The following is a 72,089-nucleotide window of genomic DNA, read 5'->3' on the forward strand; positions in this document are numbered from 1 at the left end:
ATAGACCAATTCTCTGGATTATCATGGAAAGACTTCGGAAGGTGCGAAATAAACCACCTATAGAGAAGAGGTACACAACAAAGAATGTATCCACGACCCTTGCTGGATCGATTGTGAATAGCATGGTATGTGTCAGCTAGCAAAGTAGGAACCAGATTCTTGGAGTGGAAGATCATAATAGCATTCATGTCCTCGAAGTCATCAAGATTTGGAAAGAGAATAAGCCCATAGATGAGAAGTGCAAGAATAGCTTCAAAGGTGTCCTGACAAGTGGTCTTGAGGTTGGCTTTTTCAAGTAGATACTTCGAAGTGAACCCTCGGATGCGAGCCTTAGTGACAAGATTCTTGGAGACATCGGTGGTCTTGAGATAGAGATCTTTAGCAATAACCAATGGAGTAGGAGAATTCTCAAGTCCCGCGAAGGGTACCCCCTTAGCAATAGATAGACCCATCAAGCAAGAATAAGCTTCTAGAGTAGGCACCAGCTGAAAGTCGGGAAAAGTAAAGCACCGATACTCATGATCATAGAATTGCACTAGAGTGTGCACAAGCTTCTCATCCACATTAGTCTGGAGAATAGTAAGTAAAGCCCCGTAACGATGTCGGAAACCAGTCGGATCCTCGATCTTGAGTGTCAAATCTCTCAAACTAGCCAAATCCACTTCCTTGAACTTGTAGGACTTAGTCTTCCCCATTCCTACAATGTTTACAAATTCAATTTGTCTAAGCCCTTCGATAACAATGTATGGAAAAAGTTTATGCATGTATGCATGTATGCATGAATGCATGATTATGTTTAAGTTCGGAGAAAACATGGTGGGTTGAAGTTCAAAGTCGAGGAGTCACGGGTGGAGACGGTGTCCGGTGAATCTAGGGCTTTGGATAATAGTAACCGGGTTCTAAAAAGGGTTCCCAAGTTGCGACCTCTCCGACGTATATCATGGTGCCACGAGACAAACACTCGCTCCATGATTATCCGTAAGAAGGTCTAACTTGAGTGTAGTATCGCGTGACGACTAAAACTCGAGACAACACTCGGTTTAGCCTCCGCACTACATCCTAGAAAATGGCCATGGATGGGTTTGGTTATCTATGGTTCATAGCGTCATAGAACAATTAGAAGCAAAGTGCCTAAACGCGACAACACGCGCCGACAACATCACCCCCAAAATGCCTTAGCTATGTGGGATTGATCGCATAATCCAAAACACGAGGCAACCCCCAGAATGAATTGTCGATTATATCCCTCCTAAATCCTAAGTTCACTCAGCCCGGGTGTAGGACTTTTGATATTCTCACCCCACACGTTTGCAAGAATTTAAACATTTATTCACATAAGGAAGCAAGTAAAAGAAGCAAGTAAAAACGAAAGCGCAAGCGTGGAAATAAAGACTAGGCGTAACTCTTGAATGTCCCCAGTGAAGTCGCCAGCTGTTTTATCTTGGTTTTCGGGTGTCAAACATTGATTACGTTTGAACCTTTTTAACCTTTGATATCTTATTTTTTCTTGGGAAGGGAAAAAATAAGCAAAACCCTTGAGAATCGAGGTCAGGGAGTTGTTTTCGCTACGGGAAGGTGTTAGGCACCCATAACGACTATAGTATCCTATAGGAACCGTCTTTACTTTCTACGCGCTCGCTTTATTTTTAAATGCTATTTGAAAGTGATATTTACACCTAAGAGTTTTCTAAGTGAAGAATTGGAGGAAGAAGAATGTTTGATTTTATTTTATTTGAATTGAAGGAATTTTGATTCCTTGCCTACATACCCTTTTAAGGGATCAAATCCACCGTAGTTCTCTTCCAAAAATGTTTTTGTTTTTGTTGATTTATTTTAAGTTTGAAAATTGGAATTTGAAGAATGAGAGAGAGAGGCCTCAAGGGCATGAGATTGTGAAATTGTGAGGTTGAATTAGTTATTTTGCAAAAAGGGTCAAGTATGATTAATTTTCATTGAAATTTGATTAAGAAAATAAAAGAGAAAATCAATGGGATTTTGGATCCCAAGGTTTATTGTGAAAATGATTTGAGTGATGTGGTTCAAGTTTTTTTTGGAAAGTTGATTTTTCTAAGTGTAAATCCTTAGCATTCATCTAAACATACAATCATAAACATACATCTAAACATGCATATCCTAGCCATACATCTAAAAATATCTATGTGATGTGTGTGCATGTGTCGGTGCTTGTGTCGGTGTACATCATTAGAGTCCATTGTCCTTTACATCATTGGCCTAGATACATTCTATAGTCTTGCAAGAAATTAAAATTGCATAAAAGAAAAATTACAAAATTCCTAAATCTTTACATTCTAACTCTTGGTAAAATTTAAAGTGCAAGAAATGAGATGAAGGAGGAGATGAAGTGTAGAATGCTTATGAATGAATGAAACATGAAATGAAATGGTTAGTAGGACAAGGTATAATAGCATGAAAATTATAAGCAAAAGGAACATTAAACAAAGTGGCAAAAAGCTAAAAGAAAGTGACTAAACTCTTAGCAAAGTATGCCTAAAATTTATCATGATAACAAGACAAGTGTATGACCAATAATTCCCATATCATGACAATATTCAATGATTTTTATCACAATCAACAATATGAGAATTATGAGAATACATCCAAATCAAAGAATCATGCTATATTTTAGGCATATTTGGCATTTAATTTTCACAAACAATATTCACATAACTTGTAAGACAAGTAAACTCACACAACATATTCACATGTATTAAAACATTTCAAAACAGCAAGAAATATCCATTGCAAATTCATACTCCACAAATCAAACATCATGTATCATGATTAAGGATCAAGAACATGTACTTTTCACAAATTTTTTTTAACACAAAACATCACAAAGTAGCAAGAAAAGCATCATATTATTTTGATCAAGTTTTAAAGTGCAAAAATCATCACAAAAATACCACAAAATTAACAAGAAATATACATGACAATTTTTAGAGTTTTTAAAAGATTTTTAGACTCAAGAACATATAAAACTTCACAATTTTTAACAAGAATAGTAAACAATTAACAAGAAAATATCACACATTTTTTTTATTAAATTTTATTATGCAAAAATATCATAAAAACACCAAGAAAAATACCAAGAACTCATAGAAATTTATTTGGAAATTTTGCACAAAGTTTTGACATGCAGAAGGTGTACAAAGCAAGATCCAGTGGTGTACATAGCAAAAAAAAGCAAGAAAGTTTGGTCTGCGCAGGAAATAGGCCTAGGCCCAAGGGAGAATGGGTCCTGGATCATCCAAACGCATCAGGAGCGTTGGATTGATCCAGATCCAACTAAACCTAAATCTAAAGGTGGAGAGAGGACCAAGAGTGAACCAGAAATGAACCGGTCCGGTTCAACAGCCTTTATAAAGGCTGGAAGACCGGTCCAATTCATTCTGCAACTCTCTTTCTCTCTCTAAGTTGTCTTAGTTCTCTCGTTCTCTCTCTAAACTCTCCGATCATCTTCTCCGGCGGGATTGACCACCGCCGGTGATGACGGAGCCCTAACTTCATCAAAACTCTACGATCTAACTCTTTTCACCGTTTATTTTTCATTCTAAACACGAATCAAACATCAAAAATCACAAAAGAGGCCTGGATCTTTGTAGATCGGAACTTAAACTTTTGGTTTTTTAGGTTTCTGAATCTCTTTCGAATCTCTTGAAACGAAACCCTAATCTACTCTATCTTCTTCACTGATCATGGATTTGAACTCAGATTTCTCAAATAAACGATGAATCTTCACAAATCACATTTTTGGGGTTTCGGTTTCGAAGCTTTTCGAATGTTTTCAGAATTACTGCTTTGATTCACCGTTTATTTGTATCTACGAACCTTCGATGATGATTTAAAACGAAAAACGAGAAGGTTTTGTGAATTTACCTGGAGATTCGAGTGAGAAGACGAAGAACCTTCGTGAATCTTCTCTGAGTTTCTGGTAGATGATTCGTTGTTGTTGAATTGGTGGAATTCTTCTTCTCCTTCTCTGACTTGATTCCCCTTCTTCAATTCCTCTTCTTCTTTTCCTCAAAATTCTTCTTGTGATCGCGCTTGCGCTTGAATTGCAAGAAGCAGTTCGATGATGAAGATTCTTGCGAAGAATCTCTGAGAACTTGTTTCGAAATCGTTGAAATTCGTTGGATTCTGTGAAATGGAACGTGAATTGAGCTTGTATCTTATGGAATTGGTAGAAAATTAGTGTGAATTTGTAAAGTTTTGATCTGGAATTGGGAGTTTGAGACGGTTAGGGTTTGAGTTCTTGATGAATGTTCTTGGAGTTCATGTGATTTCTGGAATTTTCTGGTGTTTGATCTTTGATGATCAGAGAGAGAAATTGGGAATTGTTTTTGGTGACTTGGCGCGTGATCAATGGTTCTGTGATGATTGGGCCTTTTATAGGCTGACACATGTGTTAGTTGGACCAATACCTTGCTGCCACGTGGGTTTGGACTTGTAACAAACTGTTGGACCATTGTGCAATTTCCAGGACTTAAAGGACTGACCTGCAAAAAACATTAAGGACCAATCTGCAATTTTTTAAGACTTTGGGACTGAAATGCAATTGACCTAAAAAAAAGGACTAAAACCAAAAAGTTGACCTAAAAGACTTAAAATTCAAAATTAAAACCTAAAAAAGAAATAAGGTGAAACAGAGGGACTAAAATGCAATTTTTAGAAATTTTGGGACTTAAAATGAAAATTAAACTAAAATTGAATTTAAAATTGGTAAATGGAAAATAACGTAAAGTGGAACCAATAAAAAACACAAAATGGACTAAAATGAACCAATTACTTAAATGAGGTACTTCAAAGTAACCTCTCTCTGCCAAAATTTTGTGTGAAATGACCAAAATGCCCCTAGGGACTAAAACGACTCAAAATGACTCAGATGCAATTTTAAAATGGATTTTTAACAGGGAATTGAAGCAAGAGCTTTATTCAAACCAGGTGAAAAGACTCAAACAATTTTTCAAAGATTGAAAGAAATTTTAACATAGGAAATGACTAAAATGCCCTTTTTTCATGAATTTTGCAAATAACATTGAAATAAAATGCAGAGAAAGATGCAATTGATCAGAGACAAATTCAAATGACTTGAAATGCAAGAAAGAAGAATTGAGCTAGTATGTTTAGGTCCAAAATTAGGGTATAACAAGATCAGTCCAATCATTGATTCTTCTTGTCTGAAGTATGATCTTGTTCTTCTTGGACTATCTTTGTTTCCAATGATTAATTCCTCAGGATGTGAAGACTTGTGCTTGAATGTGTTTCTGGGAGGATCTTCTTGATGTGAGCCATCTTGTGCTTCATCAGAAGCAGCTTCATCTTGCGCTTCTGACGTGGGTTCAGCTTCTGGACTATCTTCAGATTCAGCTATCTGATCAGGTTCTGGAGTAGCTTCAGGAACCTGTATCTCTGCAACACTTTCACCTTGCTTTGAAGTTTTATCTTCAAGCTCTTTGTCATCAAATTTAACGTGCATAGATTCTTCAACACATAGTGTCTCTGAATTATACACTATGTATGCCTTTGACCTTTCAGAGTAGCCTAAGAAGATTCCTCTTTGGGGCCTTGGCATCAAATTTCTTTAGGTAGAGCTTGTTATTCAGAATGTAACATGTACATCCAAATTGATGAAAGTAAGAGATATTGGGTTTCCTTCCTTTAAAGAGTTCATATGCTGTTTTCTCCAAAATAGGTCTAATATAGATCCTGTTCTGGACATAACATGTTGTATTCACTGCTTCTGCCCAAAAATGTTTTTGTAAATTGTTTTCATGGATCATGGTTCTGGCCATTTCTTGTAAAGTTCTATTCTTTCTCTCTACAACCCCATTTTGTTGTGGAGTTCTAGGAGAAGAGAATTCATGGACAATTCCATGTTTTTCACAAAAAGCTTCAAATGGCTCATTTTCAAATTCTCCACCATGATCACTTCTGACTTTCAAAATCTTTGATTCTTTTTCAGATTGAATTTGAGTGCAGAAACTACTGAATACATCACAAGCAACATCTTTACTCTTTATGAATTTCACCCAAGTCCATCTGCTGTAATCATCAACAATGACTAATCCATATTTACTTCCATACAAGGATGCAGTACTCACTGGTCCAAATAAATCAATATGGAGTAGTTCTAACGGTCTTGAGGTTGAAACAATGTCTTTGGTTTTAAAAGATGATTTCACAATCTTTCCTCTCTGACATGCACCACAGAGTGCATCTGAATGATAGTCAATGTCTGGTAGCCCTTTGACAAGTTGTAACTTACTAAGCTTAGAGATTAACCTCCAGTTAGCATGTCCCAACCTTCTGTGCCACATCCATTTCTTATCATTTACTGATAGAAGGCAAATCACCTTCTGATCAGCCAGTTCAGAAAAACTGATTTTTGATGAGTCATAGATTAGTATATTTTAATGCTTTATTTAGTTTAATTTTAAATAAGATTTGATTTAATTATATTGCATTTTATTTCCTTTTAGAATATTTTACTTTAAATTGTCTTTTATTTTATTTTAGGAATGAATATATGGTGGAAGGTGTCTTGGAGCAAAAGAAAGAGGACTGGAGCAAATACAGTGCGAAAATACGAAGATACGGAACAAAAATATCTTCCCACCAAGTCAGAAGCTTGGCACGGCAAGTGCCAACATGTGGCACGGCCGTGCCACCTCCAGAAGCCCCTTTTGTAACAGCCCGATTTTCGCTAGTTTTATTTTATTATTTATTTATGTGTGTTATATGTGCTCTTATGTGATTATTTGCCTCTGTGTGTATTTTTGGTTGGGAATCGTAGAATTCGGTGTTAGAAGGGTATTTTAGTCATTTTGGACTTAGGGGCATTTTGGTCATTTTGAGGGCAGTGGCAATTTTGTAATTTTGCAGAAAGTTATTTTTTTAGTGTTTAGTGGAAGTTATTATTTTACCAAGTTACTAGAGAGGGTTTAGTAATTATTTTAATTACCGTTAAGTAACCGTTAGTGTTATATTTTACCGGTAAGTGAGTAGTAACATTTTTGAGGTTGAATTAGAAATGGGTTAGGCCCATTAAGGTTTGTGAGATAAGCCCATTAAGTGAGCCTTTATAAACTAATGTTAGTGAGAAGAGATAGGGTTACAACATTTTCATTTCATTTTTCATTTGAGAAGATAAGAGATAGAGGCTAGAGAGAAGAACAAGTGCAAGGGTTAGAGGCAAGAGGGATTCATCATCTAGGAGCTAAATTAAAGCTTGGGTTAGAGAATCTTGGTGCTAGAGGTAAGAGGGTTAGGTTTCAACCATAATTCATCTCTTTTTCTTTTTACCCATTTTATGAAATTGATGAATTGAACCTAATTGATTGTAAATTCGTGTTCATGTTTTGATGCAATGTTTGGGTATGTAAATTAAATGTTAATTGAGTTGTTGATGATGAAATTACATGCTTAAGTTGTGGTTATATGTATACTTTGCATTTTTGCCCAAAAATGGTGATATGAGATGTTGTTGTGATGAATTGTTGGTGAATTCATGATGTTTAGTTGTTGTTGTTGTTGATAGATGTTGTTGTTGATGATTAAAACATTGGGTAATCATAATTGGAGAGTTTGATATGACTTTGTGTTGTTTTTGAATATTTGATGAAAAAGGGGTCAAATGATGACTTTTGTTAAGAGGATGTTGTAGTGCAAATTTTATATGGATTTGAGTGTCTTTTCATGTTTAGAAATGTTTAAACAAACTTTGGGATCAAAATTGAGCTTTGGGACACTACAACATTTTTGACTTTAAGCAACCCTTTTTTTTGCAACTCTCAAAAACCGTCCCAATAACATAGAATAGGCAGCAGTATTTGTCGTGTTGCATACATAATTACCAATAGTCATAAAACCGCCCCTAAAACCATGTTTAGGCGACGCATTTCAACACCGTACTTATTGTTTATACCTACCGTCATAAAACCGCGCCTAGAACCATGTATAGGCAATGGTGAATTTATTCTTCTTACCAACGGTTAAATGTTGTCCCTAAAGGACAAAATATTCAGCCCGCGGGAACTATCCCGCTCAATTGAAAAGAACCAAATAATTTTATTTATTTTATTAATATATTTATAATAAAAAATTATTAAAAGAATAAAGATAAAAGAAGAAAAAGAAGCTAGAAAGACCCATTTGTGTTTGTTGAACAACACATACCAGAAGAAGAAGAAAGATGAAGAAACTAGAATCACCCACCGTTCTCATCTCAATCTCATTTTTTTAGCCATTCCTACTTAATCGTTTTCCTGTTCAAGCGTGTACTTATTTCGTTCATTTCGTACTCATCTTGTTCAGTTCGATAGCTTTGCTCATTCATCTCATTTTCTGAGTCAATCATTCATCTCAAGTGAGTTCAATCTTACCCTATCCTTTGTTTTACTAATTGTTTGATATACTAACTATTTAGGGTTAAAGTCATTTGTGGTAATGGATTGATTTTTCAGCTTATTAAGATTTGGGGATTTTTTTTTTTGTATTCTTTTTTCTTATTAAGTCTATGAATCCCGTTGTACACTTTTTTGAGAACATGAATGACCAGATTTGGGGGTTATTTCAAGCTAGTAATTTGGGTTTTGTTTGGTTGAAAACGTGAAACTACTGTACCCTTCTTATTTAGCTTATTAAAATTTGGGGTTAAAGTCATCTGGGTACATAGGTTGTGTGTGTCAAATATAGCTAGAGAGAAATTATTTTTGAATAAATAGCAGATGAGGGTTTTGGCTATATGATTTTTATGTACAAGGTAATTGATAATCACACTTAGATTTTAGTTTATCCCTGATTGGGTACTGTTAACACAGTAGCAAGAAATTTGTTCTTGATGAATTGATATTGTTTTTAGTTTCCATTCCGTGTATATGGTAGGAAGTATATTCATTGTGTGTTTATTAGACCAACATTAATCCAATGAAAATATATGTCAAGTCTATGAACTGAGTAAATTTAGTGCTAGGAACAACTTTATTTTTTATTAATTGCTTTGTATAAAGTCATATTCTGTAATATGTTTCTACTTTATACAAATATTTAATTTAGATTTTCTTTTTTCTAGAAGGAAGAATTAAAAACATATAGTGTTGTTTAAAGTTAACTACCCACCAAAGCTCCATCAAAAAAACGTGTAATCCTTTAAGAGATAAGGTTGACTTATTAGTTTTTTAAGATCCAGAAGCTTTCAAGTTTTTATGCTTTTCATTTTTTTAAGATCTGGAAGCTATCAAGTTTTATCTACATACTAGTGTCTAGTAGTATCTATACTTAAGTAAAAACTAGCATTAGATAGTGCATGTGGCTGCTTTATATGAATGCTGAACTGTGTATGGCTGTTAGCTGTAAAACAAGTGGGTCATATAAGATTATTGTGAGTCATAGTTTATCAAACTTTATCTTTAACGATAAAATCCCAAGTTTTCTCGCATCAATGATGCTTGGAGACGCTACAAGAATTACATCAGGAAGAATTATTTCTTGAAATACCCCAACTTGAGAGAAAGGTTAAAACATCGTCCCAAGAGGGTACCTGGACCAGATTTCAAGAGATTAATGATTTTTTGGGGGAACAATATTGTTCAAGTAAGATTTTACTATATCTATTTGATTATAATATTGTACTTTACTACCAATCTTTAATTTCTTCTACATAATGCAGGATATATGTAAGAAGAATGCTGTGAATAGGGCCAAACAGAGATATATGCACCGTATGGGAACAAGAAACTTTGCAAGGATTAAGGCAGAGATGGTATTATATGTTTGTCTTTCAAAGAAGTAACTTTTCTAATAAATATAATTTTTTGATTTATTATTTATTTTGTTACAGCGGGCAAAGAAGGAGGATGGATCAGATGTCACTCAAGCAGAAATGTTCATTGAAACCCGCACAAGTCGAAAAGGAAAAGAAGTGGATCAAGATACGCAAAATGTTGTTGTAAGTATAAGAGTAAATACGAGTATATTAAGTATTTAAAAATTGATAAGTTCAAATATACATAGTTGCAAGTATAACATAAGTTGCAAATTGTTAGACATATAATTAAGTTGACGGAGAAGTGAAAGAGAAAACCAAAACAGACTTTAGTCATTCATGTGGCAGTGGGTGTAATGCCTCTGTGTGCAGTTTTGTATTCTCTAGTGTTTTGTATTCTCCTTTGTCATATTTTAAATCTTTGATTTTATTTATTGGTCTAACAATTAATCTTGTAACTAGGGGTGGGGTTGTTTTGAATTTAGCATGCCTAAAAGACATTTGGTAATTAGGGGTTGTCTTTCATATTACTGTGTTTTAGAAGTGAACACAGTTTGTTTCAAACATTTCCAACAATTGTTTATTTGTGAGATTGCTATTAACTAAGATAGCAACATGGATGGTTTTTTTAGAGTAGTGTAAGGACAACTAGTACTGTAGAGCTCCTTTCATAATGAGATCCAGGAACGTGTTTGATCATTGCATGTCTATTATTGTATTTTCGAGGCTTAAGTGGTATAATACCTTAATTTACTTTTGACGTGACATACTATAACGATGAAATTTAACTGATCTTGTGCTAGTTGTACTTGACAGAGATGTTTACCAAGTAACATTGTTGTTAGTGAAGTTATTTGAACTTATGTTTAACCTTTTTTTACTAGACTAAACTTCATGATTCCATTCAAGAGTCAAAAGAATGTGCTGGGAAGACTTTTGAATCACTGTTTGGAAAAGAAAAGGCTGGTAGAGTTCGTTGTTTTGGAAGAATGGTAACACCAACTGTGTTAAAGAGAAATGAAGAAATTGCTGATATTAAAAGACAATGTTCTAAAGAGACGGCTCGTATGGCTAAGCAAGTTAACGGCTTACAAGGGCTAGTTAAATGCTTGTTAAAGCAAGTGAATCCTGATTTGGATGATGAAGCTTTGGACAATATCATGGAGAATGCTATGGATGTTGAATGCGGTGCTTCCACATCAATGCATACGAGGAATGTTGAAAAGGTAATACTTGTGACTTATTTAAAAGTTTATGATCTTATTCTGTAAGTATTTGTAGTATTTGATTGGAGTTTAGTTAGATATAAGGCTTGTATAGTTTCAGATTTATAGAAATGTTCTTTGTGTAAATTTTCATGGTCTGGTACATGGACTTTGTATTGTCATTTGCGGTCTAGCATGCTAAGGGAAATGGTGTTGTAAAGTCAATTTAAGAGATATTTCTTGCTGCTTGCACACCTTGTGCTTGGTTGTAATCAATACACCTTGTGCTTGGTTATAATCAATAATATCACTAGGACTAAGAAACTTTCTTATAAATACAGGAAATTCATCCAACTGGCGAGGAAGGCCAACCTGATGACGAAGATCATCCTGGAAATGAAGATCAAGAGGGATGATGTTATTTGCATGTTTAGATTTTATAATCTCCAGCTACTACTAAACTATGAACAATGTGTGTATAAACCAATACTTTTTGGTTTTTTTTGAAGCAAACACATATGTTACTTTCAATTCGTATATGTTTTGGATATTATCACGCATGTAATATTATGATGCAAGACTATTACCTATTTTATTGAAGTTCTTATCATTCAAAATCTTGAGTAGTTATTATATATATATATATATATATATATATATATATATATATATATATATATATATATCAACATATCTAAAACTATCGTTCCTATAACTTCAATTTAACAAAAAAGCATTGCAAAAACAGTCAATAATCTACTATGTATTTATAACTAGAAAAGTTTGAATAACCGTCCCTAGAAAGCTTGAATAGCCGTCCCTAGAAAAGTTTGATCAAATCAACAACAATGAAAAAAACCGTCCCTAGAAAAAATCGAATAACCGTCCCTAGAAAGTTTGATTAAATCAACAACAGTGAAAAAAACCGTCCCTAGAAAAAATCGAATAACCGTCCCTAGAAAGTTTGATCAAATCAACAACAGTGAAAAAAACTGTCCTTAGAAAATTTGAATAACCGTCCCTAGAAAGTTTGAATAACCGTCCCTTGAAGACTGTGAAACCGTCGCTCATGACTCTGAAGAAACCGCTGCTCTTCTGTCCTTTAGACAACGGTTTTACGCGACTGTGGCCTAAAACACAAAAACCGTCGCTTTTAGAATAGGCCACGGGAGTATATGGGACGCTTTCATAAGCGTTGCATAACCGTCGCCTATGGATTTAGGGACGGTTTTCTTGTTTACAACAACGCATTTTGAGTGTTGCCTAAGATCAAAAATGTTGTAGTGGGAAGTCAAAATTGGGGTTTTGGGGTGAAAAAGTGAGTTTTTCTCGTAACAGGACTGTCCCAACTCGCCACAGCGAGTGGGAGGCGAGTTGGAGGCGAGCAGGAGGTGCATTCGGTGAGCTTACTCGCCTCGCGAGTAGATTTACTCGCCACGGCGAGCTGCACAGTGGCAGCATCCCCTGTTTCGCGTTCTTGCGTCTTTTTCCCTCGTTTCTTTTTTGAATTGGCTTTCGGTGTAAACATGAAAGTTGTAGATAATTTTGTTAGCTTTCCAATGGCTTTGGATTGACTTGAAAATGATTCTTGGTTTTTGAGTTATGAGGCAAATACTCCAAGGTGGTCTTGGTGAAATTTTACGAAAAATCCGCATAACTATTTCTAAGTCGACCCAAACCTTATGGATTGTTTCCAAACTTTCAAACTTATATTTTATGAGTTCAATTAAGGTGTTTAGTAGTATTTAAACTATGATGTGAGGGATTTAACTTGTTTTACTTAGCAAATGGAAAATTTCTTGAAAAGTGTTTCGGTGAGACGAACTTTGTGATTTTTATGAATTCATCGTATTTGGCCGATGAAATGCTTATGTAATCTCTACTGCACATATGTGTGACTTGAGAGGATACATGGCATAGGCAATTGAACTCGTTTACTTGGTTTTGGCTTAGGTGCTCAACTATTTTCAATGTTGTGAGTTTTGGAGACGAACTTGGTATAAAATGATTTTTGAGAGCCAATTGCTTATGAACCCTTTATGAATGGATTAATATGATTATGAGATGATGTATGAATGGTTGTTGAGTGATGAATATGATGTTTGTGATCATATGTTATAATTGTTCCTTTATTTGGATTGTAAGGAATTATGTGGAAATGTGGCAACTATATGTTGATTTATGTGGAGATGATTGATGATGTGTATGTGTGACAACTATATGTTGATTGAATTGTGGATGTTGTTGGTGATTGTATACTTGTCAAGTGGTGGTGAATTGTTGTCGATGCATATATACTAATTGAATGGTGATGAACATATTTATGTTATGTTGTTTGTTGAACATGTTAAATGTTGATTGTTGGTGGTGAGTTTATACATGCTAGTTTTGATGTGATTGGTGATGAATGCGTGTATATACATATAGCTGTTGATCATAGCCGTTGATTATAGCCGTTGAATTATTGTGAACATATGCATTGTGGATTGAGTCATATGTTCATGCATCATATGTCGTGTCGGATGTTATATCCATATTGCCGTTGACCGGATACTTGTATCCATATTGCCGTTGATTATAGCCGTTGATAATGATGTTTTTGTTGCATCATAAGGTGACGACCTTGGAGGAGTTTGGTACCACATGCATCTAGAAGAGTCTAGAGCATTATATGCATTTGAATAATTGACGAGTTGTGTCATAATTGAATATATGACTTGGTGAATTTGTGGATTGGTGAAATTTGGTGAATGTTGTGATTGTGTGGATTGGTGTATATGTACATTGGTGGATTTTGTTGATGGTTGTGAATAATTGAATTATGCTCTAATTGCATGTCTTAATTGTTTGTGCTTATACACTTGGTGAATCAATTGATGATGGTTATTTTAATAATAATGATGAGGTGATATTTGTATATGTATATATACATATATGATGTGGTGATGTTCTTTGATAATGATGATGGCTTGCTCATAACTTCGATATGACGAATTGTACTTGTTGAGACAAGCATGCTAGATGAGTAATGAAGTGAGTAATGTTTTCATTGATTGATGTTGATAAATGATGAGCTTTTGTTGATGACTTGATTAGAGGTTGAATATGCATGCTATGCTATGATAATAATGTGATAGCTTGAAATGTAAATGATGGGGGATAATAATGATCATGTGATGCTAGTGTTCTAGGAGGGAGGGTTATGTATATGTGATACGTGTATGATACACTTATTGATATGAACTTGGAATGATGATATGGAATGGTTTGAATGGTATGAGAATCATGAATACTGTGAATACATGTATGATTTGTTATTTTGTATTCTTGAATATATCTTTCATTTCTTGTTTAAATCTTTTATGGATTATGATGATGTAATGCTAACCCTCAGTGGTCTGTGGTGGACCGCCTACCTCTCTGTATGGATGGGTAGACGGCGTGCAGGATGCTTAGTTGTTGCTTGTTGATGCCGAGGAGTGGAGTTCCTTTCTTTATATGCAAGTGTCTAGATTAGGGCTCTGATCTAGGGTAGTTCTTGCATGTTGTTTTATTTGACTATGTATTTGGAGTTGAGATATTCTGTTATTTGAGATTTGGATGATACATTTGTATTTAGTTTGGAGATCCAGAGATTGTTTATGAATTATATGTCGTTCCGCTGCTATGTAGTATAACATGATCTTTATGCATGTATGAATTATGGTTTATTCGGAGACGTAGCATCTATTTCTAGAATATTTCTGATGTATTCGCGCGTTTTACCGCTTAATAGAAATAGGGTGTTACGAGTTGGTATCAGAGCCGTGGTTGGTCTTGTCCAGACCAAAACCCGTTGATTTTCCTGTTGTATGCGACATGTACGGGAGTACTGTCGGTACTTGTCGTGTTGTTCCGTCTTTTTTGTGGGTTTGAGCATAGTGGGGGAGTAGCTGGTTGCTTTAAGTGTGTTAGTCCGGCAAGGGAAGGTATCTTTGGTTGCGGAGGCCCAGAATGAGAAGAAAGGAAAGAGTCATGGATTTGGGAAGTCGTACAGCAAAGACAAAGGCAAGAAGTCCTTGGATGGTGAAGCTAGTGTATTCATGATGTTTGCTTCCTTGAAGGAAAGTAGTGAGAAAGGAGTTGGTGATTTGCCGGTAGTGCAAGAGTTTCCAGAAGTTTTTCCGGACGACATTACCGAATTACCGCCGGAGAGGGAAGTTGAGTTTGCAATTGATTTGGTTCCGGGAACGAGTCCTATCTCGAGCAGCAGTTTATCAGACCGAGTGTTTCTCCGTGGGGAGCTCCGGTGTTGCTGGTCAAAAAGAAAGATGGAAGTATGAGGTTGTGTGTGGATTATCGGCAGTTGAACAAGGTGACAATCAAGAATCGGTATCCGCTTCCGAGGATTGATGATTTGATGGATCAGTTGGTTGATGCAGTGTTGCAATGGGAATCACCTAAGTCTGTTTTTGAAGTTAGAAGCTTTCTTGGGTTGGCAGGTTATTATCGGAGGTTTATTGAGGGATTCTCTAAGTTGGCGTTGCCATTGACGCAGTTGACTCGGAAAGGGCAAGCGTATGTTTGGGATGCTAAGTGTGAGAAGAGTTTCCAAGAATTGAAAAAGAGACTGACTTCAGCTCCAGTGTTGATTTTGCCGAATCCGAATGAATCATTTGTTGTGTATTGTGATGCTTCTAAGATGGGTCTTGGTGGTGTGCTCATGCAAAATCGTCATGTTGTGGCTTATGCTTCGAGGCAGTTGAAAGTGCATGAGAAGAATTATCCGACTCACGATTTGGAATTAGCAGCCGTGGTGTATGTGTTGAAGATTTGGAGGCATTATCTGTATGGTTCTAAGTTTGAAGTGTTCAGTGATCACAAGAGTTTGAAGTACTTGTTCGACCAGAAGGAGTTGAATATGAGGCAGAGGAGATGGTTGGAGTATCTTAAGGATTTTGATTTCCAGTTGAGCTATCATCCTGGAAGGGCCAATGTTGTTGCTGATGCGTTGAGTAGGAAGTCGTTGCATATGTCTGCTTTGATGGTAAAAGAGTTAGAGTTGATTGAACAGTTTCGAGATTTGAGTTTGGTTAGTGAGTTGACACCGGATGGTGTGAGGTTGGGAATGTTGAAGCTGACAAGTAATATTTTGGAGGAGATCAGGAATGGTCAGAAGGGAGATTTGGAACTCGTAGATCGAGTAGTGTTGGTTAACCAAGGTAAGGGTGGAGATTTCAGGTTGGATGAGAACGTGTTTTGATGTTTCGTGATCGTGTTTGTGTACCAAGTGTTCTTGAGCTTAAGAGGCAGATTTTGGAAGAAGGTCACAGGAGTAGTTTGAGTATTCATCCGGGAGCGACTAAGATGTATCAAGATTGAAGAGGTTGTTTTGGTGGCCTGGAATGAAGAAGGAGATCGCAGAGTTTGTGTATGCTTGTTTGGTTTGTCAGAAGTCTAAGATTGAACATCAGAAGCCATCAGGTTTGATGCAACCGTTGTTTGTGCCAGAGTGGAAGTGGGATAGTATATCAATGGACTTTGTTGGAGCGTTGCCAAAGACTGTTAAGGGTTTTGATTCTATTTGGGTGATTGTTGATCGGTTGACGAAGTCGGCACATTTTGTTCCTATCAAGACCGGTATGTCTGTGACAAAGTTGGCTGAGATCTACATTGAGCAGATTGTTAGATTGCATGGTGTTCCTTCTAGTATTGTATCGGATCGGGATCCGAGGTTTACTTCTAAGTTCTGGGAGAGTTTGCAAGCTGCTTTGGGAACTAAGTTGAGGTTGAGTTCTGCTTATCATCCCCAGACTGATGGTCAGACGGAGAGGACTATTCAAAGTTTGGAAGATTTGTTGAGAGCTTGTGTGTTGGAGCAAGGTGTCAGTTGGATTGAATGTTTACCGTTGATTGAGTTTACCTACAACAACAGTTTTCATTCTAGTATCGGGATGGCACCGTTTGAGGCTTTGTATGGTTGGAGGTGTAGAACTCCTTTGTGTTGGTATGAGTCAGGAGAGAGTGCTTTGTTAGGACCGGAAGTTGTGCAAGAGACGACCGAGAAGGTTAAGATGATTCAAGAGAAGATGAGAGCGTCTCAGAGTAGACAGAAGAGTTATTATGATAAGAGGAGGAAAGACCTTGAGTTCAGGTTGGTGATCACGTGTTTTTGAGAGTGAATCCTGTAACCGATGTTGGTCGTGCTTTGAAGTGTCGGAAGTTGACTCCTCGTTTTGTTGGACCGTTTGAGATTGTTGAGAAGGTAGGGGTTGTAGCGTATCGGACTGCGTTACCGTCATCTTTGTCGAATCTTCATGATGTGTTTCATGTATCTCAGTTGAGGAAGTATGTGTATGATGCGTCTCATGTGATTCAAGTGGATGATTTGGAAGTAAGGGATAATTTGACCGTTGAGACTTGGCCAGTGAGGATTGAGGATCGTGAAGTGAAGCGTTTGCGTGGCAAGGAGGTCGTTTTGGTTAAAGTGATTTGGGTTGGACCGACCGGTGAGAGTGCCACTTGGGAATCGGAGAGTAGGATGAGGGTTGCGTACCCAGAGTTGTTTCCTTCAGGTAATTTTCGAGGGCGAAAATTCTTTTTAGTGGGGGAGAGTTGTAACAGCCCGATTTTCGCTAGTTTTATTTTATTATTTATTTATGTGTGTCATATGTGCTCTTATGTGATTATTTGCCTCTGTGTGTATTTTTGGTTGGGAATCGTAGAATTCGGTGTTAGAAGGGTATTTTAGTCATTTTGGACTTAGGGGCATTTTGGTCATTTTGAGGGCAGTGGCAATTTTGCAATTTTGCAGAAAGTTATTTTTTTAGTGTTTAGTGGAAGTTATTATTTTACCAAGTTACTAGAGAGGGTGTAGTAATTATTTTAATTACCGTTAAGTAATCGTTAGTGTTATATTTTACCGGTAAGTGAGTAGTAACATTTTTGAGGTTGAATTAGAAATGGGTTAGGCCCATTAAGGTTTGTGAGATAAGCCCATTAAGTGAGCCTTTATAAACTAATGTTAGTGAGAAGAGATAGGGTTACAACATTTTCATTTCATTTTTCATTTGAGAAGATAAGAGATAGAGGCTAGAGAGAAGAACAAGTGCAAGGGTTAGAGGCAAGAGGGATTCATCATCTAGGAGCTAAATTGAAGCTTGGGTTAGAGAATCTTGGTGCTAGAGGTAAGAGGGTTAGGTTTCAACCATAATTCATCTCTTTTTCTTTTTACCCATTTTATGAAATTGATGAATTGAACCTAATTGATTGTAAATTCGTGTTCATGTTTTGATGCAATGTTTGGGTATGTAAATTAAATGTTAATTGAGTTGTTGATGATGAAATTACATGCTTAAGTTGTGGTTATATGTATACTTTGCATTTTTGCCCAAAAATGGTGATATGAGATGTTGTTGTGATGAATTGTTGGTGAATTCATGATGTTTAGTTGCTGTTGTTGTTGATAGATGTTGTTGTTGATGATTAAAACATTGGGTAATCATAATTGGAGAGTTTGATATGACTTTGTGTTGTTTTTGAATATTTGATGAAAAAGGGGTCAAATGATGATTTTTGTTAAGAGGATGTTGTAGTGCAAATTTTATATGGATTTGAGTGTCTTTTCATGTTTAGAAATGTTTAAACAAACTTTGGGATCAAAATTGAGCTTTGGGAAGTCAAAATTGGGGTTTTGGGGTGAAAAAGTGAGTTTTTCTCGTAACAGGACTGTCCCAACTCGCCACAGCGAGTGGGAGGCGAGTTGGAGGCGAGCAGGAGGTGCTTTCGGTGAGCTTACTCGCCTCGCGAGTAGATTTACTCGCCACGGCGAGCTGCACAGTGGCAGCATCCCCTGTTTCGCGTTCTTGCGTCTTTTTCCCTCGTTTCTGTTTTGAATTGGCTTTCGGTGTAAACATGAAAGTTGTAGATAATTTTGTTAGCTTTCCAATGGCTTTGGTTTGACTTGAAAATGATTCTTGGTTTTTGAGTTATGAGGCAAATACTCCAAGGTGGTCTTGGTGAAATTTTACGAAAAATCCGCATAACTATTTCTAAGTCGACCCAAACCTTATGGATTGTTTCCAAACTTTCAAACTTATATTTTATGAGTTCAATTAAGGTGTTTAGTAATATTTAAACTATGATGTGAGGGATTTAACTTGTTTTACTTAGCAAATGGAAAATTTCTTGAAAAGTGTTTCGGTGAGACGAACTTTGTGATTTTTATGAATTCATCGTATTTGGCCGATGAAATGCTTATGTAATCTCTACTGCACATATGTGTGACTTGAGAGGATACATGGCATAGGCAATTGAACTCGTTTACTTGGTTTTGGCTTAGGTGCTCAACTATTTTCAATGTTGTGAGTTTTGGAGACGAACTTGGTATAAAATGATTTTTGAGAGCCAATTGCTTATGAACCCTTTATGAATGGATTAATATGATTATGAGATGATGTATGAATGGTTGTTGAGTGATGAATATGATGTTTGTGATCATATGTTATAATTGTTCCTTTATTTGGATTGTAAGGAATTATGTGGAAATGTGGCAACTATATGTTGATTTATGTGAAGATGATTGATGATGTGTATGTGTGACAACTATATGTTGATTGAATTGTGGATGTTGTTGGTGATTGTACACTTGTCAAGTGGTGGTGAATTGTTGTCGATGCATATATACTAATTGAATGGTGATGAACATATTTATGTTATGTTGTTTGTTGAACATGTTAAATGTTGATTGTTGGTGGTGAGTTTATACATGCTAGTTTTGATGTGATTGGTGATGAATGCGTGTATATACATATAGCTGTTGATCATAGCCGTTGATTATAGCCGTTGAATTATTGTGAACATATGCATTGTGGATTGAGTCATATGTTCATGCATCATATGTCGTGTCGGATGTTATATCCATATTGCCGTTGACCGGATACTTGTATCCATATTGCCGTTGATTATAGCCGTTGATAATGATGTTTTTGTTGCATCATAAGGTGACGACCTTGGAGGAGTTTGGTACCACATGCATCTAGAAGAGTCTAGAGCATTATATGCATTTGAATAATTGACGAGTTGTGTCATAATTGAATATATGACTTGGTGAATTTGTGGATTGGTGAAATTTGGTGAATGTTGTGATTGTGTGGATTGGTGTATATGTACATTGGTGGATTTTGTTGATGGTTGTGAATAATTGAATTATGCTCTAATTGCATGTCTTAATTGTTTGTGCTTATACACTTGGTGAATCAATTGATGATGGTTATTTTAATAATAATGATGAGGTGATATTTGTATATGTATATATACATATATGATGTGGTGATGTTCTTTGATAATGATGATGGCTTGCTTATAACTTCGATATGACGAATTGTACTTGTTGAGACAAGCATGCTAGATGAGTAATGAAGTGAGTAATGTTTTCATTGATTGATGTTGATAAATGATGAGCTTTTGTTGATGACTTGATTAGAGGTTGAATATGCATGCTATGCTATGATAATAATGTGATAGCTTGAAATGTAAATGATGGGGGATAATAATGATCATGTGATGCTAGTGTTCTAGGAGGGAGGGTTATGTATATGTGATACGTGTACGATACACTTATTGATATGAACTTGGAATGATGATATGGAATGGTTTGAATGGTATGAGAATCATGAATACTGTGAATACATGTATGATTTGTTATTTTGTATTCTTGAATATATCTTTAATAGAAATAGGGTGTTACACCTTTTGCTGCTTTTTCTTCGGACCCAAGTTACCCTGTTGCAGCTTTACTGTTTTACCCTTTTAGTTGCTTAGTTTCTAAGTCGATTGTAAAGCTATAAATAGAGTAGCTCTCCACCATAAACATTCACCTTTACTTTGAATATTTCAAGTCTTTATTTCAATAAAAGTTCTTTACTTTATTTACTTTCTTCTTTGCAATTTACTTTTATCGCATTCTCTCTTCTTCCCCCATGTCTACGATGAACATGAGTGAGTAGACTTCTTTGTCTTGGGATCATTGGATAAGTCTAATGACGTAATCCGGATCAAGCCAAGCCTTAAACCCTAATTATTTGTTACCTTAATTCCTAATCTAAATTCACCGTTTTAACATGAATTAATTATTATCAAACTGTGGAAGCGAACGCGGAGGGTTTGATAATGGTTAATTCATCATCACAGATATCAATTCATAAAGCGAACGCGGAGATTTGATATCCGATCAAGTGAATTTAGACAAGGTTTGCGAAACATGAGAATAGTCTAGCAAACCTTGGGACACATAAAGTTTCGATCTTCAAGGGTCCCAAAGGCAATCACCCATGAGAATAGGTGTGGTTGTTGGAGGGATACACTCACTGACTTCGAGAGGAGCTGTGATATGCTAAAGAGAAACTTGTCCTTAGTAATTAAGATTAACGTATAATTATAAGTTTAAGGCTTGCTTGTGAAAAGATTCGTTATTATGATGAATCAATGATCCCGAGGCTTTTTAATATTATTGTTATTTACTTTTAAAAACTGCACTCTCCAACTTCTTATTTCTTTCTCCTCTAATCATTTTCTAAAAGTTAATTAGATTGACCAACTCCCTAGCGGAACGATAACTCTACTTACTACTATTACTTCGATAGGCCGAGCACTTGCGGTTTGGCCCTATCAAGTTTTTGGCGCCGTTGCCGGGGAGTTAACTAATTTAATTAGCTTTTTCTTAGTGATTAGAATTCTCTCTTCTTTCTCTTTTCTTTTTATTTTTAACTTTTTATTTTTCTGTTATCGTTAACTTCTTGGGTTCTCAACCTTTTATGCGAAGAACTAGAAATCAAGCGGTAATCATACCCGAGATCGAAAGGTTCTTACATAGAAGAAGGAGAGCAGCACAAAATAACACCGCCATGGACAATCGCACTCTCAAAGAGTATGCAACGCCGTCTACGGCTGAGCCACAAGCTGTTATTGTGTACCCAACGGTTGAGGATGACAATTTTGAAATTAAGCCTGCCCTACTTAACTTGGTGCAGCAAAACCAATTCTCGGGATCCCCCACTGAGGATCCCAATCTTCACATCTCTGTTTTCCTACGAATTAGTGGAACCATGAAGGAGAACCAAGAAGCCGTAAGACTTCATCTCTTTCCCTTTTCCTTAAGGGATAGAGCTAGCGCTTGGTTCCATTCCCTCGAAGTCGGTTCCATTACTTCATGGGATCAGATGACGCAAGCATTCCTTGCCCGTTTCTTTCCACCATCTAAAACCGCTAAACTTTGAGACCAAATCACGCGGTTCAACCAAAAAGATGGGGAATCTCTCTATGATGCGTGGGAGCGTTTCAAAGAAATGCTAAGACTTTGTCCCCACCATGGCCTAGAGAAGTGGCTTATAGTCCACACTTTTTATAATGGCTTGTCTTATACCACTAAGATGTCTGTTGATGCAGCCGCAGGTGGAGCACTTATGAATAAGAACTACACGGAGGCGTATGCCTTGATTAAAGACATGGCTCAAAATCATTACAAATGGACCGACGAGAGAGCCACCACTAGTTCTTCATCCTCCAAAAAGGAGGCAGGTATGTACGAAGTCTCTAACTATGACCACCTTGCTTCTAAAATTGATACACTAACCGAAAAACTTGAAAAACTCAATGTTAGTGCTATCAATTCTGCTTCTACTCCTTCTTGTGAAATATGTGGTATAACCGGTCATGCTGGTGTTGATTGCGAACTAAGTAGTGCTATTAATGGTGTTGAGCAAATGAATTATGCTCAATACAACCAAGGGATGCGACAAAATCAAAATTTTTATAAAAACCAAAATCCCAATGGACAAGTGGCACCACCCGGTTATGCAAACAACCAAAGATTCACTCAGAAATCCAATTTGGAAATTTTGTTGGAAAACTCTATTGCCAACCAAAATAAACAACTTCAAGAACTTAAAAACCAAACTGGATTTCTGAATGATTCTCTTTCCAAGCTCAATACCAAGGTTGATTCTATTGCTACTCACTCTAAAATGCTTGAAACTCAAATCGCTCAAATAGCCCAACAAGTGGCTACCTCTTCCCAAACACCGGGAGTCTTTCCTGGTCAAACCGAAGCCAATCCCAAAGCCCAAGTTAATGTTATATCTTTTGGGGGTAGTAAGTTAGGCGAAACTTTTGCTAAGGTTAAAAACATTGGGAAAGAAAATGTCAAGCCCTTAGGTGATAAAATTGTGATAAAAGAAGCAAAACCACTTGAAGAAAACAAAACTCCATCCCCCTTAAATCCTGAAAAGCTTAAACTAGAGGGTAAGTTCGAAAAATTTGTTAACATACTTAAGAAGATTTGCATTAAACTTCCCTTTGCTGAAGCTTTGTCTAGGATGCCTCTGAAGGGATTTTAAGAGAGGTTTTTCAAAAAATTATAATCCTCTTAGCGGAACAAATCCCATTGAAACGGATCTTGATTAAATCATTAATCACAAATCAAACAGAACACATGCTTAAACACTTTAAGGATTCATGTGTTTACCTCTTGAAGCGCAGAACCTTTGTAGAAGAAATATCTCTGATCACGAGCAAAGCAAAGCAGCGATGCCTCTACTCAGTCCACACGAACAGAACTTCTCTGATGACCGGTGCTAGCCAATTCCAACGGAGATTAGAGAGAATAGGTTTAGAGAGTGGCAGCTAGGTTTACTTTGTGAATTAGGTTAAGCGTTTCAACCAACAGTCAATCAAGCTTCAACACAAGGGTTATATTTATAGAACCACTTGTGTGGTCAGCAAGACAAACACTTAAGTACACCGTACCTTACGGTGCACCATATTTCACTGAAACACACCGTACCTTACGGTGGACCGCGTTTCTCTATTTTTCGTAAATTAAATAATAAATCATATTTAATTATTTAATTACTAATAAGTCTTACTTATTATTTTATAAATAAGTCTCACTTATTTATTTTATAAATAAGTCTTACTTATTTATTTCTCTCATCTATCTGTCCTTTGTGTGTGACCCTATTGGTTCTCATAACGTTGGCAATAATATTAAATCACATATTTAATATTATAAACAGTGAGCGGTATCTAGCAACACATCACTGCTACCCAAGTGACGAGAATGTCATGTGATCTGACGAAACCTTTCTGTGATAATGATCATGTGTATAATTACCCTTTTGCCCTCATGTCTATATTGAACACAAGGCATAGACCGTGTCATCCTTGTCTAGTTCAATATTGGGCCCGTAGACATTTCTCCTGTTATGTAGGAGGGGCAAATTCCATCTAGGTCACTCATGTCCCTCAACATGATTCATGGAGTACCCATCTACCAACTTTATAGTCATCCTGTTACGGACAACGTTTGAATGGTGACAAAGCACTCGACTCCAACATCTAGGGTACATAGTGGTTTCAGGTCGAAGGGTGGAATACACCACTATCACTATGAGAATATCTTATGACACTTTTCATAACTTTTACTATGTAGTATTCTCATAGCGGGTCAATCCAATATAAATATTACTCCTAATATTTATATCTATGTGAAGACTTGATAACTCTTTTATCCATGATCTGTGAGATGTGATCATCAGTCTACCCACATAATAGTCTCTATGCTTTAATGATATCCCACTTCTCAATAAAGCTTGACTACGGATACTTTAAGAATAGTGTCCTTATGTTTAATGGGGTCTCACAATTAAGTTATACTTAATGTTCCATAAAACAGACTAACTATTCTAGGGACTTTATTATTTTGAAACAAGACAAAATCAATAAAGAAATGCCTTATTATTTATATATTCACAATATATATTTATATCAACATCATGATACAAAGCCAAACCCAATCAATATAGATTGGCTATTAGGGCTTATTCCAACAATCTCCCACTAGCACTAAAAGCCAATCAAATATTAACTCAATATCTCTTGGTCAAGTGTTAGCACCAAGCACACTCTGGGCATGATACTATTCTAGTAGATAAGGAACCCTTTCCTATGTTGGTAGGCTACACTACTTTCAATTTACACTTTCAATTTTCAATCGAAAAGAAATTGAAGTGTCAAAGTATACATTTGGATCATTGGTGAGATCAAGTTTTCATTGCTTGCAAGATTTAAACCAATTTTACCTCAGACGAGATCAATGGAATCCGCAACGCAAGAAACACATGTTTTCACTCAGTTATGAGCTAAACAATCCAAATCATATATATTTGACATCTGTAATAGAAACAACAATTATCTGAAGCTTGTACTTTTACAAATTTCATAGTTGATCTCGTAGCATAACATTTATTCCAAATTACAATCTGGATATACTGTACACCAATATGAAAGTCAATATCATTGTAACTTATTTACAATGTTTCTTTCATCTGTGTTCAAGAAACAATCCATAGTCCTTTAAGACATCCAAGGATCTTCTTGAAGGTATTTTAGTGTCGAACACTATAGTCAATTTTGGTACATATTTAAAATAATTTTCTAACCATGTCTTACATGTGTAGATAAATTATTTTGGTGACTAGTATGTCATACGCATACTCCACCAAACTAATATCAATGCTCCCACTAATCTCCTTATGTGCACAAGATTTCTTTATTAATAAAAGTTTTCATAAAACTTCATTAATAAAAAGAATTCAACTTCGAGAAGTTTTCTCTAATTCATAAATGAATTTTATAATACATCTTCCTTTCTAGTATCCTTTGGATTAACAAAATCCTACATATATCAAATACATATATAAGGTTATTCCAATTAAGGAATACAACCTCGTTATCCATCTTATAGAATATGTATTATACAACATTGGGAATTGGGATCGTTAGATTTAAGCATTGCGATGATGGAATGGTTTCGTTATGATATGCATCATGAATTGCATGAAACCTTCTACAATCAATCACATCTTAAAGGTATTCATAATACCATCCATTTCAGTTTTCTATAAGAAAACTCACATTCATCTTATGAGTCATACTCATTTGGATGATATAACCAATATCCATATAAGGTTTGTGTACATGGATTGTTTATAAGATCCCATGGCATCTAGCCACTTCTCAAAATCAGGCCATTTGCGACCTTCTAGTAAGTCAGGTGCTCATCTTCCATGAGCATCATATCACCTTGTTGAGTCATGACAAAATCATGTTTCTCATCCTAGTGGTATGACATATCAGACTCATCTAGATCATGTGCTACTCGAACTACCGATTTACCAACAACCCTTTGTTGAATCAGTTCATGTTCCATTATGAGAGAAACATGTATTTTGTGGTACTTGACTTAATTCAAGTTCTACATCACTCCCACTAGCTCTTGCAAAGCTATACTCCTTGAAAAGGAATACTCCAGTTCTAGCGACAAACAACTTTTGTCAAGGACGAAGATGTAGAAATAATATCCTCTAGTTTCCTAAGGGAACCTCCACAATTATACATTCATTTAATTTGAAGTTTAATTTATCTAGTAAACCATATAACTATTAATTATCATAAAGTCAAAAATAGGTACTCTTACCTCCATATCTAATATGGTGCCTTTATGATTACTTAATTGGAACTTGTCGTGGGTAAAGAATAATTGTAAATAAAGCAATTACAAGAGTCACGGAGTTATAATCTTATTTTAGATCGAGTCATGTCAAACATGATGAGATATAAATAATCATTATACTCCTTAATTAAGTATTTACCATCACGATTTACTCGTACGGTCTTTATACTTTTCAAACATATTCCTTTTACTTCATTGTTAAACTCTTTGAACAATTTCAAAGATTTCTTGAATCGTGTCAAAAACATTTTTCTCATCTACTATTAATTAGTAATATTCCTTTTACTTCATTGTTAAACTCTTTGAACAATTTCAAAGATTTCTTGAATCGTGTCAAAAACATTTTTCTCATCTACTATTAATTAGTAATGTTAGATGAAGTAAGAGAAGCAAAATATCTAGCAAATATGTTTAGTGCTTCATATACATCTCATATGTATATCAACTCAAATAGATTATGTGTCCTCTCACCTTTGTTGGTGACCGGTATACTAATCTATTTTGAAAGGTGGGACTCACATCCTTCAAATGATATAAAATCAAATGAGTCCAATAGTCCATATCCACGGATTTTGGAAATATGAATCACACCTGTTTGTACTAAACAATAATGCCAATGATATACAAAAGGTTCAAATCTCATTTGATCCTTTTTCATATGTTATAGATCAGCTTATCAAGATCATGGAACTCAATTCCATTACTTGATTAGCACACTTATATAGAAAACATTATTTGGATAATAGGACAACATTTGTCTTTTTTATTCAACTACACAATCATTCTCTTGTTAATGCAAGATTTATGATTTGATGCTTCTATTTTATATGGAATTTAATAACAATTATTTGGTTCCATATCAAGTTAAATTTAAGTCCAAGCATTAGTTCCTATGTCAATGAAACAATTTGTTTCATTCTAGACGTAAGTGGACTTCACTTATAGTTAATGTCCCGCTTCTTTAAAACTCTCTATATTTTAACAAATATGAGATTAATCGCAAGTATCATATACTTATAATATAGAAGTAGAAAAATTTAACTTTCTATAACTATATGAGCAAATAAGAAGTCTTACTTCTATTTTGACTCTTTCAAAACATTAACAGTTTTTCTCATTCTAAAGAACAATTCTTAATTTTGTACCAATTCAGAAACTTCTTTCTGAAGATTTTGTTCTTCATAAGAACATTTAACAATATAATAAAAATGTATATGCCGAAGAAATTCTAAATACAGAAAATAAATAAAATAAATGTATCATGATTGAAAAACATATTTAATTAGGTCTTTAATTAAATATGCTCCCACTATTTTACTCAAAACAAATGACCTTCAACATTTGAATCGGAAAATCTCATTGGAATCCATATTTCAATAAATGTATCATGATTTTCTAGTGGGTTGAAATCCATATTTCACCTTGCTTTAAGTCAACGGGGGCTGTACTCAAAACTCAGTTATTTAGGTAGGAACTCCTTCCAATTGTATCTCATACAACTTTCAAATCATTTGAGTGAATAACTCCTTACTCTAATCTATCATATAGATGTTCCCAAACATTGCTTCTAAATTTATTTTAATCTCATTAAAATTAATTTAGTTAAGTTAAACCCAAAAGAATAACACTTGGGTAAATTGAATTACCGCACTGCAACTTACTAGTATAAAATATGCGCTTCACGGAGGCAAAACCCACATATTCGATATTAGTCTTGAAGGGTGTTAAACTTTTGGAAAGCATTAAACTTAATATTTCATTTGAAGTAAATATATATATTTTAATCTTATTAAAATAATCTAGTTAAGTTAGATCCAAAAATAACAGTCAGTAAATAGAATTACCGCACCACAACTTACTAGTATAGAAAGTGCACCTCGCGGAGGCGAAACCTACACATTTCGATATTAGTCTTGAAGTGTGTTATACTTTGGAAACCAATTTACTTCATATTCTATTTGAAGGATTTTTATTTAGTTTAATCTCATTGACATGTGTATCTCATACACGCGTCTTTAAAGATGCATGACATTCATACTCATAGAAAGCAAGTATATAAAACATTTAAAACATACATGCTAACATACATCTAAAACATGTTAAGCATACATCTCGTACATGCGATAACTAAACATACATTTCATGCATCACATACATAAAATAATAAATTAGGTAGTATGGTTATGACCTCCTAATGCGTAAGAATTAAATAAACTACTTTATTACAATTCTTGGACCCACGAACAAACTTCACAAGCTTTTCCATCAGACTCATTTTTTGGCGCCGTCTTCTCTTCAACTTGAGTAATTACATTGTTTAACACTTAAATAAAATAATTAAAATATCACGACACGCAGGTCGTATTTAGAATAAATAAATAAATCACGACACGCAGGTCGTATTTAAATAAACGGAATGCCAAAATCTAAGGTCATAACCATATACCATATTATTTAATAAATAAATAATAATAATCCATAATTTGAGATTTAAAAAATAATATATGATCAAAGATGCGGACAAAAACATGTCTATCATATTTAATTTAAACCAATTTCAAATTCAAGTGATACTTTTGAATGATAACAAAATCTCCTAAAATTAAACTTTGCAAGGATCAGTTGTAACAGATTACCCGTGATAGCATGCAAAATAAAGCCGCGATTCTAGTAGATTTATTTCTTCTTTTAAACTAATATCATATCAATTTAAAATTGAAATAAATCAACACTTTATCAATAATTAATTGCTAATAAATTTTTATTCTCAGGGTAAACAAGAATCACGGTAGCTATTCTTCAAAAAAGAATCACGGTAGCCTCTACAAATCGCTATTCGTATGGCAAAATAAATTTTGAAAAGAGGGTTGCTATACATGGTCGTTGATACGAGCAATTCAATTAATTGTCCCTTGAAACATTTTCAAGTGTACCAAACCGAGACAATCATGCATAAACAAAGGTTTTGAATTAAATAGCCTTTAACAATTAAAGATCTTTATTTAGAATCAATATGCAATGGGTATCTCATATACCAAAACACATGTAACTGGTTTTAATTCAAATCATGAAATTGATTTTTATTCTATTCTCAATAAAATAAAATAACCCAAAAAAAAAAAAAATTCCTTTGAATCAAATTCAAAGTCAACGCAGATATTGATACCCGTTCTGAACATATCTTATTATCACATAATAATCTAGTCATTTTTCAAAATATGTTTTACCGTGTAAATCCAATTTGCAATCACAAAATTCCAAAAGAAAATTTGAGTGAGCGCGTTTTAACAACTCATATAGTCATTACTCATGAGTCGAAATCAAGTTCGTATAAAATTAAATCAAAACGATTTATTATAATACACACGTATAACAAGAGCTCATAACAGAGAACATGTATTTCAATGAATCAAATTCACCAACTCCAACTCTTGAAGCGTGAAACAAATAATTATCGTTCAAGCATATGCATATATGAAAACAACACTATTAGCATACAAATTATCACTCTTCTATAATTTCAAACAATTTGAAACCATAAAATCGTTGATTATGCTGCGTTGAAACTTAAACAAAAACAAATTGCAGCGGAAAGAAAAACTAACGCATATCAAATTTACAAATTGAATCGTATTCATAAATGGAAATATTAATATCGATAGAATCATATTCACAATTCGATAAAATAAAATGACAAATCATTCAATCATGTTTAGGCAAACAACAACATATTCGAATTCAATGATTTAATCATAACCGAATGCTCTGATACCACTGAAGGGATTTTAAGAGAGGTTTTTCAAAAAATTATAATCCTCTTAGCGGAACAAATCCCATTGAAACGGATCTTGATTAAATCATTAATCACAAATCAAACAGAACACATGCTTAAACACTTTAAGGATTCATGTGTTTACCTCTTGAAGCGCAGAACCTTTGTAGAAGAAATATCTCTGATCACGAGCAAAGCAAAGCAGCGATGCCTCTACTCAGTCCACACGAACAGAACTTCTCCGATGACCGGTGCTAGCCAATTCCAACGGAGATTAGAGAGAATAGGTTTAGAGAGTGGCAGCTAGGTTTACTTTGTTGTGAATTAGGTTAAGCGTTTCAACCAACAGTCAATCAAGCTTCAACACAAGGGTTATATTTATAGAACCACTTGTTTGTGTGGTCAGCAAGACAAACACTTAAGTACACCGTACCTTACGGTGCACCATATTTCACTGAAACACACCGTACCTTACGGTGGACCGCGTTTCTCTATTTTTCGTAAATTAAATAATAAATCATATTTAATTATTTAATTACTAATAAGTCTTACTTATTATTTTATAAATAAGTCTCACTTATTTATTTTATAAATAAGTCTTACTTATTTATTTCTCTCATCTATCTGTCCTTTGTGTGTGACCCTATAGGTTCTCATAACGTTGGCAATAATATTAAATCACATATTTAATATTATAAACAGTGAGCGGTATCTAGCAACACATCACTGCTACCCAAGTGACGAGAATGTCATGTGATCTGACGAAACCTTTCTGTGATAATGATCATGTGTATAATTACCCTTTTGCCCTCATGTCTATATTGAACACAAGGCATAGACCGTGTCATCCTTGTCTAGTTCAATATTGGGCCCGTAGACATTTCTCCTGTTATGTAGGAGGGGCAAATTCCATCTAGGTCACTCATGTCCCTCAACATGATTCATGGAGTACCCATCTACCAACTTTATAGTCATCTTGTTACGGACAACGTTTGAATGGTGACAAAGCACTCGACTCCAACATCTAGGGTACATAGTGGTTTCAGATCGAAGGGTGGAATACACCACTATCACTATGAGAATATCTTATGACACTTTTCATAACTTTTACTATGTAGTATTCTCATAGTGGGTCAATCCAATATAAATATTACTCCTAATATTTATATCTATGTGAAGACTTGATAACTCTTTTATCCATGATCTGTGAGATGTGATCATCAGTCTACCCACATAATAGTCTCTATGCTTTAATGATATCCCACTTCTCAATAAAGCTTGACAACGGATACTTTAAGAATAGTGTCCTTATGTTTAATGGGGTCTCACAATTAAGTTATACTTAATGTTCCATAAAACAGACTAACTATTCTAGGGACTTTATTATTTTGAAACAAGACAAAATCAATAAAGAAATGCCTTATTATTTATATATTCACAATATATATTTATATCAACATCATGATACAAAGCCAAACCCAATCAATATAGATTGGCTATTAGGGCTTATTCCAACAGCCTCTATATGCCAAGTTTTTAAAGGAAATTTTTTCAAAGAAAAGGGCTATCGAGCATAATGAGACAATAACCTTGGCTAAGGAAACTAGTGCAATCATCCAAGAAGCACCCCCTAAGCTTAGAGATCCAGGTAGCTTTGCCATACCGTGTGAAATTGGGAATGAAACCATAAACAAAGCCTTATGTGACTTAGGAGCTAGTGTTAGTTTGCTGCCTTTGTCTCTTCTTAAAAGGATAGGGATAGGAGAGTTGAAACCTACCGAAATGGAATTAAAGTTAGCCGACTGTTCTACCATGAAACTTGTAGGATTTGTCGAGGACATACCTGTTAAGATAGAGGGGATATACATCCCCACTGATTTTGTAGTCGTTGACATTGAAGAGGACGATGACATCCCTATAATCCTAGGTAGACCTTTCCTCGCAACTGCGGGAGCTCTCATTGATGTTAAACTTGGTAGGATAGTCTTTCAAGTGAGTGATCAAATGGTAGGATACGAGTTGGAAAATGTTATGAAGGGTCCCGCTCTTTACTCTTGTTGCATGCTTAACGATCATGTTGTGAAAGAACGTTTTATAGCGTCATCTACACAATATGATATCTTCGATCCATTCTAAGGACTCTTTCTAACCGTCAAGCTAATGACATTAAAAGAGCGCTTCGTGGGAGGCAACCCACGCATTTAATTGCTTTTGTTTTTTTTTTGTTTTTCTTTGTTTTAGGTTGTTTTGTAGGTAATTGTCCGAGTACGATTCAAGAAAACGAAAATTTTTGAAGCCCCCTGGACCAGAAGGTTGGCACGGCCCGTGCTAAGACTAGCACGGCCGTGCCAGATTTTTCAAGCAAAATTGAGGCATGAAGTCAGAATGTTGGCACGGTCCGTGCCAAGGGTGGCACGGCCGTGCCCGATCTCTAGCCCCTATATACTCATATTTTTTCTCTTCTTCTTCCTCATTCACAAACGAAAACCCTCTTTCATCTTTCAAACTTCTCTCTAAACCTCCATAACCTTTAAACCTTCAAACCCTCATATCTCCCTCAAATCTTAACCAAATCACTCAATTCTTTCACCAATCAACCACAAACCTTATCCAAAACAAAAACCACCAATCAAAAACATCTTTCATCCATCCAAACCCATAATTCACCAAAACCCTAATCTTTCAAAACCTAACCCAAACACCACAAAACCTTAACCAATCTCCACATCCAAACCAACAAACCTTCCTTAAACATCAACCCCAACCCTAAACCAATCCTTTCCACCAAAAATCTTCTCACACCCTAAACCTTCAAAACCAATTCCAACAAGGGTCAATGGCTTCAAGAAGAAGTGGTAAAGAACCAGCAAGCTCTCAAGGAGGACCTCCCCCAAAGAAGCAAGCCCAAGTGAAGAATCATGGGATCCAGTTCAAAAACAACAAGCAAAGGGACATGTATAAAAATCTCATCTCTAAACACATGCATCCTTCTCGTTATCCTGATCCCAATACTTTGGATGTGCTAGAGCTTTTTGATGATGTTTCTAGGCTGATAGGAAAGTTATGATGGACTGATTTGCTGAAACCTATGCGGGGTTATGAAAATTTCACTTATGAATTCTTGAGCTCAATAGATTTTACCAAAGATAAGTTGGATTATGATAACCCTAACCATAGAGTTGTTTTCCAGTTAATGAATATTGATTATGACATGTCACTTCAGCACTTTTGGGAGGCCTTAGGTCTTGCAAATGAAGGATATATTCATGATCATTGGGATCCTAGTCTAAAACCGGCTAACTATGACCCAACTGCCTTTTGGAAACAAATCACCGGTCTTAACAAATACGTCCCTAGGGCGAACAAAGCTAGCAACATTCACAACCCCGTACTTAGGTACCTTCAGAGGGTAATGACTTGCACTATTTGGGGTAGAACCGAGCTAGGAAACACTAGAACCGATGAGTTGTTCATGTTATGGGCAATGCTCTACAACCACCCCGTCAATACTTGTTTTTATTTGATTGATCACATAGACTTTGTCGGTACTAGACCGGCCGGTAGATGAGACATAGTGGTGGGTGGCATCATTACATATATAGCTAGATGTTTTGGAGTGGGTGAAGATGAGGGGATCAAACCAATTGAGGGAAACAATAGGCTTAACATAGAAACCCTTATTGTTATGAATTTCATCAAACATCGTCCACCCCTCCATTACCAACTTAAGCTAAATGTGCCAATCATGTTTTTATTGCCTAACCCATCTCGGACTACCACCGAGGTGGAAGAAAATTGGTTGTATGTTAATGATGCAGGTTCTTGGTGAGCAAGATGATGATGAGGGAGAAGGTGCTAACTTGCACCATGAAGAGGGGCACCATGGCCATGAAGCCAGCGAGCTTAATGAAAATCAAAGATGGACATGGATTCACAATGAAATCGAGAGGATGAGCATCGAGCAACAAAGGTAAGGTGTTGAGATCTTCGGCCTTCGCAATGAAGTTCAAAGGGGCAACCGTGTCAATGATGAAAATAATGAGATGCTCCGTCGGATGATGCAACACCTCCAACTTCAAGGTCCTCCTTACGGACCTCAATAAACAAATGTGAGCTTTCCTTTTCCTCTCTTTCCTCCTTCTTCTTCCCTCTCCCTAATTCTTCTCCTACTCTTCTTCTTCTTTCTTCTTCTTCTTCTTCTTCTTCTTCTTCTTCTTCTTCTTCTTCTTCTTCTTTTAATTTCTTTTTCTTTTGAATCATTGAGGACAATGCTTCCCCTAAGTGTCGGGGGGGGGGGGGGGCCTAATAAAGTGTCTAGAGTCGTAGTGTCCCAAACTCCCTTGAACTTTATTCTTTTTGTTTTGTTTTTATAGCAAGAGGCATGACTAGTAGCTTGTTTTTAATGTAAAAAATGGCATGAAAATTTTTGTTTTGTCTCTTCTTCAGGTCGCTTCTTGTACATAAAAGTAGTTTCTTGTGTTTCTTATGTTCTTGCTATACCCATATCATGTTTTGTTGTGAAATTCTCCAATGAGAAAAGCACCCGGTTGCAATCCTTGAGCAAATGTATGAATAGGTATTTTAAGGAACACGTTCTAGCTTTAGAGTTAACTTAGACCCTTTAAAGTCTTAAGAGTAAAAGTAGTATAAGTTTGTGTGGGAAATTAATCAATGTTCTTAATTGTTATATTCTTGAATTGTTAAAAGTTGTAATGGGGCGGGAGAATGGCACTAACATGTGGGGGAAAGGACAATCCCTAACTCCCTAATTGTGGTGGTGACTCCCTAATTTGAACTTAAAGTGAAACAAATTCATCAATGCTAGGGGGAAAGGACAATTACATCCAAAAAGACTTCCTACGCAGAGATGAAACAAATAAAATTTTGCAGCACTGCTTAGGGTGATTTTGAATCTAGGGGGAAAGGACAATTACATCCGAGAAGACTTCCTACGAGGATAGATAGCCCCTAAGCATCTGCAGCCCCTTGTGCTTAATTGTTAATCTAATCTAATTTTAACTTAAATTCCCATCACTCTTATATGAAATGAAGAAAGGACTTTTCTCGGTTACTTTAGCACTAAGGATAGAACCTATTCCTCATAATATCTGTCTTATACAGGAGCAATAAAAGGGTTGGACTGCACACACACACACTCACTTGAGACTTGATGTTGGGTAGAATAGGTTCATGAGGAGCATTTGAAATTGTAATTAGTGTACTTGAAGCAAAGCCTTTCTTTTGAGACATGTGTTCTTAATATTGCCATGAATAAATCTTTTGTTGCCGCTATGTCTATTGCCTTTTGCTTGAGGACAAGCAAAGATTCAAGTGTGGGGGAGTTTGATGAGTCATTGATTAGTATATTTTAATGCTTTATTTAGTTTAATTTTAAATAAGATTTGATTTAATTATATTGCATTTTATTTCCTTTTAGAATATTTTTCTTTAAATTGTCTTTTATTTTATTTTAGGAACGAATATATGGTGGAAGGTGTCTTGGAGCAAAAGAAAGAGGACTGGAGCAAATACAGTGCGAAAATACGAAGATACGGAACAAAAATATGTTCCCACCAAGTCAGAAGCTTGGCACGGCTAGTGCCAACATGTGGCACGGCCGTGCCACCTCCAGGAGCCCCTTTTGCTGCTTTTTCTTCAAGCCCAAGTTACCCTGTTGCAGCTTTACTGTTTTACCCTTTTAGTTGCTTAGTTTCTAAGTCGATTGTAAAGCTATAAATAGAGTAGCTCTCCACCATAAACATTCACCTTTACTTTGAATATTTCAAGTCTTTATTTCAATAAAAGTTCTTTACTTTATTTACTTTCTTCTTTGCAATTTACTTTTATCGCATTCTCTCTTCTTCCCCCATGTCTACGATGAACATGAGTGAGTAGACTTCTTTGTCTTGGGATCGTTGGATAAGTCTAATGACGTAATCCGGATCAAGCCAAGCCTTAAACCCTAATTATTTGTTACCTTAATTCCTAATCTAAATTCACCGTTTTAACATGAATTAATTATTATCAAACTGTGGAAGCGAACGCAGAGGGTTTGATAATGGTTAATTCATCATCACAGATATCAATTCATAAAGCGAACGCGGAGCTTTGATATCCGATCAAGTGAATTTAGACAAGGTTTGCGAAACATGAGAATAATCTAGCAAACCTTGGGACACATAAAGTTTCGATCTTCAAGGGTCCCAAAGGCAATCACCCATGAGAATAGGTGTGGTTGTTGGAGGGATACACTCACTGACTTCGAGAGGAGCTGTGATATGCTAAAGAGAAACTTGTCCTTAGTAATTAAGATTAACGTATAATTATAAGTTTAAGGCTTGCTTGTGAAAAGATTTGTTATTATGATGAACCAATGATCCCGAGGCTTTTTAATATTATTGTTATTTACTTTCAAAAACTGCACTCTCCAACTTCTTATTTCTTTCTCCTCTAATCATTTTCTAAAAGTTAATTAGATTGACCAACTCCCTAGCGGAACGATAACTCTACTTACTACTATTACTTCGATAGGCCGTGCACTTGCGGTTTGGCCTATCAATTTTATAGACATTATCAACTCTCTTTCCCTTGAACACAATGGATTTGTCTTCCTTGTTGATTACTGTACAGTTGGTTTTCTCAAAAAGCACATCATAACCATTATCACAAAATTGACTAATGCTCAAAAGGTTATGTTCAAGACCATCTTCCAACCATACATTATTAATTGAGGTAGAGGAATTACCAATAGTTCCTGTACTTATGATCTTGCCGGTTTGGTTGCCTCCAAATTTCACACTTCCTCCTTCCTTCATTGTTAGGCTGAGGAACCTGGACTTTTCTCCAGTCATGTGTCTTGAGCAACCGGTGTCTAGGTACCATGATTTTTGCTTTGGTGCTGCTCTTAGACATACCTGCATCATTGACATTTTCAGATTTAGGTACCCATTGTCCTATGGGTCCTGAAAGGTTAGTACTTAAGGCTTTACTCTTCACTCCTTGTACCTTGTGCTTTGAGTTGGGTTGCTTCTTATTAACCATTACCTTTGGTTTTGGTGCTTCAGAAGCAGTAACTGTCTTCTTCTGAAACTTAGACTTCAGGACCTCAGATTTTGGTTTCACCAGACTCTGAGGTACAGGTTCTGATCTTTTCAGGATCCTGATCTTTGAAGTCTTGGAATCAGATTTGATCATTGCCTCTGGCTTAGAGTTCTTTGGCTTTGAAGTAATCTTAGCCTTAGAACTAGAAGCTTCAGGTTCTGATTGAACAACAATTTCCAACTCAGCACCTTCAGGTACAAAAACTATTTTCAGACCTTCCTTGATGCATTCACAACATGCTTCGAGACTGATTTCATTTGGTTTCCCTCCTGAAAAACCAATCCCTTTGCCATTGTATCTGTAAATGCTATAAATCATAGAAGCCACTCTGCTTCTGTCAATGCCAGATATGATAAAATCTTCAAGAGCAATTTCATGGTTGCTTAAAGGTTTCTCATTACACTTTTCTTGTAGCTTCTGACATAAGAACCTGAGCTTGTCTTCGTATGTTTTACAAATGAAGTCAAAGCCTTAAGTCCTTCTTCAGAAGCTTTCAGATCCAATAGAGTTGATTTTTGTTGTTTCATTAACTCAACATATTTTTCTTTTAAATCCTTCAACTCATTGGTTCTTACTTCAAAATGTGTAAGAAGTTCTTTAAGTGACTCAACAAGTTCATTTTTGGGAATTTTGGAATATACCTCATTTTCATCTTTTGAGTCTGAATCTGATCCAGCTTCTGAAGTTGCTGTTGCTACCAACCCAACAGCTATCTTTGCATCTTCATCAGCTTCCTCTTTATCAGATCCAGATTCACTTTCCAAATCATCCCAGGTTGCCATTAAACTCTGCTTGATCTGCTTCTTGAATTTGCTTGGTTTGAATGTAGACTTCTTTGACTTGTCCTTTGTCTTTTCTTTTTGAAGATCAGGGCATTCAGCAATGAAATGTCCAGGCTTCTTACAGTTGAAGCATCCCTTCTGATCTTCTTTCCTTGAGCTTCTGGAGTTGCTCCTCTTGGTTAGAAACTTTCTGTTCTTCTTGGCCAGATATTGAAGTCTGTTTGAGAGCATGGCCATTTCAGCAGCATCTGGTTCAGAATCTGAACTTGATTGTTCTTCCTCTTCAGATTCAACCACTTTGAGAGCTTTTGATGACTTGCCTTTGGATGGAAGAGCTATTGATTTACTCTTCTTATTAGACTCATGTTCATTAAGACTTAGCTCATGAACTTTGAGAGAACTAACAAGATCTTCGACACTTAAAGTGTTTAAATCTTTAGCTTCCTCAATGGCAGTCACCTTTGGTCTCCATCTTGCAGGCAAGCTTCTGAGTATCTTGCTCACATGGTCAGAAGCAACATAGTTCTTCTTTAGAATTTGTAGCCCAGAGACTAAGGTTTGAAACCTTGAGTACATCTCCTCAATAGTTTCATCATCCTTCATCTTGAATAACTCGTACTGATGTACAAGCATGAGAGCTTTAGCTTCTTTGACCTTCTTGCTGCCTTCGAAGTTTGAATAGAGTGAAGCAAACATAGCTTTAGCAGTGGATTTGTCACTCATCTTCATGTACTCTACTTTGGGTATAGCAGTGACAAGAGCTCCTCTGATAATATGATGCTTCTTGTAGAGTTTCTTCAACTCAGGAGTATGTTTCTTTCTATCCACAGCAACTCCTTCTTCATCAAGAACTAAATCACCAACACCATCTTCCAGAATATCCCATAATTCTTCATCTAGGCTCATGATATAACTGTAAAAGTTGGTCTTCCACCAAGAAAATTCTTCAGCATCTCCATTGAATTTTGGAATCTTTCCAATACTGGATTTCTTACTATCACTATAATCATATGAGACATGTTTATAGCTAGTATCATCAGAACCAGTAGGAGGAGGAGTAGACATGTTTTTCTTAGATCTTTGACTGTTGCACGGTTAAGTGTTACACAACAGACCAAGGCTCTAGATACCAATTGAAGGTGAGAAAAACACAAGAAGGGGGGTTGAATTGTGTTTTGGAAAATTCTTCGTTTCTCCTAAAACTGAACACACTTGATCAGAAGCTATGTGAGACAGCTTCTGAAGTGATAATCAGAATCTAAATGCAGCGGAATAAAACAGAGAGAGAGAAGAAGAACGACACAAAGCAATTATACTGGTTCCTTCCACAATCCAGAAGTAGTCCAGTCCCCCTTGCACTTCCAAGGAGATTTCACTAAGAGTAATATCTGATTACAATTGCTCAAGCACACAAGCAAGAGACTTCCTTTGCTCAAGCACACAAGCAAGAGACTTCCTTTGCTCAAGAACACAATCAAGAGACTTCCTTGCTCAAGCACAACTGCAAGAGACTTCTAACTAAACAAAATTACACAGAAAATTGTTTAAGGTTGAACACTTGATATACAATCAGAGGTGCTCACAATACAAATCAGATACAGACTCAATGACTTAAGAATTTCTAAGATATGACTTTGAGACACAGAAATTTTAAGTGAATGCAGAACAATTTCAGCAGAGGTTTGGCACTTGTAAAAATGTTGTGAGTCTTTCGTTCAACGTTCTTGCATTACCAATTCCCTAGGTCTTCACTCCTTTATATAGAGGTGTGAAAGAGAGGTTGTGAAATTGCCAACACATCAAAGAGTCGTTGTTGAAGCTTGATCTTTCACCAATGATATTTTGCCTGATTTGGTTGTTGTCCTATGAAGAACAAATTTGAAATCCATTCCTTATCCAAAGGAACATCTATGCAGGCGAAGCCGTGTTCTGGAGCTGTTTTCTTGTCTTGTAGCGTGGACACAAAACAGAGTAGTGGAGAACGTGGTTGTACAATTCATACAGAACTATAATGCAACGCTTTCGTCCAAAATTGCAAGCACATGCCTTCAAACACCTTTGAAATGACCGTTGTAATGTTCCACTAATTTTCTGCTATGTTTTCGAATCCAATAGACAGCTTTTGCAGTGTTGATTCTTCAATCTTTGAATCTTTTGCAAATCCAGTTGATCTTCAGCTTCTGGTGAAATGACTTCTGATGAGGCAGCTTCTGATGATGCAGCTTCCGATAACGCAACTTCTGATAATGCAGCTTCTGATGATGTGGCTTCTGGACCTCTTGTCTTCAGAAGCGGTAATCTTCAGGAGCACCATTTCTTTAGGAGCGCTTTACTCTCTTCAGGAGCAGCTTGACTTCAGGAGCGCTTTACTTTCTTCAGGAGTAGTTTGACTTTAGGAGCGCTTTCCTTCTTCAGGAGCGTATTGCCTTCAGAAGCGTCTAAGCTTCTTTTTCTTTTGCTCTTTATTTTCTCATTCAGAACCAATTAATGATGTAACTTTTTAACTGTGGTCCTGTACACTTGAACAAATATTAGCAAGTCCAATTTACAATTTTTAATACCTTGTTATCATCAAAACTTTCTAAGGTTCATTGTTAAACACATTTTGTTCCAACACACCCCCCCTCTTAGGTTATAATCTAAACTTACAAACCCAACAACAAGTCTCAAGTGAGTGTGTGTGTGTAGTCCAACCATTTTCTTGCTCCTGTATAAGACAGATATTATGAGGAACATGTTCTAATTTTAGCACTAAACCAACCGAGAAAAGTCCTTTCTTCATTTCATATAAGAGAGATGGGAATTAATTAGATTATTTTGACAGGTTAAATGTCCTGGGGGACTGCAGATTGCTTAAGGGATACCATCTTAACGTAGGAAGTCAGCGAGGGGGTATCCTTTCCCCCTAGAGTCAATGATTCCCCTTAAGTAGTGCTGCAGAATTATAAGTTAAAATAAACCATCTCACGTAGGAAGTCAGTGAGGGAGTATCCTTTCCATCTAGAGTTAATTATGCCTCCTAATTATGCATTTGATTTTTTCCTCCTTTTAGAAGGATTTATGGAAGCTACTTTTAGTTATTAAGGAAGCACCACCTTCACGTAGTAAGTCAGCGAGGGGGTATCCTTTCCCCCTAGATTCAGTGATGTCTCCTTTATAAATATATTTGCTTCCGCCCCACTTTGATTTATCTTTTTATCCCCCACACAAATTTATACTACTTTTACTCTGAAGAATTTTAAGGGTTAATTGATAAGTAGATTTATTACGTATTTTAATTAAGTTATTTAGTTTAATTCTATTTAGATTTAATTAGATTCTATGTGTTTTTATTTATATTTAAGAGCTTTTTACTTCAAAGAATCCAATATTATATTTCAGGATCAAATATATGATTTGCAAGGCTTGGAGCTAAAGAAAAGGGATTTGGAGAACAAAAATAGGAGATTTCCAAGATTTGGGACCTAAATATGCACTTGAAGAAATCAGAATTCGCTCCCCCAAGTCAGTGAAGGGCGCACGGCCCACGCCTGCAAGGCGCACGGCCGTGCGCGATTGCCAGCATCCCTTTTAGCTGCTTTTTTGCTCCGAACAGCGGTTTTCTACGCAGCCTGCTTTGACGATAAAGCCCATGGATCTTCAGAGAATATTCCTTCAGTTATTTCTTAGGGCTTAAGTCATTAGTAGGCTATAAATAGAGAGCTTGTTCTCCTTGTTTTATCATCTTGAATTCTGAATATTGTATTGTGACAGAATACTATTTCTCAATAAAAGTTCTCGTTTTTATTCAATTGTTCTTATTGTTTTCTTCTTATTCATTCATGGCAACACCAACCATGAGTGAGTAATTCCCTTTGACCTTGGGATTGTTGGGAGAGTCCTATGGCTTGATCCAACAATCCTAATCCGAAACCCTAGTTTATGTAACCCTACTTTTCTTATCTAAATTCACCGTTCTTCACAACGATATTAACAAGTACCAAACTTTGGATGCGAACGCGGAGGGTTAGTACTTGTTAATTCGTTACCCTAGTTATTAAGGTGATGAATCGAACGAAGAAGTCTTAATAACCGAACAAGTGAATTTAGACAAGGATTGCGAAGCATGAGAATAGCCTAGTGAACCTTGGGACTTATAGAATCTCGTACAATCAAGGATCTTAATATAGGAGTTAGCCATGAGAATAGGTCTAACACCTTGAGAGACACACTCCCCGGATATCGAACGAAGAAGGGGATAGGCTTTAGAGAGATTCGTCCTTAGAAACTAGGATTTACATGAACAAGGATTAGGATTAGGATGTTAGGTCAACCATAGGATGAACCAATAATCCCTAGGTTGCCTTTAGCTATTGTTTTCAACCGTCGTTTAGATTACCTTGAAACCCTAATTATCGATTTCTCCCTAACCTTTACTACTTTTGATTGGAATTTAAATAACTCCATGTGGATCGATACTCTCTCTTTATTACTACTACGGTAAACCCGTGCAATTGCGGATTTACGGTAACAAGTTTTTGGCGCCGTTGCCGGGGAGTTGACCAAATTCCGATCAACTTTGGTGACGGTTAGGTTTTATTTCTGTTTTTACACTTTCCCCTTCTCAATCGATTTCTTCTTCTTCTTTTTGGATTTCTTTTCCGCTTATGCGTAGAACTAGAAGTCTTGGGAGCCATATTCCTCCGGATTATATCCCCGAGATAAAACAGTACCTGCATAGGCGAAAAAGAGAAGCACGAAAAAACCAAGCCATGGCAGACTTACGTACTCTCAAAGAGTATGCGACTCCGTCAACGGAGGAGCCGGCAGCGGTTATTGTGTATCCGGATGTAGAAGGAAACAATTTCGAAATCAAGCCTGCACTTCTCCATCTTGTGCAGCAAAATCAATTCTCGGGATCCCGCGCTGAGGATCCCAATCTTCACATCTCTACCTTTCTTAGGCTTAGTGGAACCATTAAAGCCAACCAAGAAGCCGTTAGGCTACATCTTTTCCCCTTCTCCCTTCGAGATAGAGCTAGTGCTTGGTTCCACTCCTTAGAAAAAGGTTCCATTACGTCATGGGACCAAATCAGGCAAGTCTTCCTTGCTAGATTCTTTCCACCCTCCAAAACTGCCAAGTATAGGGACCAGATTACTAGGTTCAATCAAGCAATTGGGGAGTCTTTGTATGACGCTTGGGAGCGTTTTAAGGAGATGCTAAGAGTTTGCCCCCATCACGGTCTTGAGCAATGGCTCATAATTCATACTTTTTACAATGGTCTTTTGTATAACACTAAATTGACTGTTGATGCAGCAGCAGGAGGAGCACTAATGAATAAGAATTATGCAGATGCTTATGCGCTGATAGAAGACATGGCTCAAAACCACTACCAGTGGACGAGCGAGAGGGCAATTGGTGGTACAACACCATCAAACAAGGAAGCCGGTATATATGAGGTCTCTCCTCATGATCACTTGGCAGCTAAGGTAGAAGCACTCTCTCATAAACTCAATAAACTCAATGTAAGTGCCTCTACTCCTTCTTCTCCTATATCTTCCTGTGAAGTATGCGGTATTACTGGCCACTCTAGTGATGAATGCCAGCTAGGGAGTGCTCTCTTGTTTCCCGAGCAAATAAACTATGCCCAATACCAAGGTATGAGTCAAGGGCATAATTTTTACAATAAAAATCAATTCGGGCAGCAAGTAGCACCACCAGGCTATGGCAACAACCAAAGGGTGGCTCAGAAATCTAATCTTGAGCTTATGTTGGAAAATTTTGTGCTAAACCAAGAAAAACAAAACCAAGAGCTTAAGTCGCAAACTAGACTTCTAAAAGAGTCGCTTGACACTCTAACTTCTAAGGTAGACTCTCTTGCCATAAGCAACAAATCATTGGAGACCCAAATCTCCCAAATAGCCCAACATGTTTCTTCTACCTCTCAAACACCTAGAATTTTTCGAGGAGAACCCGAGGCCAATCCTAAAGCACACATCAATGTTGTTACCCTAGAAAATGGCCAAGAGCTAGAAAAACCAAAGGTTGAAATTGTTCAAGGCAGAGAATCCCTAGAAGAGAGTGAAAGTCCGGTAGATACAAAGCCCTATGTTCCTAAAGTCCAATTCCCTCAAAGGCTTGTTAAGCCTAATCTAGAGGACAAATTTAGGAAGTTTGTTGAGCTAACACAAAGTCTACACACCAAGGTCCCGAAAGTCTTGTCCCAAATGCCCACCTATGCTAAGTTTGTTAAAGACGTCATCTCTAAAAAGAGAATCCCCGTGGGCAATGAGATAATAACCTTGACCAAAGAGTGTAATGCCCTTCTAGGAAGACCACCCTGTTGGAACAAAATGTGTTTAACAATGAACCTTAAAGGGTTTTGATGATAACAAGGTATTAAAAATTGTAAATTGGACTAGCTAATATTTGTTCAAGTGTACAGGACCATAATTATAAAGTTACATCATCATTGGTTCTGAATGAGCAAATAAAGAGCTATGGAAACAACAAAAATTTGAAGCTTGGACGCTCCTGAAGGCAACTTGCTACTGAAGAGAAAAAGCGCTCCTGAAGTCAAGCTGCTCCTGAAGAAATAGCGCTCCTGAAGTAAGCTGCTCCTGAAGAATAGTGCTTCTGAAGACAAGAGGTCCAGAAGCCACATCATCAGAAGCTGCGTCATCAGAAGCTGCAGAAGTCATATCATCAGAAGCTGCATCATCAGAAGCTGCCTCATCAGAAGCCATTTCACCAGAAGCTGAATATCAACTGGATTTGCAAAGAATCAAGAATTGAAGAATTATCAATGCAAAAGCTGTCTATTGGATTCGAAAACACAAACAAAGGATTAGTGGAGTTTGCAACGGTCATTTCAAAGGTGTTTGAAGGCGTGTGTTTGCAATTTGGACGAAAGCGTTGACATTGTACTTTGTACGAATTGTACAACCACGTTCTCCACTACTCTGTTTTGTGTCCGCGCTACAGGACAAGAAAACAGCTCCAGAATACGGTTTCGCCTGCATAGATGTTCCTTTGGATAAGGAATGGATTTCAAATTTGTTCTTCATAGGACAACAGCCAAATCAGGCAAAAGATTATTGGTGAAAGATCAAGCTTCAACAACGACTCTTTGGTGTGCTGGCAATTTCACAACGTCTCTCTCACACCTCTATATAAAGGAGTGAAGACCTAGAGAATTGGTAATGCAAGAACGCAAAACGAAAGACTCACAAGTACCAAACCTCTGCTGAAATTGTTCTGCATTCACTTAGAATTTCTGTGTCTCAAAGTCATATCTTAGAAATTCTTAAGTTCATTGAGTCTGTATCTGATTTGTATTGTGAGCACCTCTGATTGTATATCAAGTGTTCAACCTTAAACAATTTTCTGTGTAATTTTGTTTAGTTAGGAAGTCTCTTGCAGTTGTGCTTGAGCAGGAAGTCTCTTGATTGTGTTCTTGAGCAAAGGAAGTCTCTAGCTTGTGTGCTTGAGCAAAGGAAGTCTCTTGCTTGTGTGCTTGAGCATTTGTAATCAGATATTACTCATAGTGAAATCTCCTTGGAAGTGCAAGGGGGACTGGACTACTTCCGGATTGTGGAAGGAACCAGTATAATTGCTTTGTGTCGTTCTTCTTCTCTTTCTCTGTTTTATTCCGCTGCATTTAGATTCTGATTATCACTTCAGAAGCTGTCTCACCTAGCTTCTGATCAGTGTGTTCAGTTTTTAGGAGAAACGAAGAATTTTTCAAAACACAATTCAACCCCCCTTCTTGTGTTTTTCTCACCTTCAATTGGTATCTAGAGCCTTGGTCTGTTGTGTATCACTTAACCGTGCAACAGTCAAAGATCTGAGAAAAACATGTCTACTCCTCCTCCTACTGGTCCTAGTGATACTAGCTATAAACATGTCTCACATGATTATAGTGATAGTAAGAAAACCAGTGTTGGAAAAGTTCCAAAGTTCAATGGAGATGCTGAAGAGTTCTCTTGGTGGAAGACCAACTTTTACAGTTACATCATGAGCCTGGATGAAGAATTATGGGATATTCTGGAAGATGGTGTTGGTGATTTAGTCCTTGATGAAGAAGGAGCTGCTGTGGATAGAAAGAAACATACTCCAGAACTGAGGAAACTCTACAAGAAGCATCATATTATCAGAGGAGCTCTTGTCACTGCCATACCCAAAGCAGAATACATGAAGATGAGTGACAAATCCACTGCTAAAGCTATGTTTGCTTCTCTCTGTTCAAATTATGAAGGGAGCAAGAAGGTCAAAGAAGCAAAGGCTCTCCTGCTTGTACATCAGTATGAGCTATTCAAGATGAAGGATGATGAAACCATTGAGGAGATGTACTCAAGGTTTCAAACCTTAGTTTCTGGGCTACAGATTCTAAAGAAGAGCTATGTTGCTTCTGATCATGTAAGCAAGATACTCAGAAGCTTACCTGCCAGATGGAGACCAAAGGTGACTGCCATTGAGGAAGCTAAAGATTTAAACACTTTAAGTGTCGAAGATCTTGTTAGTTCTCTCAAAGTTCATGAGTTAAGTCTTAATGAACATGAGTCTACTAAGAAGAGTAAATCAATAGCTCTTCCATCCAAAGGCAAGTCATCAAAAGCTCTCAAAGTAGTTGAATCTGAAGAGGAAGAACAGTCAAGTTCAGATTCTGAACCAGATGCTGCTGAAATGGCCATGCTCTCAAACAGACTTCAATATCTGGCCAAGAAGAACAGAAAGTTTCTCTCCAGAAGGGGTAACTCCAGAAGCTCAAAGAAAGAAGATCAGAAGGGATGCTTCAACTGTAAGAAGCCTGGACACTTCATTGCTGAATGCCCTGATCTTCAAAGAGAAAAGTCAAAGGACAAGTCAAAGAGGTCTACATTCAAACCAAGCAAACTCAAGAAGCAGATCAAGCAGAGTTTAATGGCAACCTGGGATGATTTGGGTAGTGAATCTGGATCTGATAAAGAGGAAGCTGATGAAGATGCAAAGGTAGCTGTTGGGTTGGTAGCAACAGCAACTTCAGAAGCTGGATCAGATTCAGACTCAGAAGATGAAAACGAGGTATATTCCAAAATTCCCAGAGATGAACTTGTTGAGTCACTTAAAGAACTTCTTACACATTTTGAAGTAAGAACCAATGAGTTGAAGGATTTAAAAGAAAAATATGCTGATTTGGTACAACAGCAAAAATCAACTCTATTGGATCTGAAAGCTTCTGAACAAGGACTTAGGGGCTTTGACTTCATGTGTAAAACATATGAAGATCAGCTCAGGTTCTTATGTCAGAAGCTACAAGAAAAGTGTAATGAAAAACCTTTAAGTAACCATGAAATTGCTCTTGAAGATTTTATTATATCTGGCATTGACAGAAGCAGAATAGCTTCTATGATTTATAGCATTTACAAGAACAATGGCAGAGGAATTGGTTTTCCAGAAGTGAAACTTGAGAAAACCAATCTAAAATCTTGTTGTGAATGCATCAAGGAAGGTCTGAAAACATTCTTTGTACCAGAAGGGGCTGAGTTGGAAACTGTTGTTCAATCAGAACCTGAAGCTTCTAGTCCTAAGGCTAAGATTACTTCAACGCCAAAGAACTCTAAGTCAAAGGCCTTGATCAAATCTGATTCCAAGACTTCAAAGGTCAGGATCCTGAAAAGATCAGAACCTATTCCTCAGAGTCTGGTGAAACCAAAATCTGGGGTTCTGAAGTCTAAGTTTCAGAAGAAGATAGTTACTGCTTCTGAAGTACCAAAACCTAAGGTGATGGTTAATCAGAAGCAACCCAACTCACAGCACAAGGTACAAGAAGTGAAGAGTAAAGCCTTAAGTACTAACCTTCCAGGACCCATAGAACAATGGGTACCTAAATCTAAAAATGTCAATGATGCAGGTATGTCTAAGAGCAGTGCCAAAGCAAAGATCATGGTACCTAGACAGTGGTTGCTCAAGACACATGACAGGAGACAAGTCCATGTTCCTCAGCCTAACAATGAAAGAGGGAGGAAATGTGAAATTTGGAGGCAACCAGTCAGGCAAGATCATAGGTACAGGAACTATTGGTAACTCCTCTACCTCAATTAATAATGTATGGTTGGTAGATGGTCTTGAACATAACCTTTTGAGCATTAGTCAATTTTGTGATAATGGTTATGATGTGCTTTTTGAAAAACCCAACTGTACAGTAATCAACAAGGAAGACAAATCCATTGTGTTCAAAGGAAAGAGAGTTGACAATGTCTATAAAATCAATTTTTCTGAACTGGCTGATCAGAAGGTGATGTGCCTACTATCAGTGAATGATAAGAAATGGATGTGGCACAGAAGGTTGGGACATGCTAACTGGAGGTTAATCTCTAAGCTTAGTAAGTTACAACTTGTGAAAGGGCTACCAGACATTGACTATTATTCAGATGCACTCTGTGGTGCATGTCAGAGAGGGAAAATTGTGAAATCATCTTTTAAAACAAAAGATATTGTTTCAACCTCAAGACCTTTAGAATTACTCCATATTGATTTATTTGGACCAGTAAGTACTGCATCCTTATATGGAAGTAGATATGGATTAGTCATTGTTGATGATTACAGCAGATGGACTTGGGTGAAATTCATAAAGAGTAAAGATGTTGCGTGTGATGTATTCAGTAGCTTCTGCACTCAAATTCAATCTGAAAAAGAAACAAAAATTTTGAAAGTCAGAAGTGATCATGGTGGAGAATTTGAAAATGAGCCATTTGAAGCTTTTTGTGAAAAACATGGAATTTTCCATGAATTCTCTTCTCCTAGAACACCACAACAAAATGGGGTTGTAGAGAGAAAGAATAGAACTTTACAAGAAATGGCCAGAACCATGATTCATGAAAACAATTTACCAAAATATTTTTGGGCAGAAGCAGTGAATACAGCATGCTATGTTCAAAACAGGATCTATATTAGACCTATTTTGGAGAAAACAGCATATGAACTCTTTAAAGGAAGAAAACCCAATATCTCTTACTTTCATCAATTTGGATGTACATGTTACATTCTGAACAACAAGCTCTACCTAAAGAAATTTGATGCCAAGGCCCAAAGAGGAATCTTTTTAGGTTACTCTGAAAGGTCAAAGGCATACAGGGTGTATAATTCAGAAACACTCTGTGTTGAAGAATCTATGCACGTTAAATTTGATGACAAAGAGCTTGAAGATAAAACTTCAAAGCAAGGTGAAAGTTTTGCAGAGATACAGGTTCCTGAAGCTACTCCAGAACCTGATCAGATAGCTGAGTCTGAAGATAGTCCAGAAGCTGAACCCACATCAGAAGCACAAGATGAAGCTGCTTCTGATGAAGCACAAGATGACTCACATCAAGAAGATCCTCCCAGAAACACATTCAAACACAAGTCTTCACATCCTGAAGAGCTAATCATTGGAAACAAAGATAGTCCAAGAAGAACAAGATCACATTTCAGACAAGAAGAGTCAATGATTGGACTAATCTCAATGATTGAACCTACAACAGTTGATGAAGCACTTTCAGATGATGGATGGATCCTAGCTATGCAAGAAGAGTTGAATCAATTTCAAAGAAATGATGTGTGGGATCTGGTACCCAAACCTCAGCACAAGAACATTATTGGAACAAAATGGGTATTCAGAAACAAGCTGAATGAGCAAGGTGAAGTAACAAGAAACAAAGCCAGACTTGTTGCACAAGGGTATAGTCAACAAGAAGGCATTGATTACACTGAAACGTTTGCTCCAGTTGCAAGATTGGAAGCAATCAGGTTACTTCTTTCCTATGCAGTTAATCATGGCATAATATTATATCAGATGGATGTCAAGAGTGCATTTCTCAATGGTGTCATAGAAGAAGAAGTGTATGTTAAGCAACCTCCTGGATTTGAGGATATTAAATATCCTGACCATGTTTTTAAATTGAAGAAATCACTATATGGCTTGAAACAAGCTCCCAGAGCTTGGTATGATAGACTGAGTAATTTCTTAATCAAAAATGATTTTAAGAGAGGACAGGTTGACACTACACTCTTCAGAAGGACCCTTGGGAAAGATATTCTTGTTGTGCAAATATATGTTGATGATATAATATTTGGTTCTACTAATGCATCTCTTTGCAAGGAATTTTCTGAGTTAATGCAGGATGAATTTGAAATGAGCATGATGGGAGAGCTGAAGTTCTTCCTTGGCATTCAAATCAATCAATGCAAAGATGGAGTCTATGTTCATCAATCAAAGTACACAAAGGAGCTTCTGAAGAAGTTCAAACTTGAAGATTGTAAAGTGATGAACACTCCAATGCATCCTACGTGCAACCTGAGCAAAGAAGATGAAGGAACTAAAGTAGATCAGAAGCTGTATAGAGGTATGATTGGTTCTTTGTTATACCTCACTGCATCTAGGCCAGATATTTTATTCAGTGTATGCTTGTGTGCAAGATTCCAATCAGATCCTAAAGAATCTCATATGACTGCTGTCAAGAGAATCTTCAGGTATTTGAAAGGAACAACTAATCTTGGACTCCTTTATAGGAAATCCTTAGATTATAAGCTAATTGGATTCTGTGATGCTGATTATGCTGGTGATAGGATTGAAAGAAAGTCAACCAGTGGCAATTGTCAATTTCTGGGTGATAATCTTATATCCTGGGCTAGCAAAAGACAAACAACTATTGCTATGTCTACAGCAGAAGCAGAATACATTTCAGCTGCAAGTTGTTGTACACAACTACTCTGGATGAAACATCAGTTGGAAGATTATCAGATAACTGCTAACAGTATTCCCATTTATTGTGATAATACTGCTGCTATTTGTTTGTCTAAAAATCCAATTTTGCATTCAAGAGCGAAGCACATTGAAATCAAACACCATTTTATCAGAGATTATGTTCAAAAAGGAATTTTAGATATACAATTCATTGATACTGAAAATCAATGGGCTGATATATTTACTAAGCCTTTAACTGTTGAAAGATTTGATTTTATAAAGAAAAATTTGAACATGCATTACATGTCTGATTAGATGTTTGCTTGCTCCTGAATAGGAGTTTAGGTTCTGAAGTTAGTTCAGAAGCAGTAGTCCATCAGAAGCTCTTTATTGAGGTTCTGAGGAAAACTCGCTTCTGATGACGTCAGCATCTGAAGTCCAGAAGTTGGATTTATTGCTTCTGAATAGTTGAATTAGTGGAAACGTTGGGAGTTACTTTTTAAAAGTAACTTCTGGCCCACTAACTTGGTAGTTACTCTGTGAACTTCTTACGTGGCCTGTATGTGTTGGTGTATAACTAAAAGGGCAATGATGATTTAAAAGCTTTGAAAGTACTTTTCACGCGCCCCCAATTTTTGTCATTAATGTTATGTTTGTTTGTCTCTTTTGAATTGCAATCGTTTTACCTTTAACACTTTGTCAATACACACACTACTCACTCACAACAAACACATTTGCTCTCAAACCTCTTGCGAAGTAAGCGCATTCTTCTCAACCTTAGAACCCTAAAATCTTCATCTTCTTCAAATCTTCGTCAATCATCAAATGGCATCATCAAGCTCGCAACGAAAAGTTTCAGAATCTACTTCATGGATGGTCCCTGAATTTGACTACAAAGGAAGAAGCATGAAATTGGAAGAATGGGAACTACAAGTTCAAATAGAAAATCCGGTGGATTTTGAATCACTCGCCTTCCATGAGTGTTGGATCAGAAGCTACTATGAAGAGCAGGAACTTATGCATTACTTCAAGATGTTGAATGGACCAACATACGAAGCATTGGTAAGACACTTCTGGGTGAGGGCCAAGGTTTATGACAAAGCTGCGTCTATAACTGAAGAAAGTCAAATGGTGTTGATTTATCCCGAACTGGAAGGAAAGACCAGAGAAGAAATGGGACTTGAGCCATTTACAGGCATTGAAATCAGGTCAAGTATTTGTGGTATTCCAGTAAGAATTGCGGAATGGCAGATAGAAGCTGTACTCTGTAGAGAGGCCTCTGGAAAATACTCTGGAATTGATCTCTCAAATACAGCTGAAGAACGCCTCTGGAAGGAAAAAGTAAACTTGGCACTGTACAACTCAACGCAAGCAGGAAAGTATGCTGATCTAAGCATGGATAAGAAGCTGCTTCTGAAGATTCAGAATGAGGACTTACTCCCATGTGGTGGAAGTGAGAAACCCAATTTGGCACAGAAGGTCTTTCTTCAGCACTTCATTAAGAAGGAGAAAGTGAACGTGCCAAAATATATGTTCAAATACTTGATAGAGTGTCTGAAACAGAGTCAGCTGCAGAATAGAACCTGGGTACCTTATGGAAGACTCTTGTCAGAAATATTCTATCAAGGAGGAGTCTTGGACAAGCTGAGCAGTGCTGAAGCCTTCACAGATGAGCTGCTTGATACTAAAACTGGAAAGTTCATTAATGCACAAACCCTCAAGAATATGAAGTTGATCCCTGCTGTCACCAAGCTTCATACAGATTTGAGTGAATCACTTGTTAAGTCTGATCTTATGAAGGACTTTCCACCCATCTGCAAGAAGGATCCCATTGAAGTGCAGATGTACTATATCAAGGAACATTTTGAGGCAACCAATCAGAGAATCAGATTGGAAGATATTCCAGAGGAAATGTATGGTGGTGCTCTGCCACGAGCCAGAGGCAGAAAGTCAAAAAGAAAGATGACTGCAGAGCAATATCTAGAGGTTGAACAATCTGCTAAAAAGGCGAAAGTTGCTGTTGACAAGCTCAAGATTGGTGGTTCATCAGTACCTTCAATCGAAGAAGCTATTGAAAACATGGATTCCAGGATGATCATGGATGTTGGCATTACTCTTAATCAACCTGCAATACCAAAGAAGAAAAGGAAGCAAGCAGTAAGGAGAACCAAGAACTTCCCTCATGTGTCTAAGAAGACTGAAGCTGCTACTAGTGTGTCAGAAGCTATTGGAAAAGCTATGGAGATTGCTGCTGAGCTACAAGAGTCTGTAGTTTCAGAAGCCAAGCAACTGTTGCTGATGACCAGTGAGTCTGTTAAAGAGGATTCTGATCCTGAACCAGAGAAGGTAATTAATATATCATCAGATTTCGCATCCACACCATTATCAGATTCTGATGATTCTGATGATGATATACCCTTAGCCCAACTCTTTCAAAAACCAGTAAAAAGCAAGTCAACACCAACCAAAACCAACAAAAAGTCCTCTCAGTCAACTACTTATGAACCAGTTGGTCACATAATTAATGAGAAGTTGGCTGAAATGGCTGTGCAGAGAGAAAAAGTCATTGAGACTATCTTTCGCCTTAACCCTCAACCTCTTAACATTCAACCTCTCAACATGATTCCTCCAGAAAATGTTGAGTCTACTTCAGAAAAGGCCTCTGAAGCAACTCCAGAAGCAGCTACTTCTGAAAATGTTGTTTCAGAAAACCCCCATCAACAAACACCAGAACCACATAAACCCACAACACCCCCACAATCACCAACAGCTACCATTGACCCCCAACTCAACACTCATACATCAACTTCACCACAACAACCACCAACTGAAACTGAATTTCAACCTTTACCTGAACACTTCCCAGAACCAACTCCCATGGATGTTGACATCTCTCTAGTCAATGTTCAAGCCTCAACCACTACCACTCACATTGCCTCTGACCAGCCTTCATCTTCAAACACACAAACACACTTTACCATTCAAGTTCCTAACCCTGTTCAAGATTTGGAAATCAGTGATTCTGATCTTGAAATCCTTGAACAACCACCCTCAAACATCCTGGAATCTGGATATATTACTTCTGAGCTTCTGACAATCCTTAGTCAATTGCATAATCTTGTGGATCAACGAAGGACAATTGATCTCACAAGTGCATATCAAGACTCCTGGGCATCACTTCAGAACCGGGCAACTGAGCTAATTGAAAGCTTAAGGGCTAAGTGCATCAGAAGCAAGGAAGCTTCTGTCAGGAAGTTAATGGAGCATCTGAATCAGAGTCTCAAAGTAAGAAGTTCTACACTGCTCCTGGCAAACCAGCCTTTCTTCTCAGAAACGGACTATTTGACCAGAGAAGCCAGGTTGTGTAAGCTTCTGAAGAAACAGATGGCACAGCAGCAGCAAGAAGCCAGAGAAAGGGAACAAGCTCTTCTCCAGAGGCAACAACAGCTTGAAGAAATGTTGCAGAAGAAAATTGAAGAAATGGAGGAGATGAAGAAACAACAACAAACCAACCCTTAGTTGCACACCTTAGTGTTATCTTTTGTTTGTTGTTTGTTTTATATTCTTAGTCCTTGTTTCTGAAACCATCTTGTTCTACTTTTCTATGCTTCTGAATGCTTACTGCTTCTGACTGTTTAGCTGCTTCTGACAATTGACATACATGTTCATATATTTTGCTCTGACTTATTTAGTTCACTTTCTTTTATACTCTCTCCTGTTTGAGTTTTTCTCATATCTTTTTGTCTTTTATGCTTAAATTATTTTAATTTTTTTTGATAATGACAAAAGGGGGAGTATATGTGACAAGTATTTAAAGGCTCTGAGCCCCATTAATGGCATTTGAAATTTTTGAAAACCTTCTATCATTTTTTTTACCTTATTGGTATAAGCAATGAACGAACGAAGGAGTATCAAAATTCAAGTAAAATTAATTGAACCATTCTTCTTATCTATAAGTTAATTCTTTCAATGATTCAATTTTGTTTTTAAGCTCTGATAATATTATTGCGCGAAAAATGAATTTAATTAACCTGGATAGAACTTAGGGGGAGCTTACAAACCTCACCTTAAAGACTATCAGACTCAGGGGGAGTTTGAGCTTACAAACCTCAGATTCTGAGCTTACAAACCTCAGAACCCCAAAGTCAACTTGTTAATTAGATTAACAACAATTGATCAATTTTAAATACTTTTGTTTGTCATCATCAAAAAGGGGGAGATTGTTGGAACAAAATGTGTTTAACAATGAACCTTAAAGGGTTTTGATGATAACAAGGTATTAAAAATTGTAAATTGGACTAGCTAATATTTGTTCAAGTGTACAGGACCATAATTATAAAGTTACATCATCATTGGTTCTGAATGAGCAAATAAAGAGCTATGGAAACAACAAAAATTTGAAACTTGGACGCTTCTGAAGGCAACTTGCTACTGAAGAGAAAAAGCGCTCCTGAAGTCAAGCTGCTCCTGAAGAAATAGCGCTCCTGAAGTAAGCTGCTCCTGAAGAATAGTGCTTTTGAAGACAAGAGGTCCAGAAGCCACATCATCAGAAGCTGCGTCATCAGAAGCTGCAGAAGTCATATCATCAGAAGCTGCATCATCAGAAGCTGCCTCATCAGAAGCCATTTCACCAGAAGCTGAATATCAACTGGATTTGCAAAGAATCAAGAATTGAAGAATTATCAATGCAAAAGCTGTCTATTGGATTCGAAAACACAAACAAAGGATTAGTGGAGTTTGCAACGGTCATTTCAAAGGTGTTTGAAGGCGTGTGTTTGCAATTTGGACGAAAGCGTTGACATTGTACTTTGTACGAATTGTACAACCACGTTCTCCACTACTCTGTTTTGTGTCCGCGCTACAGGACAAGAAAACAGCTCCAGAATACGGTTTCGCCTGCATAGATGTTCCTTTGGATAAGGAATGGATTTCAAATTTGTTCTTCATAGGACAACAGCCAAATCAGGCAAAAGATTATTGGTGAAAGATCAAGCTTCAACAACGACTCTTTGGTGTGCTGGCAACTTCACAACGTCTCTCTCACACCTCTATATAAAGGAGTGAAGACCTAGAGAATTGGTAATGCAAGAACGCAAAACGAAAGACTCACAAGTACCAAACCTCTGCTGAAATTGTTCTGCATTCACTTAGAATTTCTGTGTCTCAAAGTCATATCTTAGAAATTCTTAAGTTCATTGAGTCTGTATCTGATTTGTATTGTGAGCACCTCTGATTGTATATCAAGTGTTCAACCTTAAACAATTTTCTGTGTAATTTTGTTTAGTTAGGAAGTCTCTTGCAGTTGTGCTTGAGCAGGAAGTCTCTTGATTGTGTTCTTGAGCAAAGGAAGTCTCTAGCTTGTGTGCTTGAGCAAAGGAAGTCTCTTGCTTGTGTGCTTGAGCATTTGTAATCAGATATTACTCATAGTGAAATCTCCTTGGAAGTGCAAGGGGGACTGGACTACTTCCGGATTGTGGAAGGAACCAGTATAATTGCTTTGTGTCGTTCTTCTTCTCTCTCTCTGTTTTATTCCGCTGCATTTAGATTCTGATTATCACTTCAGAAGCTGTCTCACCTAGCTTCTGATCAGTGTGTTCAGTTTTTAGGAGAAACGAAGAATTTTTCAAAACACAATTCAACCCCCCTTCTTGTGTTTTTCTCACCTTCACACCCAAGCTTGGTGACCCTGGTAGTTTTGCAATCCCTATCATGATAGGAGACACAAATGTGGAAAGAGCCTTATGCGATCTAGGAGCTAGTGTGAGCATGTTACCCTTGTCCCTCTTCATGAGGATAGGAATAGGAAACCTAAAGCCAACAAACATATCCCTTAAGCTTGCAGATCGCACTATTATCAGTCCCGTTGGTATTGCGGAAGATATGCCCGTTTTAATAGATGGGTGTTTTGTTCCCGCTGATTTTGTGGTTGTTGACATTCCTGAGGACCCTCAAGTCCCAATCCTACTTGGAAGACCTTTATTAGCCACAGCGGGAGCAGTCATAAATGTTAGAGAAGGATGCATTATGTTCCAAATAAGTGGCATGCTCATAGGTTTCGAAATGTATAACATCAATAGAGGAATCACCGACTACTCCTTGTTCGAAGCCGAAGATCATGGTGGAAAGCAATGCTCTTCACCACCACCTGGCTACCATCATCTCTTTGACCCATTTTAGGGATCACCACTAATCGTCAAGCTAATGACGTGAAAAGAGCGCTTCGTGGGAGGCAACCCACGCATTTTTTTATCGCTTTATTTCTGCTTGTTTTGTTTTGTTTTTAATTGTTTTGTAGGTACATGTTTGATATGTGAAAGAAAATTTGAAAAATTTTGACTCAGAGGACCAGAAACAGGCGCACTGCCCACGCCTCATTGCGCGTGGGCGTGCGCATTTTTTATTTTTTTTTGAAAAAAATTGCCCGGGGGAACAGCAAGGTCCGCACGGCCCACGCCTGCAAGGCGCACGGCCGTGCGCGACACTTATGTGTATATTCACATGATTTTTCCTCTTCTTCCTCTTTCAAACCACACAAAAACCTCCCTCATCCACTTCTCTCTCTAAACCTCCATTTTTCTTCAACCTTCAACCTCACATATCTCCATCAAAACTCAACCAATCCACTCCAATCTTTTACCCAAACCATTCCAAATCCAATTTCCAACATAAACATCCAAACAAAACCAAATTTCATCCACTCAATCCAAAACACCCAATTTTCGTATTCCTTCATTATCCCACACAAAAACCACCAATTTTTCACCCAAACCCAACAAACTACTCAAAAACTTCACTTCCACCACATACCCAACATCAAACCTTCACTTCCCACACAAAACCTTCATCAAAAACCCACTTTTTCCCACAAACCTAAAGTCCACAAAAGTCAATTTTTTTCAAACTAAGTCAAAATGACCGGAAAAAGGAAGGGCAAGGAAATTGACACCACCGGAGGCGCGGGAGGAAGAAAGAAGCCATCAAAATACCACGGCATTAACCTCAAAGGCTCCGACCAAAAAGATAGGTATAATCTTCTCATCTCTAAACCTATTCATACTTGCAAATATGCTGATGATCATACGATGATTAGTTTAGGGATTAGAGAGAATGTGGTTAGGCTTTTTGAAACCATAGGATGGAGTGACTTAATGCGACCCCGATGGGGTTATGAGAGTTTTACCTATGAGTTTCTTAGCTCACTTGTCTTTTCCAAAGACAAAACCAAGAAAAACATCCCCGAGCATACCGTAGCCTTTCGGCTTTTAGGACAAGACTATAACATGTCCTTAGAGAAGTTTAATGAAGACATGGGTTTTCCCTCCGAGGGATACATCCATGAGTGCACACAATTGAAACCGGAAGACTACAATGTCCAAACTTTTTGGAAAAGTATCTTCGGGCTCGATGAGTGTAACTCACAAGCTAACAAGGCTAGTAGGATACACAACCCAGTGCTTAGGTACATTCAGAGGGTAATGGGGTTTACTATCTTTGGAAGGAGAGAGCCTGGTCCCGCTAGGACCGATGAGTTATTTTTGTTGTGGGCAATGTTGAACAACCGCCTCGTTAACACAGGTTATTACATGCTTGATCACTTGGCCTCTTTAACCACTAAAAGGTCCGGTGAGATCATAGTTGGAGGTATCATTACCTTCATAGCTGAAAAGATAGGTGTGGGGGAGGATTTAGGGACCAATAGGATTGAGGGGAACCCTTTGTTGAACATTGAAAAACTAGCTTTAATGAACTTCTTTGTTGACCTCAAGAACGGTACCTATCAGTGGAAAATTGATGGAGCCACAACTGGTTTATTTTTGCCTAACCCGGCTAGAACTAACACATGGGAGGCAGAAAATTTGCTTTATGATGATTTGCAGGTACCCGAGGTGCAAGTTAATGATGGTGGTAATGAGGAGGAAGCTCAACATGAGCAAGAGGAACCGGTGCTGCATGCCGGTCCCCAATTTGAAGATGACCGGTGGGCTTGGGTGCAAGCCGAATTCCAAAAAGTGCATACAAAGCAAAATCAAATGCACAATGAGATGATTGGAATGCGAGCTGACATCCAACATGGAAATAGAGTGGCGGAAGAAAGCCAACGCCTTGTCACTCAAATGATGCAAAGGTTTGGCCTTAACCGTCCCCCTCCGGGCAACAATTAAGAATGTGAGCTTTCCTCTTCCTTTCTCTTCTCTTCTCTTCCTCTCTTCCTTTTAATTTCTTGTTTTCTTTATGCATTGAGGACAATGCTTCTCCCAAGTATGGGGGGGAGCCAATAAAGTGTCTAGGTAGTAAGAGTCGTAGTGTTTCAAACTCCCTTGAATTTTTATCTTTTGTTTTGTTTTATTGCGAAAGGCATGTAAGCGGCTAGATAGTTTTACTTGTTTTAATTGTTAAACATGACATAATCTTTTGTTAAGTTCTCTTCCAATATAGGCTAGATAATGTTCTTGTTGTGTACATGAAAATAGCTTCTTGTTGCCTTAAGTTTTTCCAATAGACCCACATTGATTCTAGGTGAACAAAACTTCTCCAATGAGAAAATTCACAGTGCATCCTTTGAGTAAGTGTATGAATAGGTATTTTAAGGACCACGTTCTAAGTTTAATGGTACATGGACCCTTTAAAGTCTCTAGGAGTAAAAGTAGTATAAGCTTGTGTGGGGAAATTTAATTAACTTTATTTAACGTCGAAATAATATGGGGGGAAGCATGATTTTCACTTTTTCACTAAGTTGAGAACACCGCCAGAGCATGGAGGGAAGGATAGTGTACTCGAACAACTCCTACGCGAAGGATGGTACCTCCTTAGTGATTGTATAGCTTCTACAAACTCCTGAAAAAAAAATAATAGAAAGAAAAGAAAAAGAAAAAAATTTTATGAAAGAAGTTACAAACTACAGCACTACTTAGGGTGATTGCCGGAGTAGTGGAGGAAGGAGTGAGTCCCTCTCCGACTTCCTATGAAAAGGTGATATCCCCTAGGCATCTGTAGCCCCAAAAGAGACCAAAAGGAAAGAAAAATATGGTCCACAATTTAAAATTGAACCAACTTAAACTTAATTCCCACCTTGCTTATATGGAATGAAAATGAGGTTTTTCTCGGTTGATGTACTGTTGGGGTTAGAACCTGTTTCCTCATAATACCTGTGTATACAGGAGCAAAGGGGATGCACTACACACACACACTCACTTAGTTTCTCTTGTTGGGTTGAATAGGAATCATAAGGGGCTCTTGAGGTTGTGATTAGTGTATGCTTAGGACAAGGCCTTGGAGGGAACATGTGTTTTCTATGCTTAAATGTTTTCTATGCTTCTATGTCTATGCCTTTTGCTTGAGGACAAGCAAAGATTCAAGTGTGGGGGAGTTTGATAAGTAGATTTATTACGTATTTTAATTAAGTTATTTAGTTTAATTCTATTTAGATTTAATTAGATTCTATGTGTTTTTATTTATATTTAAGAGCTTTTTATTTCAAAGAATCCAATATTATATTTCAGGATCAAATATATGATTTGCAAGGCTTGGAGCTAAAGAAAAGGGATTTGGAGCAGAAAAATAGGAGATTTCCAAGATTTGGGACCGAAATATGCACTTGAAGAAATCAGAATTCGCTCCCCCAAGTCAGTGAAGGGCGCACGGCCCACGCCTGCAAGGCGCACGGCCGTGCGCGATTGCCAGCATCCCTTTTAGCTGCTTTTTTGCTCCGAACAGCGGTTTTCTACGCAGCCTGCTTTGACGATAAAGCCCATGGATCTTCAGAGAATATTCCTTCAGTTATTTCTTAGGGCTTAAGTCATTAGTAGGCTATAAATAGAGAGCTTGTTCTCCTTGTTTTATCATCTTGAATTCTGAATATTGTATTGTGACAGAATACTATTTCTCAATAAAAGTTCTCGTTTTCATTCAATTGTTCTTATTGTTTTCTTCTTATTCATTCATGGCAACACCACCATGAGTGAGTAATTCCCTTAGACCTTGGGATTGTTGGGAGAGTCCTATGGCTTGATCCAACAATCCTAATCCGAAACCCTAGTTTATGTAACCCTACTTTTCTTATCTAAATTCACCGTTCTTCACAACGATATTAACAAGTACCAAACTTTGGATGCGAACGCGGAGGGTTAGTACTTGTTAATTCGTTACCCTAGTTATTAAGGTGATGAATCGAACGAAGAAGTCTTAATAACCGAACAAGTGAATTTAGACAAGGATTGCAAAGCATGAGAATAGCCTAGTGAACCTTGGGACTTATAGAATCTCGTACAATCAAGGATCTTAATATAGGAGTTAGCCATGAGAATAGGTCTAACACCTTGGGAGACACACTCCCCGGATATTGAACGAAGAAGGGGATAGGCTTTAGAGAGATTCGTCCTTAGAAACTAGGATTTACATGAACAAGGATTAGGATTAGGATGTTAGGTCAACCATAGGATGAACCAATAATCCCTAGGTTGCCTTTAGCTATTGTTTTCAACCGTCGTTTAGATTACCTTGAAACCCTAATTATCGATTTCTCCCTAACCTTTACTACTTTTGATTGGAATTTAAATAACTCCCTGTGGATCGATACTCTCTCTTTATTACTACTACGGTAAACCCGTGCACTTGCGGATTTACGGTAACATTAATGTACCACTAAAATTAGAACGTGCTCCTTAAAATACCTATTCATACACTTGCTCAAGGGATGCAACTTTGTGCTTTTCTCATTGGAGAATTTTCACAATAAAACATGATGTGGATATCGCAAGAACACTTAAAACACAAGAAATCACTTTCATGCACAAGAAACAACCATTTTGAAAGAGACAACAAAAAATTTATGTCATAATTTATAATAAAAACAAGCCGCATTTTGTGCCTTTCGCAAGAAAACATAACTAAAGAATTAAAGTTCAAGAGAGTTTGAAAACACTACGACACTTAAGAAAAATAAGACAAGACACTTTATTGCCCCCCCCCCCCCCCCCCCCACACACACACACACACACACTCTGGAGAAGCATTGTCCTCAATGATTTGAAAAAGAAATGAAAAAGAAGAAGAAGAAAAAGGAAGAGGAAGAAGAAGAGAAGAGGAGAGAGAGAAGAGTAAAGGAAGAGGAAAGCTCACAATTTATTGAGGTCCATAAGGGGGACCTTGGATGTTAAGGTGCTGCATCATCCTCAAGAGCATGTGGTTATTTTCTTCATACATATGATTGCCGCTTTGGATATCATTCTGTAGCCCAAAGATTTCAACACCTTGTCTTTGTTGCTTGATGCTTATCCATTGAATTTCATTATGCATCCATGTCCATCGGTCATTGTCATATTGTCCACCGGGTTCATGGTCATGGTGCACCACATCATCGTTCAAGTGAGTATCTACCTCATCCTCATCATCACTATCATCACCATGATCTTCTTGTACCTGTTGGTTAGTACCAATATAAAGCAAATTTTTCCGCCTTTTTTATTTTAAAGCTATTGACCTAGTTTGTCTTAGGTTGGTTTAGGTGAAGGTTAGGTTTTGGTGAGGTTTTGTGTGGGAAAGGTTGGTTTAGTGATGGGGTTGTGGTTTAAGTAAGGTTTTTGAGTTTAATGATGGAGATTGGTGAAGAAATTGCGGTTTTTGGGTTAGGGTTATAAGGTATACGAATTTGGTGGATTTTTGGTTTGGGTGGATGAAACTTGTTTTTGATAGGTGGATTATGTTTAGAATGATGTTTGGAGATGATTAAGTTTAAAAATTGTTTGATTTGGTTAAGTTTTAGTGGAGTTATGGAGGTTTTAGAGAAAAGTTTAAGAGAAGAAAAAGTTGTGGTGATTGAATGAGGAAGAATAGGGAAGAAGAAAAGATTTTTTTTATTTTTTTTGGCTGATGGGTTGGCACAGCCGTGCCACCACAGGCAAGGGCCGTGCCAAGCTTCTGGAAAATGAGGGTGGTTTTTTTTTTTGACAAACTGGCCAAATTTTATTTTTTCTCGCTTTTTCGCATCAAATTTGGTCAAATACCTACAAAACAAAATAACACAAAACAAACAAAATAAAAGCAATTAAAATTTGTGGGTTGCCTCCCACGAAGCGCTCGTTTAAAGTCATTAGCTTGACGATCAAAAGGTTCCTCTACCCTATACACAATCTTTCAGAAAGGGACAATGGCATCAAACTAACACTCTCTCCAAAATCACACATGACTTTCTCAATGGTTTTAGATCCTATGACACAAGGTGTGGAAAAAATTTATGGATTCTTACGTTTATGTGACAATTTGTTTGGAAGTATTTCAATAAAATTCCTAAACTGGTCATCTAACTTGGATTTAACAAAACCTTGTGTTAATGTAATTTTAGGCTCATGAGGTGGTGAAACAAGTGGCTTTTCATTCTCTCCTATGGCTTTCTCACTTTGAGGCTCATTACTCCCTATCTCTCCCTCATTGTTCTCACTGGGGTCCTTTAATTGTTTACCATCCCTAAGAGTAATATCACTTATATGGCCTTTGAGGTTGGTTTCAGTTTGACTCGGAAAGACTCCGGGGGTTTGAGAGGAAATAGCTACTTGAGAGATTTGAGTTTCTAGCATTTTCGTGTGAGTAACAATGGAGTCCACTTTTGATGTTAGCTTGACAAGAGAGTCATTCAAAAATCCAGTTTGATTTTTAAGTTCTTGAAATTTCTTGGATTGATCCATAACATATTTTTCTAATAAAATTTCCAAGCTGGATTTCTGAGGTGGTGCTGTTTGTTGTTTGCATAACTGGGTGGTGCTGTTTGTTGTCCAAAGGGATTTTGAGGAGTTTTTTTTTTTATAAAAAATTTGGTTTGACCTCATCCCTTGATTATATTGATCATATTCAATTGGTCGGGACTTTCAACAGCACTACCTAGTTGGCATTCAACGCTAGTATGACCAAGTATTCCACAAACTTCACATGGTGGTGAAACAGGAGCAGGTGTGACAACACTTACAGTTAATTTATCAAATTTTTGAAAAAGTGTGTCCACCTTAGCAGATAGATGATCAAAGGTAGAAACTTCGTACATACCTACCTCTTTTTTAGAGGGTGGAGGAGCAACAACAACGACGACTCTCTCACTTGTCCACTGATAGTGGTTTTGTGTCATGTCCTCGATCAAAGCATAAGCTGCTGTGTAAATTTTATTCATCAAAGCTCCACATGCAGCTGCATCAACATAAATTTTTGTGGTATACAAAAGACCATTATAAAAAGTGTGGATAATAAGCCACTTCTCAAAACCATGATAGGGGCAAAGCCTAAGCATTTCTTTGAAACGCTCCCACGCATCGTAAAGAGATTCCCCATCTTTTTGAGTGAATCGTGTGATTTGACCCCTTAATTGAGCAATTTTAGAATGGGGAAAGAATCGGGCAAGAAAAGCTTGCCTCATTTGGTGCCATGAAGTGATAGAACCGACTTCCAATGAATGAAACCAAGCACGAGCTCTATCCCTTAAGGAAAAAGGAAAGAGGTGCAGCTTTACGACCTCTTGGTTTGCCTTTAAGGTTCCACTGAGTCTTAAAAAAGTTGAAATATGAAAATTCGGATCCTCAGTGGGTGATCCGAAAAATTGATTTTGCTGCACTAAGTAAATAAGTGCAGGTTTTATTTCAAAATTGTCCTCAACTGTTGGGTACACAATAACATTGTATGACTCATGGTTGATTGCCTTTGGAATCCTTGAAGAACCAAACTTTATTTGTCTCAAGGTTTGCTAGACTATTCTCATGTTTCACAATCCTTGTCTAATTTCACTTGTTCCAATATCAAAACTCCACTTTCGCTTCATGAATTGATATTTGAGATAATGAATTAACAAATACGAACCCTCCACTTTCACTTCATGAGTTTGATATTTGTTAATTCATTATAATAACGGTGAAATTAGATTAGAAAGTAGATTTATATAAAATTAGGGTTCGAGGCTTGTTGATTAGGGTTATGTCATTTAGACTTACCCAACAATCTCAAGACAAGAAGAGTCTACTCAGTCACGTTCATTGTAGACACAGAAGAGAAGAAGAAGAAGAAGAAGAAGAACATAAAATAAAATAAAATAAAGGCGAACTTTTATTCCAAGAACAAAAGATGAATTGTTGTGATAGATAGCTACTCTATTTATAGTTTACAATGACTTAAATCCTAAGCAATACATCACTAGAATGTTCCACAAGAAACCTTGGGCTTTTAGGTCAGAAGTAAACTAATAGGTAGCTTGTCTTTTAAGCAAAAGCAGCAAAAGAGTGTCTGGGAGGTGGCACGGCCGTGTGGCTGGTGGCATGGGCCGTGCCAAGCTTCTGACTAGGGGAAATTGTATTTTTGTCTTCAATCTTCGTATTTTTGACCTGAATCAGCTCCAAATCCTCTTTATTTTGCTCCAAGACTCAATCTTTCAATTATTTGTTCCTGAAATTAAATAACTTGCAATTGAAGTAAAATAGTTCTAAAAAGGAAACAATATTAAATAAAACGTAACTAAATCTAAATAAAACGGACTCAAATATTATATTAAAAACGCTAATTATTGACTCATCATGCACACCTTAACGCCTTCAGCCATCGGAATGTCTTCCGCCTTCTCGAAGGTCCTTGCAGTCCAACTACACTAGGGGTTTTAGGTAGTTCCACAAGCATTCACCACAACATCTTCAACACAGGACATCTCCCGCTTCCTTGAAGATCACCTTAGATCCAATCACCCTTGGCCTTTTTTTAGAGTAATCCTGCAAGCTATGTTATACATTCTTCAACCTCCGGAATGCCTTCCTTCTTCATGAAGAAATCCCTTGCTCACCATAGAGCATAGCACCCAAAATCCTCCATAGTCGTACCATTACCGGTGTGGTCAACTCCACCTCAAGCTGAGCGTACTCTACCTCAACTAGCAAATGTGTACATCCCACTATGTCTTCAACCTTGAAACTCCACCTCAACAGGTAGATCATGAGTATTGTTTCCTCCGCCTCTCCGGACTAATCATGAGTATTCTTACCAACGCCTCTCCAGGCTGATGTTGAGTGTTTATCGTCTCTCCAGACGAACACCGCTCCACTAGGCATCGTTCTCAAGGTGAGACACATCACCTTCTTCATCCTCCAAACAATACACCACCAGAGCACCTGCATCCTCATAACCCTCGGAGACAATTTGTGCGGAGTTACCATTAATCTCCGGACAATCCTTCATGAAGTGACCCATCTTGTGACAGTTAAAGCATTTAGACTTTGACTTGTTACCACTCTTTCTCCGGTTACCTCTACCTCCACCATTCCCTCTTGAGACACTTAGGCCTTCACCGTTTTCATGAATTCTCAAGTCCTTGGACTTGGTCAACTCCTTGGTTCTCAAAGCCTCTTGAACTTCTTCCAGGGTAACAGTGCCTTCTTTGCCATAGAGCATGGTATCTTTGAACGATTCAAAAGATTTCGGTAGAGCACACAATATGAATATAACTTTATCTTCATCCTCAAGTTGCACCTCAATATTCTGCAAGTCATCAAGGATTTTGTTGAACTTCGTAAGTTGCTCCATGATAGCCTTTGACTCCACCATCCTGAATTAGTAGAGTTGTTGCTTTAGGAATTGTCGATGAGCCAAAGACTTTGTCATGTACAAAGACTCTAACTTTGACCACATTTATGCCGCGGTTGGTTCCTACGCTACTTCTCTCAAAACTTTATCCCCGAGGCACAAGACAATGACACTCCTAGCCTTGTCCACCATCTCGGTCTTCTCCGCTCGTGATATGGTGATCGGTAAAGAACCTTCACCCTTTAAAGCTTTCTCACACTTCTGCTGTATTAACACCGCTTCCATCTTTACCTTCCATAACCCAAAATCGTTATCTCCAGTAAACTTCTCAATATCCCACTTCGAACCCATGGTACTTGATTTTCCTTTGATCTTTGCCCCACGGTGGGCGCCAATTGTTATGAATTCGATGAAAAATCACACCAATAACAAACTTGATGTGTGGAGCAATGGATAATCAAGCAACCAATACAAGTGGGTAACAGTTATAATCACAAGCAAAAGTAGAAAACAACGAGAGAAAGAAAGAGAGAACACAAAAGAATTTGTTGACCCAGTTCGATCCAAATTGACCTAGTCTGGGGGAGAAAGCAGTCATCCGTTCCACTATAATGATGAGTAACTTTACAAAAGAGACATCAATGGGTTACAAGAATAAGTCTCCCGCCTAATTCTACCCAAAGCCCCAATCTCTTCCCGTAACCAATAGACTCAATCCTAATAGTGTTTCCTGTAACACCCCGTTTTCCCAACATAAAAATTTCACATATAAATCAGAGTCATTCAACATAAACGGAATGCTACACTTCTTAAAAATCATAAATGGAATAAATAACAATTTATCCTTCATAAATTGGTCAACATAAATATTCAAAAACTTCGCTGCGGATTTTAATTCAACAACATAATTAGTCTTGGCACGAAGGCCTCATCAAAACATCTCGTAATAATCCAAAAACTAAATCATAGTCATGTAAAATCATAAGCAGTACGTAAGGAATAGAAAATAGCCACAAAAGTTCCCATCCCGTTACGTATCAGAGCACCTAAAGACACAATGAGAGATATCCACTCACAACAACAATCAATAGCTACTTATTCTCGATCACCTGGAAGTTACTCATACGAAAAGCAACATTTCCAAGCAGAAGGGGTGAGATTCACATTCAATAATAATAAGCATATAATTCATTAAAAGAGTTTAACAACACATAACAACATCAATTCATCATTAGCAAATACTAATAAACAATGAGTTAAGTAGAGAATTTAACAACATAAACAACAACAATTAAATAATGTTAATGCCTCACATAATTTCTCAATAACAACTCATTAATTATCTCGATAACTTGACAACTTAATATTAATGACAATGCAACGACAACAACTTCAACTTGACAACTTAATATGCATGTGGTACCATTCTAGGGCATAAGCCATCATCGCTTTTGAGCATAAATATACTCCTAGGGCATGAGCCCTCGTCGCTATTGAGCAAAAGCTCCTAGGGCATGAGGCCTCGTCTTTATTGAGCAAAAGCTTCTAGGGCATGAGCCCTGGTCTTTAGAGTGAATGACAAAGCATTCCAGGGCATGAGCCCTCTTCTTTAATGATGATGCATGGACTCAACAACAATACTTTGACGACCAACAACTTCAACGACATCGACAAACAACTTACAACTTAAACAACATTGACAAACTACTTACAAATTTGAAGACATTGACGACAACTGTGGTAACGACAACGACAACGACTTCACATCATAATTTCATATTCATCAATCATAAACATCGTCATATAACATCGTGTTTAAACATCAACAATTCATCATATAACATCGTATTCAAACATCAACAATTCATCATGCATCTTTGTAAAAACATAATAAATTATCTACAACATATTTTCATGTCAAACCAAGGCTACTGGAAAGATATCACAATTATCAAAAACTTTCATGTTTATACCAAAGACCAATTTAAAACAGAAACGTGTGATTAAGACGCAAAAACATGGAACAGAGAATGCTGTCACCGTACAATTTCGCTAAGACCTCCTTGGAGTATTTTCATTATAACTCAAAAATTAAAAGTCATTTTCACGTCAAACAAAACCACTGGATAACTAAAAAAATTATCTAAAACTTTCATGTTTACACCAAAGGCCAATTCTGTACCGATCAATACCAGTTTTCATTTCAATTTCGAAAAAGTTGTGCAGAAAGTCCATAAAAATTCACTGTGACCTACGTGAAGTAATTTGACCATAACTCAAGTTCTATAAATCGTTTTGATGTCAGACCAACGGCATTAGAAAGCTAACATCCATACCTACAACTTTCGTGTTTACACCTTAAGACCACTTCCACACCGATTAATACCAGTTTTCATTTCAAAATTCGGGGCAGAGATGGAAAAAAAATCAGAAAAAGTAACTTATATTATTCAAACTCCACATTCATTCAAAATCATCACAATCAACAACAACATAACATAAATCATCAATTGAGCATAATTCATCAAGTATCCAAATACATATACCAAGAGCATGCAATTTCATCATAATTAATTTGCAATTCAAACCCTAACTTCTTTTCAAAACCCTAACTTCTTTTCACCCTAACTTCTTTTCAAACCCTAACTTCTCTAATCATCAAAATAAAACAACAACAACAAACATGTTAAAGCCTATTTCAGAAATATAAACCCATTATTAGAGAAGCGAGTCCCACCCTTACCTTATATTGATTGATTGCAAGGATTCTACAGACTTCTCTTCTCTGGTTCTTCTCTTCTCTAGGTTTCTCCTCTTTCTCTAGGTTTCTCCTCTTTCTCCCAAAAACAGTTTGCACGTAATCCTTATTTTCTAACTCTGACTCTCCTCTTTATATATAAATCCTTAACCTACTTATTTTCCCTTATTTTCAACTCTGCCCCAAAACCTCATTATTCTAAATAATTATATTTTTCCACTAAATATATTCTTCCACTAAATATATTCTCCCACGAAATATACTCTAATAAATAATAAAATAAAGACACTCAATAAAATATCAACATATCACATAATTAAATAAATCATATAATTCGACTCTATCTCAAGAAAAATAATTAAATAACAAGGAGGGCGTTACATTTCCCAAGGTGAATCAACCCTCAAACCCTAGTGTTTGTTGCCAAGAGACAAACTCTATACAAACCCTAGTTTTGTTGTTGCCTTTCTAAACCCTTGTTTCAGCCCCCTCTATCTCAAGGTTTACACTGATACAATGTCTATATTTATAGTAAAAGAGTCCTCAATAAAACTGGAACAAATATAGTCCCGAAAAAAACTGCCATGCTTTATTTTATTTTTTAACTAGTAATAGACCCGTGCGGTTACACACGGGTCACGTAACATTGTGGTAATCATATAAAAAATAATTACTTTGTTAGTACTATCAAATGTATTTTTTTCATATATTATATATAAAAAAATGTTAAATATTTGAATCGCGTATGTTGTGGATTTTATTTTCTTATGTACACGAAAACAAATTTTTATATACACATATAAGAAAGTCAATAAAAGAATTTTTTTAAAACTCATGATTATTTTCAAAATATCAACATCAATGTAGTGTTTCTATTAAATAACTTTTTATTTTATATGCAAAACACCGTTCAATGTTTTCACCGTACCTGTTGTAGATTTTATGTGATTTATCTGCAGAAATAATTTTTTATGTTAATATATGAGAAAGTTGATATAATAAAACCATAGAAACTCATTAATATTTTCAAAATATAAACATTAATATAGTGTTTCTATTGAATAATTGTTTATTTTATATGCAAAACACCGTTCAATATTTGCACCGCTCCCGTTGTAGATTTTATGTGTTTATATATGCATAGATAAATTTTTATGTACATATATGAGAAAATCGATATGATAAAATTTTGAAAATTCTTGACTATTTTCAAAATATCAACATCGATGTAATGTTTCTATTAAATAATTTTTTATTTTATATATAAAACACCGATAAATATTTGCACTGCACTCGTTGAAGATTTTATATACTTGTATATGCAGAAGAATTTTTTTTTTTAACAATATGTAATAGTCAATATTTGCACCGATAACTTTATTTTTTTTAACAGTATGTAATAGTCAATATGATAAAATTTAGAAAACTCGTGACTATTTTTAAAATATCAACATCACTATATTGTTTCTTCAAAATACCATTAAATATTTACACCGCACTCATTGTAGACTTTATGTGCTTATATCTCCAAAATCAAATTTTATGTATACCGATATGAGAAAGTTGATATGCTTAAATTTTGAAAACTAATGATTATTTTAAAAAATTTAACATTATTGTATCTTTTCTATTAATTTTTTAAATATGCAAATTATTAAGATTAAGAGAATAAAATAGATGAGAACAAAATGACGATATAGAGAATTAGTTAGGCTTGGAAGTGATAAATCTGAAAAATGAAGATACATAGAGAATTAGTCAGGCTAGAAAGATAAACAAAAATATATATAATATTTTTTTCAAAATGAATAAATTTGTATTTTATTTTGTAAAATGACAGTTAAACCTATAAAATTAAGAAGATTGTGAGGATAATTATGAAATTTTAGTCGAGTAAGATTTCTAATTTTCTTATTATAGTATTAGTAGTAGTAGATTAGTAGTAAAAGTAGATATTTAAATTTGTTGTGTGAAATTGAAAAAATAGTTGTCCGTAATTATCATGATAATATATTGGCTTTTAAGAAGGACAATTATGAAATTTTGTTGGATTTTGATTTTGATATTTTTTTTAATAATTTTTTTATATATTGTTAGTAGATTAAAAAAACAAATAATATTTAAAATTTTAAAGTATTCCAAAGACTTATTAATTTTGCAACAAAAATACAAATATTGGTGGAAATTTGTTATATCAACTTGTCGCGTCATTTTTCGGAGATCAAGGCTATTTGATTAGCTTATTGACTCACTAATTATTTCACGACTTTGAAAAAATTTATTTAAATTGGGGGGTCCGGGGGTTGGTTATATTTAGGGAAGGTATTAGCACCTTAAATATTCGTAGTACTCTACGAGAACCTTTTGATTTTTATTTAAATAATGTGCTATAACTTACTTGCTTTTTTTTTTGAAAAAAAGGATTTGAAATGATAAAAAGAGAGGAGACCTAGTTATCTACATTTTATTGATTTGGAAGGACGAGTGTCCTCTGCCTACGTACCCGTGAGGGATCAAAACCTCGTAGTTCGGGGTTAAGAAAATGACGTTTGATTTGTTTTGGTGTTTTTATTAATTTTGAAAAAAAAGTTTTAAAATAAAAGCCAAGTGGCAAATGAGTTGGTTTGTATTTTTTATATTGAAGAAAAATGACTTAAAATATAATTAAATTGATTGAAGTTTGATTAAAGAATGAAAATAAAAAAGGACGGTCACTTGATTTAAGATCAAGGTTTATTTAAATTTTTTTTTTGTGATTTTGTTATATGCATTTTTTCTGTTTTCAAATAATTGGAATGAAGTTAATCTAACGGAGCATAAAAGATAAAAGCGTAGGTGCCTTATGGCGGCGTTGGACCACCACAAGGACCGCTAACCTAAACTAGCAAGAGAGATAAAGGCACACACACGCACGC

General features: G+C 36.6%; 4 protein-coding genes, 1 long non-coding RNA gene and 3 other non-coding genes across 8 annotated transcripts; 5 read left to right on the top strand and 3 right to left on the bottom strand.

Moving 5' to 3' along the window:
* The first annotated feature begins 7,011 nt into the window (after nt 1–7,011).
* LOC146954851 (uncharacterized) lies at nt 7,012–14,638 on the top strand. Its single transcript, XR_015006822.1, has 2 exons — nt 7,012–7,276; nt 14,426–14,638. It is a non-coding gene; the product is annotated as an uncharacterized LOC146954851 (long non-coding RNA).
* LOC146954852 (uncharacterized) lies at nt 9,453–11,589 on the top strand. The gene is made up of 5 exons (XM_085718738.1): nt 9,453–9,612; nt 9,689–9,781; nt 9,860–9,967; nt 10,669–11,010; nt 11,331–11,589. Exons 1-5 carry the CDS (start codon nt 9,583–9,585, stop codon nt 11,403–11,405), a joined length of 648 nt encoding a protein of 215 aa, XP_085574864.1. The 5' UTR covers nt 9,453–9,582; the 3' UTR covers nt 11,406–11,589.
* A 7,186-nt stretch (nt 14,639–21,824) lies between the features above and the next one.
* LOC146954853 (uncharacterized) lies at nt 21,825–23,761 on the top strand. Its single transcript, XM_085746294.1, has 3 exons — nt 21,825–22,205; nt 22,440–22,883; nt 23,672–23,761. The coding sequence occupies exons 1-3, from the start codon at nt 21,873–21,875 to the stop codon at nt 23,759–23,761; spliced, it is 867 nt and encodes a 288-aa protein (XP_085602420.1). The 5' UTR covers nt 21,825–21,872.
* LOC146954854 (small nucleolar RNA R71) lies at nt 22,236–22,342 on the bottom strand. Its single transcript, XR_015025165.1, has one exon. It is a non-coding gene; the product is annotated as a small nucleolar RNA R71 (small nucleolar RNA).
* Nucleotides 23,762–25,657: 1,896 nt separating the features above from the next.
* On the bottom strand, nt 25,658–37,730 carry LOC146954855 (uncharacterized). Its single transcript, XM_085746306.1, has 3 exons — nt 37,350–37,730; nt 36,935–37,225; nt 25,658–25,702 (listed from the first exon to the last, which is right to left on the bottom strand). The coding sequence occupies exons 1-3, from the start codon at nt 37,728–37,730 to the stop codon at nt 25,658–25,660; spliced, it is 717 nt and encodes a 238-aa protein (XP_085602432.1).
* A 5,215-nt stretch (nt 37,731–42,945) lies between these two features.
* LOC146954856 (uncharacterized) lies at nt 42,946–57,053 on the top strand. Its single transcript, XM_085746318.1, has 3 exons — nt 42,946–43,013; nt 43,137–44,379; nt 56,553–57,053. The coding sequence occupies exons 1-3, from the start codon at nt 42,946–42,948 to the stop codon at nt 57,051–57,053; spliced, it is 1,812 nt and encodes a 603-aa protein (XP_085602444.1).
* LOC146954857 (small nucleolar RNA R71) lies at nt 43,312–43,418 on the bottom strand. Its single transcript, XR_015025216.1, has one exon. It is a non-coding gene; the product is annotated as a small nucleolar RNA R71 (small nucleolar RNA).
* A 7,067-nt stretch (nt 57,054–64,120) lies between the features above and the next one.
* LOC146954858 (small nucleolar RNA R71) lies at nt 64,121–64,227 on the top strand. The gene has a single exon (XR_015025218.1). It is a non-coding gene; the product is annotated as a small nucleolar RNA R71 (small nucleolar RNA).
* Nucleotides 64,228–72,089: the final 7,862 nt, after the last annotated feature.

The sequence above is a fragment of the Medicago sativa genome, chromosome 1 (assembly GCF_051527215.1).
Source record: "Medicago sativa cultivar Bolivia chromosome 1, Bolivia_mono, whole genome shotgun sequence".
Lineage (NCBI taxonomy): Eukaryota > Viridiplantae > Streptophyta > Magnoliopsida > Fabales > Fabaceae > Medicago > Medicago sativa.

Excerpts from the sequence above, each read along its gene's own strand:
- LOC146954852 (XM_085718738.1), top strand. The coding sequence starts at position 9,583 with ATGATTTTTTGGGGGAACAATATTGTTCAA. Across the intron at positions 9,782-9,859 it reads CAAGGATTAAGGCAGAGATG|CGGGCAAAGAAGGAGGATGG; the intron begins GTATTATATGTT and ends ATTTTGTTACAG. Across the intron at positions 11,011-11,330 it reads ATACGAGGAATGTTGAAAAG|GAAATTCATCCAACTGGCGA; the intron begins GTAATACTTGTG and ends TTATAAATACAG.
- LOC146954853 (XM_085746294.1), top strand. The coding sequence starts at position 21,873 with ATGGACAATCGCACTCTCAAAGAGTATGCAACGCCGTCTACGGCTGAG. Across the intron at positions 22,206-22,439 it reads AGATGACGCAAGCATTCCTT|AACTACACGGAGGCGTATGC; the intron begins GCCCGTTTCTTT and ends CTTATGAATAAG. Across the intron at positions 22,884-23,671 it reads TTTTGTTGGAAAACTCTATT|GTTAAGCGTTTCAACCAACA; the intron begins GCCAACCAAAAT and ends TTTGTGAATTAG.
- LOC146954855 (XM_085746306.1), bottom strand. The coding sequence starts at position 37,730 with ATGATTTATAGCATTTACAGATACAATGGCAAAGGGATTGGTTTTTCA. Across the intron at positions 37,226-37,349 it reads CACCAAAACCAAAGGTAATG|GTATGTCTAAGAGCAGCACC; the intron begins GTTAATAAGAAG and ends TCAATGATGCAG. Across the intron at positions 25,703-36,934 it reads TTGAGAAAACCAACTGTACA|GATTTTGTTAATCCAAAGGA; the intron begins GTAATCAACAAG and ends TGATATATGTAG.
- LOC146954856 (XM_085746318.1), top strand. The coding sequence starts at position 42,946 with ATGGCAGACTTACGTACTCTCAAAGAGTATGCGACTCCGTCAACGGAG. Across the intron at positions 43,014-43,136 it reads GAGCCGGCAGCGGTTATTGT|GCTTAGTGGAACCATTAAAG; the intron begins GTATCCGGATGT and ends TACCTTTCTTAG. Across the intron at positions 44,380-56,552 it reads CACAAAGTCTACACACCAAG|CTTGGTGACCCTGGTAGTTT; the intron begins GTCCCGAAAGTC and ends TTCACACCCAAG.